Source organism: Ictalurus punctatus, unplaced genomic scaffold (assembly GCF_001660625.3).
Source record: "Ictalurus punctatus breed USDA103 unplaced genomic scaffold, Coco_2.0 Super-Scaffold_100068, whole genome shotgun sequence".
Taxonomy (NCBI): domain Eukaryota; kingdom Metazoa; phylum Chordata; class Actinopteri; order Siluriformes; family Ictaluridae; genus Ictalurus; species Ictalurus punctatus.
In genome coordinates, this window is record NW_026521091.1 from 1,650,801 (window position 1) to 1,722,889 (window position 72,089).

The 72,089-nt window shown below is 40.8% G+C and overlaps 4 protein-coding genes across 5 annotated transcripts in view; 2 read left to right on the plus strand and 2 right to left on the minus strand.

The window, feature by feature from the left end:
- Nucleotides 1–20,299: 20,299 nt before the first annotated feature.
- LOC108264258 (uncharacterized) lies at nucleotides 20,300–28,262 on the plus strand. 2 transcript variants are annotated; one of them, XM_053679180.1, is made up of 5 exons: nucleotides 20,300–23,672; nucleotides 23,815–23,880; nucleotides 23,968–24,015; nucleotides 24,102–24,287; nucleotides 24,399–28,262. In XM_053679180.1, exon 5 carries the CDS (start codon nucleotides 25,004–25,006, stop codon nucleotides 26,711–26,713), a length of 1,710 nt encoding a protein of 569 aa, XP_053535155.1. In that variant the 5' UTR covers nucleotides 20,300–23,672; nucleotides 23,815–23,880; nucleotides 23,968–24,015; nucleotides 24,102–24,287; nucleotides 24,399–25,003; the 3' UTR covers nucleotides 26,714–28,262. The 2 variants fall into 2 exon arrangements, with proteins under 2 accessions (XP_053535155.1, XP_053535156.1); XM_053679181.1 differs by having other exon boundaries at nucleotides 20,303–23,672; nucleotides 24,399–25,040.
- A 16,567-nt stretch (nucleotides 28,263–44,829) lies between these two features.
- Nucleotides 44,830–50,725, minus strand: LOC128630825 (heat shock factor protein 5-like). Its single transcript, XM_053679089.1, has 6 exons — nucleotides 50,443–50,725; nucleotides 48,458–48,962; nucleotides 47,807–47,920; nucleotides 46,764–46,855; nucleotides 46,416–46,556; nucleotides 44,830–45,206 (listed from the first exon to the last, which is right to left on the minus strand). The coding sequence occupies exons 2-6, from the start codon at nucleotides 48,945–48,947 to the stop codon at nucleotides 45,159–45,161; spliced, it is 885 nt and encodes a 294-aa protein (XP_053535064.1). The 5' UTR covers nucleotides 48,948–48,962; nucleotides 50,443–50,725; the 3' UTR covers nucleotides 44,830–45,158.
- A 4,073-nt stretch (nucleotides 50,726–54,798) lies between these two features.
- Nucleotides 54,799–57,066, plus strand: LOC128630887 (uncharacterized). The gene is made up of 2 exons (XM_053679182.1): nucleotides 54,799–55,712; nucleotides 55,815–57,066. The coding sequence occupies exons 1-2, from the start codon at nucleotides 54,994–54,996 to the stop codon at nucleotides 55,900–55,902; spliced, it is 807 nt and encodes a 268-aa protein (XP_053535157.1). The 5' UTR covers nucleotides 54,799–54,993; the 3' UTR covers nucleotides 55,903–57,066.
- Nucleotides 57,067–70,485: 13,419 nt separating this feature from the next.
- LOC128630885 (uncharacterized) overlaps nucleotides 70,486–72,089 on the minus strand; it is a 15,152-nt gene continuing 13,548 nt past the window's right edge. Inside the window, exon 7 of the mRNA XM_053679179.1 lies at nucleotides 70,486–72,089. This exon is cut by the window's right edge and continues 1,925 nt beyond it. The gene's annotated coding sequence lies outside the window, so the exon portion shown is untranslated.

Here is a 72,089-nt window from a genome sequence, read left to right on the forward strand (position 1 = left end):
GTTGTCATTATGGGGTATTGTTAGTAGAATATTGAGGAAAATAATGAATTTAATCCATTTTGGAATAAGACTAACATAAAATGTGGAAAAAGTGAAGCGCTGTGAATACTTTCTGGATGCACTGTACATCACTACAATTACAGTCACCACTGATGGAAACTGGATGTGTGTTTGTGAGTGTGTGTGTGTGTGTGTGTGTGTGTGTATGTGTGTGTGTGCGCGCGCGCGTGTGTGTGTACCTCAGTATCTCCAGTGTACAGTGTGGATTCTCCAGTCCAGCAGAGAGCAGCTTCACTCCTGAATCCTGCAGGTTATTGTCACTCAGGTCCAGTTCTCTCAGTCTGGAGGAGTTTGATCTGAGAACTGAGGACAGAACTCTACAGCTTTCCTCTGTGAGAAAACACCAACTCAACCTGGGGGAGAAATGATGATATATCAGAACACTGATCACACGCACACACACACACACACACACACACACACACACACCCATAATACAGCTAAAGTTTCCCATGTAACAGAAATGTGAGTGCGTTTCTCTCACACACAGAAGTCAGAGGACAGGACACCACATCAGCATTATTATTATTATTATTATTATTATTATTATTAATAATAATAATAATAATAATAACAACAACATCATCAGTTACAATGATCCTGAAAGGACTGCAAACATTTTTGTTTGAACAAATGCTTCCTTATAATTGAAACATGAAGCCATTTGAAAAGACACATAACACTTTGTAAACTTGCAACCATGCACGATCAAAACATCAATGAGCCTTGGAGTCACTCTTAAGCCTTGTCTCATTCTCCATCGTGATTACGGCTGGTAAAGAAGGTTGGCACATTGAAACGATCAAAACATAAACCATCAGAACATAAATGAACCAAGGAAATGCACTTAAGTCTTGTCTCATGCTCCCTTCCTCTGATGGCCAAGAGAACATGGCACTGGACTTGGAATGCACTGGGGTCTCCCCTACGCAACTTGAAGCCTGCTCAAGGCATGTCAGCGGTCTGTGTCAACTAACTCGTGTGCACTATCTTCCCGACTGCAGAGAGAAAAGGGCACTGGACTTGAACTACACTGGGGTTTCACCTGTGCAACTTGAAGCCTGTTATGAAACTGTGTCATAATGCAGAGAGAACTCTATTCAGATGAGCAGGAAAGCACCTTGGCATTCATCAAACACGCTTGTGCAAAACAAATTTTCTATCCTAGGAAAATGCTTTGACGTAAAATAAGTCGTCCGAATGTGTTCATGTAAACTAGTAAATACTTAATTACTAATTACTTGACTGAAGTGAACGTACTGAAGAGGGCGTCCACATGCAGAAACCTGAGAATATAAACGAGACTGCAACGTTGTTGTTGGAGAAGGGTCTAACACGGACAAACACGTCCGTCGGCTCCGGTAGAATAGCCTAGTGTTTCCTTAAATCACTTTGAGGCGTCGGACTCTAAATCCAGCGGGGTTTTCTTGCGCAGTTATGAACCCTGCTTGCAGCTTTGTCAGCTGTAGGTGTCAAGTCACTGGTGCTCAATCTCCTGCTGTTTATTTAAAGCAGAGTATGTATGCACCCTAACCCTAAAGTTTCCCATGTAACAGAAATATGAGTGCGTTTGTCTCACACAGACATCAGAGGACATGACACCACATCAGCATTATTATTATTATTATTATTATTATTATTATTATATAGTAATAATAATAATAATAATAATAATAATAATAATAATAAACATCATCAGTTACAATGATCCTTAAAGGACTGAAAACATTTTTTTTGAACAAATGCTTCATTATAATTGAAACATGAAGCCATTTTTTAATAAAAGTATTAAAAAGTCTCCTATTTAAAAATAAACAAAATAAATAAGAAATCTCCCATTTGAACAAAAGATGAGATACAATAATACTTTACTAATCCCAACGTGGAGAAATGAGGGAATTAGGAGGAAAAAGGAGCAGGACCTGCTGTGGCTTTGTTTGGAAATATTTTTGTTGGTGAAATAGAACAGAAACAGACAATATTGAGTGTAAAATGTACGTCAGGAATATTATCTTATTGTTTACATGTTAGCATAGCATGTTAAATTAACTACTAAATAAAAATAACATCAGCTGTATGAGCTTTTAAATAACGTCCTATTATTATTATTATTATTATTATTATTATTATTATTAACATTTACTGTAGCATATCTGTCCGGCTCTGGAAAGTATTGGCGCCCTATGCTGTCGGCTCTCGAAAGTATTGGCACCCGTCCCTGTTTCGCCAACGCAAGCACCACTCACATTTCCTTCAGGAAATGTACCAGTCTAGTTATTATTATTATTCTTCCACTTTTTTTTTCGGCGCGTAACTAGTCCCGCACCGTTTGTCGGAGATCGACGGGTGAGGTGTTGAATCGATCGGCTTATTGAGCAGAGGTGTGCTATGACTTTTATAAGCGATCGGAATTCCCGCTATGGAAGCTCAAATTCGGAAAATTTCCAATAGACTTGCATTGAGTTGTGAAAGTATTGGCCCTCTAAGGAGAAAGCGCTAAAGGTTTTGCCTCTGTACACGTTCGGCTCTAAAACGTATTGGCACACGATCTGTTCGGCTCTTAGAAGTATTGGCACCCTATCCGGCCGGCGCTCAAAAGTATTGGGACCCCGCACGGCCAGCTCTCAAAAGTACTGGCACCCTTGACAGTCGGCTCTAAAAAGTATTGACGCACTACACAGCCGGCTCTAACAATGCTGGCGCCCCATCTGTCTGGCTCGCGAAAGTATTGGCGCCCTATGCTGTCGGCTCTCGAAAGTATTGCTGCCCTTAGCGTCCGGCACTCGAAATTATTGACACCCTACGCTTTCGCCTCTCGATTATATTGGTGCCCTAGAGTCCTGCATTCGAAAATATTTGCGCCCTATTTGTCCAGCTTTAAAAGTATTGGCACCCTACACGGCCAGTACAGTGCTAACACATGCTAGCAACATGCCGGCATGATGCTAGCAACATGCCGGCATGATGCTAGCAACATGCCGGCATGATGCCGGCATGATGCTAGCAACATGCCGGCATGATGCGAGCAACATGCCGGCATGATGCGAGCAACATGCCGGCATGATGCGAGCAACATGCCGGCATGATGCGAGCAACATGCCGGCATGATGCGAGCAACATGCCGGCATGATGCGAGCAACATGCCGGCATGATGCGAGCAACATGCCGGCATGATGCGAGCAACATGCCGGCATGATGCGAGCAACATGCCGGCATGATGCGAGCAACATGCCGGCATGATGCGAGCAACATGCCGGCATGATGCGAGCAACATGCCGGCATGATGCGAAAACATGCCGGCATGATGCGAAAACATGCCAGCATGATGCGAAAACTTGCTAAAACATGCTAGCATGATGCTAAAATGTGCAAAAACATGCTAGCATGATGCGAAAACATGCTAGCATGATGCGAAAACATGCTAGCATGATGCGAAAACATGCTAGCATGATGCGAAAACATGCTAGCATCATGCTAAAACATGCTAGCATCATGCTAAAACATGCTAGCATCATGCTAAACCCCTCTAGCAACCTATTCGTCCGACTCTCGAAACTCACATTTTCTTCAGGAAATGTACCGGTCTAGTTATTATTATAATTATTATTATTCTTCCACTTTTTTTCGGCACATAACTAGTCCCGCACCGTTTGTCGGAGATCGACGGGTGAGGTGTCGAATCGATCGGCTTATTGAAGTGTGCTATGACTTTTATAAGCGATCGGAATGCCGGAATTCCCGCTACGGAAGCTCGAATTCTGAAAATTTCCCATAGACTGGCATTGAGTTTCGAAAGTATTGGCCCTCTAAGGAGAAAGCTGTAAAAATTTTTCCTCCATACACATTCGGCTCTAAACTGTATTGGCACACGATCTGTTCGGCTCTCAGAAATATTGGCACACGATCTGGCCGGCTCTCAAAAGTATAAAATATTGGCACCCTGCACGGCCAGCTCTCAAACACGGCCGGTTCTAACAGTGCTGGTGCCATATCTGTCCAGCTCTTGAAAGTATTGGCACCCTACGCGGGCGGCTCTTGAATGTATTGGCGCCCTGTCCCGATTTCACCATGGCAAGCACCGCTCACATTTTCTTCAGGAAATGTACTGGTCTAGTTATAATTATTCTTCTTCCACCTTCGTGCCATTTTACCTCTAAAGAAAATGTTAATATATTGAGATTTTCAGTCCCTAGTGATGTTCTGAGTAAGAAAATAACCATATCCGTGCTTGCTAATAACTGTGCTGAGTGAGAACCTGTTCTACACACAGATCACAGCTCAGCTGCGGTGTTTAGAGACGCAGAATAAAAGGAGCGCGCTGTAGTTACAACATCGAAGCACATCACACCACCGCCCAGCGCTTTACAGATTCATAACAAACTAATAACTGGAACTAATGAGCTGGGCTCGGTCCAGACTACTGTCCACCCTGTCCTCGATTTCAGAGGCTTTAAACTCAATCCAGCGCTCAGATCGATAACTATTTAGGAAGCCTGACTCTGCTATTTATAACCGAACTATCCGTTACATGGTGAAGCTAGTTACAGAAGTCGGTATAACACTAAATATTCACATGACATGACAACCACCAAAGTCTATTTAATATATTAACTTCATTTTATTAACTTATTGTACTTACTAATGTGCTAGATTGGTTAAAGTGTGTGCTAACTCTGGCTAGTAAAGTCCGCTAGCATAACAATTACTTTAATATTGCGATTCAATTATAAATAATGTCTTAAAGCAGGGAAATAAAATTACAAACTTATAAACTGTAAAAAATTATAATAATAACTTACCTTTCGTTGTATTTGGTCTCGTTGCAGCAGTAGAATCACTCATTAGGGCAATGGAAAGCAGCTGGTGCTATTAGCCTGTGACAGCCAGGGCAGATAGGAAATGTAGTTCTTTTCCTACTTCCTGTGTGGTGTTTATGAACTATTAGTGCAGTAAAAAAAACTACACTCCGCCATAACCCAACTTAAGGATTTTGTTTTACTGTTTAGAGAGTTTAAAAAAGTGTCATTTCACTGTGCGAAAATTTAAAAACTGAAACTTTAATTACTATTATGACTTATAATTATTTGGAAAACATGATAACATGATAATTGTTATGCTAACAATCTAACCTTCTAACAGTCTAATTAGGCTTTTAACTTACCAGGCCCTTTTTGTACGCTAATAGGTAATAGCGCTAATGTGCATATGCAGATTAGCCACAGTCCTTTCCTAAGTGGGTGGTACCATAATTTGCATAAATTAGACTTGCAGAGTGTGTGAAGTGGTTGGCCAAGCCCCTCCCCCAATAAATACCGGTTCCAGACTAAAGGGGGCGACATAAACCAAACCGGTCACATACACAGTTTGTCCAGATCATGCGTTATATGCCAAAGGTAAAAATTTGTGAGGCGTCTATTTACAGCCTCCTCAACACTTTTCAATGCATCACCCCTGTGAGGACGTGGAAAACCGGAATCCCGCTATGGAAAACCGGTCTCTCAGATCAAGAAGATAGCGACTACAAGTAAATCCCCTCGTGTAAAACATGTCGTGTCTTTCAGACGGTGTGTGTACATGGTTCTGAAGGACAATAATGATCTGGATCTGACACTCAATGTAAAGGTGGAGGATTTTAATTATGTTATTTACGCTACTACTACTACAATGAAGTGTTTTGGGTGTAGTTTATCTGGTCATCTGGTGCGGGCCTGTCCGGAAAAACGGGTAAATCCCGAAAATAATGATAATGCTAACGAGGCTGCTGGTAACGAGGTTACTGCTGGAGAGGGTGTTGGGGTGGATGGGGCCCACACACCGGGAGAGGGAACAGCAGCACCTTCTCAGTTGGAGACACCTGAAGCTGTTCCCTCTCACCAGGGTGTCGGTGCTAAACCAGGTGAAGAAGAGAAGGCTGAGAATGAGCCAGATTTAGGTGATAAGGGTACACAGGATAGTACGGCGTCACTAGATAGTGTGGATCTGTCCCTTGGTGATGAAGTTGTGGATGATAGCTCTCATATGGATACAGAAGAGAATGTGTTCAAGGTGCCCCAGAGAAAGAGACGGAGAAATCGTCCTCATGCACAGGCTAAGAGGAAAGATGTTGCAGAGGAGCTGAATTCTGTGGAGGTAGAGAGTGAAAGTGAAGCCTCCGACTGTAGTATAACATGAAGTGTAAATTTGTGATTAACAACTAATACTAGTGTAAATCTAAGTGGCTTTTCGAGCCATGAATATAGCGTGGACGACATCAGGGCTTTTCTGAGAAAGACTAAACATGCTAGGAATGTGAGGATAGACGTTTTCCCAGATGTGGAACAGTTCATTAAATTAAAAAAACAAGAGGGTTTATGGGAGAAGGGGGTTTCACTGATCAGGAGGGATACCGTCTAAAGAAAATCCTTACAAAAGTCAATGTAATGTTAGACAATAACGGTAGTGATAGTCAATCCTAGACATCATGTATGTAAATCTATTATTTTTCCTCATATTTATGAGTGAGTTTCGAATCGCTTCGTTGAATTTAAATGGAGCAAGGGAAAGAAATAAAAGATTTTTGTTATTTGAAACGGTGAAGCAAAAGAAAATTGATGTAATCTTTGCTCAGGAAACCCACACAGACGCTAATAATGCTGCGGACTGGGCCAGGGAGTTTAAAGGGTTATCCGTTTTAAGTCATAAGACATCTACCAGTGGGGGAGTAGCTATTTTATTTTCCTATAATTTTATCCCCTGTTCTTATCAAGTTGATGAGATTATAAAGGGTCGACTGTTAAAGGTTAGAGCTCAATATGAGAATAGGTGGGCCGTTTTTGTTTGTGTTTATGCCCCGACCACGGCCATTGAAAGAATGTTATTTTTATTAACCTTAGATAATGTCCTGAAGAATTGTGACTCTGATGATTTTTTTATTCTAGCGGGGGATTTTAATTGTACAGAGCTGGGTATAGACAGGAATCATGTAGAGCCCCATATGCCATCACGTAGAAGGTTAGTCGAGTTAATGAAGTCCGGTGACCTTGTGGACATTTGGAGAAATTTTCACCTCATGCAAAAGCAGTATACCTGGGTGCACTCCTATAATAATATGCTCTCTATGGCCAGATTGGATAAATTTGATGCTTTTAAACAGCAGTTAAGAGCTTTTAGAAGTTGTGTAATTATACCGGTAGGATTTACGGACCATTGTATGGTTCTGGCTACTGTGTATTTAAGTAAACTCAAGCATAAGAGTGCGTATTGGCATTTTAACACCAGTCTATTGCAGGACGTTAATTTTAGGGATGTGTTTAAATATTTGTGGAGTGATTTTAGAACCACAAAGGGTTCTTTTAAATCCATGCAGCAGTGGTGGGATTTTGCCAAAACGCAAATTAAACAGCTGTGTCAACAAAATACCTCCAATGTCACGAGAGACACAACTCTACGCATGAAATCCTTGGAGGATGAAATAATGGCGCTTCAAGAGTTAATGAAAAACACAGGACGGCAGGTATGCATAGAAAATTTAATGACAAAAAAGAATTTATTGAAAAAATTGCCAGACGTTACTGCACAAGGAGCTCTGGTCAGGTCACGGTTTCAGAATGTGGAGTGTATGGATGCACCGTCGAAATTCTTTTTTAATTTGGAAAAAAGAATGGTCAGAATAAGATGATACATGGCCTGTTTTCTGATGATGGGACACTTTTAGTGGACCATAGAGAAATTCGAAAGAGAGCAGTCGGTTTCTACAAGGAACTGTGCAAGTGTGAAATCTACAATGAACAGGCCCATGATAACGTCTTCTTGAAACAATCTACACTGGGTTCCACAGAGTGTTCTGTTTCTCCCCAAGGATGAAGGGGGACATGGACTGGTGCACCTGCAGAGCAGTACTGCAGCCTTTCGGTTACAGTTTGTGCAAAGGCTGCTACAAGGACCTGTAAATGCAAACTGGAAGGCTGTAGCATGTGCCATTTTACGGACACTTGAAGGGCTGGATTTAAATAAACCTCTTTTCTGGATGGACCCGAAAAAGATGGACATCAGGAAACTTCCTGTTTTTTACCGTAATGTTTTTAAAGTGTGGGGACTTTTAACAGTGCAGAGAGTACCATGCTCAAGTTCTCTCTACTGGCTGCTGCAGGAGCCAATCATAAATGGTTCCATTTTAGATGTATCTCAAAGGAAGCCGTTTCCTGCGCTCACGGAGGGGTTCCACAGGGCTGGAGTCGTCACTCTGGGTGACCTACTGACCTTAGCAGGACCGGAGATTAGGAACACGGTGGCAGTTGCTGGACACATAAAGATGAGGTCAGTCCGTGTAGTCACGCAGTTCCTTGTGGAATGGAGGTCCCTGTTGACTGAAGAGGTCTTGAAAATCCTGGAGGAATATTCCAGAAGGTTAAGTAGTCCCAATGACCAAGATCCTTTACCGGATTTTAGAGTCTCGGCGAATGTACGTGAGTGCTCAGGTGTGTTTCTTAAATCTGAAAAACTAAGTTTTGTTGGTCCCAAGGTACCATCTGGGAAAGAACTGTATAAAATGTGCGTACTATCCCTAAAGAAAAAGTTTCTGGACAAAAGAGTCGACACACCTTGGCGTTCAGTTCTACAAATAAAGGAACATGGAGAACAAGTAAAGCCACAATGGAGAGCTTTGTACAAGTCACCATTAACAAAAAAGTGTGGGGATTTACAGTGGAGGATTTTACACGGTGCAGTGGCTGTTAATTCTTTTATCTGTGTTTTAAACCCTGATGTGAGTTATGAATGTCCTTTCTGTGCCATGAGAGAATCTGTTTTTCACATGTTTATGCACTGTGTGAGATTGAAGCCTCTTTTTACTGTTTTACAGAGACTGCTTGGCCATTTTAACGAGAGTTTTACAATCGAAACCTTTATATTTGGTTTTAAATACTCTAAAAAAAAAAAAAAAAAAAAGGTTTAAGTGTCAGTTGATAAATTTTATCATAGGGCAGGCAAAGATGGCCATATATGTCAGCAGGAGAAACAGAATTGAGTCAAATTCAGGGGACAGTATTTTAGTGGTTTTTGTGATTCTGTTAAAATCTAGGATACTAATCGATTTTAAGTTTTACCAAGAGATGAAAGACCTTGTATCATTTGAGAATATATGGTGTCTGGAAGGGGCATTATGTGTGGTTTTAGAAGAAAAAGTGAGATTTCATCAACTTTTAAAAGACTGTGTACGTACTGGTTGAAACTTGTTTGCTTATTTTATATTCTTTACTCCTTGTGGGTTTTAAAGGCAACTGGAAGGAGAATTATTTGAATTATCTATTTATATATATATATATATTTAGCGAGTATCGTGTTCTTGTTTGTGTGTGTGAGATTTGTGAATTAAAAGGCTGCTTGAGTCACTTCTCAAGCCGTTAAACTTCTCTCAAAAAATATAAAAATGTTTTAAAATAATCCTGAAATTCTCGTCGGCGTTGGCTTACTGAGCGATGAAGAGTCGGTTCAACTGATTCAGTTCATTCATTCAAACCATCGAAGTAGGATAAGCGGCTTTGGTAATGATTCTTTAAATGAACCGATTCAGAATCCTCTTCTTGAATCGTTTGAGTCGTTCTCACTCGGTCAGGGTTGCACGTGTGGGTTGCTTTTCCTGCACGTGTTCACAGACCGTAAATCCCGACCCCATGGTAGACACTCGACAGAAATTTCATACTAAAGTAAGTATTTTATATTTTCTGGGTCTAAACAGAGCAGAAGTATTGCTAATGTGTTCTACAGATTCTGTTGGACTGGTGAACTGTGTGGATTTGTATATTTAACCCAGTTTAATATGGCCTGTTTTGTTCAGTCAGAGACAAGTAAATCTGTTCTAATGTTCATTTATTTTCCATAGATAAAACAAATGTTTGTTTACACATGAATACGTACTTTACGCCTTCAGAATGGTGGAGATTTGTCTCTTAACTATGGGAGGTGGGGGGTACTATAAAATGCACAGTTCTGAGACACTATATACCTATACTGTGAAATCAGTACATGTGTGTGTTTAGAATGGTTATAGCTTTTGGAAAAAAAAACTATTCTTGAATCTATTAGTCCTTGTTTTGATGCACCTGTAATGTCTCCCTGAGGGCAACAGATTAAACAGATCAGAGCCAGGGTGAGAGCTGTCCTTAATGATGGTTTTTCCTCTGCTGAGGCAACGGGAGGTGTAAATATCCATCAAGGAGGGGAGAGATAATAAATACACTTATAAATGTGATTACTTGATGAACGTAGACAAAACTCTATACATGTGAAATGTTTTGTTGAAGTTCAGATGAATCTCTGATGTACAGAATCTTCAACAGAGTTCTGCAGAAAGATTTTGAATGCCTGTCATTCACCAGAACAAATTTGCAGTTGATCAGTCTGTCTAAAAGAAAAAATCTAAACACACAATATAAAATTCCTGCAGTGTGAATAAAGCCTTTGTGTTGCTTTTAGCAAACATGTCTAGTACTCTCGGTTCAATGTACACAATTTACCCCATTTAAATGCATTTTGGAAATTGTTCCACATGGCCTTAAACTGTGAATATTCACTGTATGCCAAATAAGTATACAATTATAAAAGATGATGCATCAGGTACAAAGTATCAGAGCCCCCCCTGCTCCCCCCCCCCCCCCCCCCCCCCCCACAATGGTTGCATGACTTTTGCTACACCATTTCCACTGTGTGTGTTACAAAGCATTTGAGGTAAAGTACTGCTGCTGTGAAGCCCTATTGGATCTGCTCCGTTTTTTAAATTATTAATAATATTATTAAATTTGCTCTCTATCTCACCGACTCTCCCTCTCTCTCTCTGACTCTCTCTCTCTCTCTCTCTCTCTCTCTCTCTCTCACTTCCCAGAGTAAAGAGTGAGAGACATCACAGCGAGAATGCAATTCCAAATCTGTAACATGTAATTTTACCCAATCGAAGGAGGGACACGTTCAATCTCAGTCTTTAATTAGATCTCTGGCAACGAAGGGGTGTGTGTGTGTGTGTAAAACAATAACATGCATGATGTATATTATGAGCAGATCGTATACGGGATTATAAGCAGATTATACCTCTAATCTTATAAGGGATTAAAAATGGAAACCGAGCTTCGGCACATCAGTAATAATAATAATAAGTGGTATGATGTGATCAGTGGATCGATGAGGCTCTCTCTGAGTCACTCAGCGTTTCGTCTTCTCTCCACACCGTCATGTGTCTTTCCTTTTCTCCCGTCCGTGGCTCCGAGACGTGCTGACGTTCAGGTCTGGCAGGATGTTCCATGATGGACACCTCCAGGGGAGTCAGGCTGATCGAGTACAAAGTGTTTGTGTGCTAAAGGGAAGAGATCTGGTGGAAAGTCAGAGTTATAGAGTTATAGTGCTGAGAAAAGTTTGTAAAGAAAAAACAAATGTGTTTTTATAAGGTTTTCATTTTTTTGATTCACCCTTGTATATTATTGCACTTTTTCTAATATGTTATCGTTCCTATAGTAGCTGATAATCAAGGATGGGGTTGTGTGATGCGTTACCATGACCACCTGTTATTGTTATGTGTGTGTACATAGCGTGTGTACATAATACGGGAACGCTTTAAGTGACCATTCCCGTAATAGTTTATGGTTTCTGAGGCCCTCATTGTATCTGCATTATTATAACGTGTTGCACTGGGGAGCTGTTTACCAAACAGTCAGTAAACCCTGCTGGAAGCATCTTTTTTTATTTTATTTTTATTTATTTATTTATAGTTTTTTGTCCCCTATCACTTTCTGTGCGAGGGTGGATTGAGTGTTTTCAGTCCCGTCTCGGGTTAAAACATCACAGCTCTATTAAAATTGTCATCAAGTCTGAACATTAGAACCCAGCTTCTGTTTTTTCCAAGAACACACTATGGCCAAAAGTTTGTGGACACCTGACCATCACACATGTACAGTATATGCTTGTTGAACATCCCATATCATGTCTATGCTGCAATGAAGATTCAGTGAACTGCAGGCTGGTGACTGATTTCAACACCAAGGACAGCACCAGCTGAGGCCTGAGTCACTATGAGAGCCTGAGAGAAACAAGTCACTCTCTCTCTCTCCATTTCTTTCTCTTTCTGTCTGTCTGATTGTCTTTCCGTCTCTCTCTTGATCGGTCTCTGTCTCACTCTGTGTATGTGTGTCTCACTGTCGTTTCTATCTTCGGTCTCTCACTTTCTGTCTGTCATTCTCTCTCAATTTCTATTCTCTCACTTTCTTTCTGTCTGACTGCCTTTCTGTCTCTATTGATCTCTCTCTCTCTCTCTCTCTCTCTCTCTCTCTCTCTCTCTCTCTCTCTCTCTCTCTCTCTCTGAGAGTGCGTGCGTGGGGAGGACAGAGCGCGGTTCTGAGACAAAATCTTTTCAAAATGTTTGGTAAACAGAGCAAATGATGTACTGCACACAATCATACACAAAGACCAATCATACGGTATAAAAGACAGATCTATTACAGAGAATCTGCATCTAGTAAGGCACTTGTATGACCATGCGTATGACAACAAGATTGAAATGGGGTTTTTACCATTAGATCAGGAGAAAGCTTTTGACCGGGTCGAACATGTTTTTCTTTTTAACACCCTAAAGGCTTTTGGTTTTGGTGAATATTTTATCTCAATGATAAGGCTATTATACTCTGAAGCTACATTTATGATAAAAGTCGCCGGTAGCTTAAGTACTGCTGTGAAGGCTCAGAAGGGTATCAGGCAGGGCTGCCCCCTGTCGGGCCGACTTTACAGCATAATTATTTAACTCCTGCTATATAAGCTTAGGAAAGAATTAACAGGTCTACAAATCGACACTCTAAACTGTCAACAACCCGCCAAGTTATCTGCATGTGCGGATGATCTCACAGTTTTAATTAGAGGTGATGTTAAGGTGGTAAAATACGCTCTGGAATGTTATGGAAAAGCTTCATCTGCAAAAGTCAACTGGCATAAGAGCGATGTGGTCAATTTGTTAAAAGTCCATCACTTCCTGGCATCATGGACTCTGTCAAATATCAATTTTATTTTTATTTATTTATTTTATTTAAAAAAACAAAACTTTTTTTTATATATAAAACAAAGCAAAAATGCTGCTTGTCATGTTACCGATAGGGCCACAGAAATGTCCTCTGTGCTGATGTCTTGGCTGTATCTGAAAACTTGTAGCTTTACCCCTGACTTTTACTGTGTTGAGACTGGAGATTCCTTTCAAAAATGCTCCATTAATGTCTCCTAACATAAACCCACTAGGACTAAGATGATTTATGCTTTGTAGCACCAAACAAAGGTTTCAGTCACTTTTCTGTCTGTAAATTGTCCATCACTGTGTATGGGGCCATAGTCTTGTGTCCTTTATTCATCTCCGTAAATAGTCATCATATTAACCTGTTGACTGGTGTTTATCAGACAGGAGCCTGTGGTTTCCTACTCTGAACGCTGTTCGAGCCAGGAGGCCCCACTCCACCCTTCACCACCCTGTCGGTCACCCACCCAGCCAATCACATCACTCCTGTAGAGCTGCACCGACCAGAGAAACACAACGCCATGAAGTAGGCCTACTGGGTTTTCCAAAAGTCTCCATACATAAGGGACTGTTTGCCAGTACCAGGTCGGTTGTGCCTTCGTCAGTGACGTGCACTTCTTGGTTGGTCTGCAACACTTGCAGTCTTTTTAATTTGTTAATAAGTTTGGAAACTGTGTTGTATGTTTGCTGTGTTCGCCATGTTTCCTGTTAGTCCATCGCAACCTTGCCACAGCTTCCTGATCCAGGCATGAGAATGATTTCAATACGTTCTTCTCTTGTCAAAAGCGTTCTTAAAGGCTATCTGGGGGGGAAATTAAAGTATGAAAAAAAAAATTGTTTTTGTAAGACATTTAGGTTAAAAAAAAGTGTTAATTTCCCCCATGTATAATTCTGCTTTGTTGCATTGGACCTCTTTGTTTTGTTATATAAGGCGTTGGCTTTATACTACGTTATAGGCAACTTTGCATAATAACATCATTAGTGCTTTTTTTCCCTACAGTGAAATGATCAAATGCTTTAATCAGATTGCTGAAGACTCAGAGTGCCGTGTGGTCTCGGGTGCAGGGAAAATCTTCACTGCAGGTACAGCAGTATGTCATTTTTTTTCAGAATTGGGAATATGCTTTAATTTTTATGTGGGTTTGCAGTGCTTTTACTCTCATAGCTGTTCAGTTTTATAATAAGCAATGGCTCCATGTGCTAAAACCACAACACTAAGTGAAGTTCATTTAACAAGCATCCTTATTCTTTCCTAGTGCAGAATGTATTAAACTTCAAGTTTAGTAGTTAATAGTCTTTCTAATTAGGGTTGTGCCAGGTATTCGAATACACATTTAACCTTTTGAGGTGCCATTAGTTAAGTCAAGTGGGTTTTTATTGTCATTCCTCTATAAAGCTTGTATACACTGGAACAAAGTGACATTCCTTCCAGACCATGCTGCAACACACTTTATGTAGTCTTACGTACTGTTCTGTGTGAGACGAGTGCAACACAATAAAAACACAAAACAGCAAATACACAGGACAATAGATACACAGGACATGGACTGTACACTGTAAGCTACTGTGTAATGTAGCAGCACATGTATTGCAGCAATACTGGCAGCAGAAATAGTTCTCTAGTATAAAGTGACTGATGCAGCTATGTAGTCTTACTGGGTTAGTGCGGTGTGCAGTGGTATGAGTCTTACTGGGTGAGGTGTTTGACTAGCCCAGGTGAGCACTGTAATCTGACTGTCCCAGGGAAGAAACTGTTGCAGAGTCTGCTGGTGGTGGCACGGACGCTCCTGTACCTTCTGCCAGATGGCAGGAGGGTGAATAGTCTGTGAAAGGGGTCGTCCACAATGCTGGTGGCTTTGTGGATGCACCGGTAGTTGAAGGAGGTGTCTGGTGAGTAGAGAGACCCGATGATCGTTCCAGCTGTCCTCACAATTCGCTGTAGGGTCTTGCGGTTTGAGGCAGTGCAGTTTCTGTACTACACCGTGAGACAGCTGGTCAGGATGCTCTCGCTTGTCCCACTGTCGAAGGAGCATATTATTCGAATATTCAGGTGTCTGGGTATTGATTGTACCCTTTATCGCCATGAAGTCAATGAGAAAATCTGGTCAGGTCTAGCAGAACAGTTACCCCAGACATTGTGTAAGTTATAGGTGTTCATGTGCACTAGGGCTGCACGATTATGGCCAAAATGATAATCCCGATTATTTTGATCAATATTGAGATCTCAATTATTTATCACGATTATTAATTGATTTTAGTGAAATTTTTTATTGCACTTTCACATTTAAGTTTTCTCATGCCACAATACAACACAAGTAGGCATGAGAACTTGAGCTGGTCAATTATGACAGAATTTAGGAACGTCGTGTGAGCCATGACACATTAATTTACCTTCTGATAAACTAAATGTAATATTTTCAGTTAATTTTACAGACTGTATGCGGAAAACAACTGTTAACCTGTTTGAAGTCTGCACCTCTTAAATATATTTAAAGCTACACTATTAGACATTTCCACTCTCCTGGTTCTGGGCTGGAGTGAGTTCTCGAACCGCTCTGTGTGTATTGTGTGTGTATATCTGAATAATCTCATATAGGATGTGATTGGGTGAGTTCATTTACCCGTCAGATGCAAAGCGCTTTAGTTTAATGGTGTTCATTAGGGATGCTCCGATCAGGATTTTTACAGCCGATACGATCCAGATACCAATCTTTTTTTATTTAAACTTTAATCAGGAATTCTGTCATAAACAGTTAAATGTAAGCTCTCTGCTCATGGTCACTGTTAACTGAATAAAATAATAGCAATGAGAAATACTGTTGGTTAATTGATAAATATACAGCATAAAATATTTATTTTAAAATATCTTGAACAATAAAGAGGCCTAATTAAGAGTAGACTAACACAAAAATGATCCATATTAGGAAAAAGGCTGATAGCTTTCTAAGGAAGTAGTGATCTAAGGTTAAGGTCAAATTGATATTAAATGCAACCCATAGTAATTAAACATTATTTCATTTCTCATTTTATTTATATTTTATGAAGTTATTATAATATCTATTTTTTATATATTAAATGATTTATTTATAACTAAGCACATTTTCTGTCTTTACATTTTAATAGTTTTATTTTTGTTTCAGTTTTAGATCGGTTCCCCAGTACAGTGTCCATGTCTGCTGATAATATTGTGTTTTGGGGGATAAATCAAAACATGGAAACTGGAGTTGACTTTTCTAGTGATATCTGGCAACCGTGAGTTTAAATGGAGTGAATTAGAGTTAGTGAAGGAGAGCTGCAGTGCACTGTATGTTTACAGACTGAACTGGTGCTACTCTTGATTGTGATTGGTGAGGAATTATTTAATAAAGAAGTCTGAATTGAACCCACCTTGTAACGTTATTATTAATTTACTCCGCCCGAAGCCGCTGTGTCTACACGAGCAGGTGAAAGTTCAGGTCATTTTGCGGGATCAATAAAAGATGGCGTTTGTGAGATCGGAGAGTTGAGAGAAGCAGATGATGTAGAGTCACTTCATCATAATGGCTTCTCTGCAGTATTTCCACACTTGTACAGTGGACTGAGGAGATGAAAAGCAGTGTGAAAGGAACTGTTGCGCGGTGTAGATGTATTTTGGACTTCCTGTGGTTTTAATTCCGATTGTATTATACAACTCCGAACAGGTCACTTGCACCGGTGTGAATAAATATTTATTCACAGTCGCACAAAGTACTTTTCAGTCACAATGCGAGTGAAATGGTTGCACCATAGAGCCCTGAGTTTATCTGAAAAGTTTGTTTCCCACTCAGCGTGATTAGGTTTAATGACCCCGACAACCTCTGAAGTGCTATTTAGCATCGTGCTAATTTCATGATTTCCCCTCGCTCTGGAGCTCGAAGCGAAGCTAGCAAATGAAATGCTAATTCCGTTTCGGGGTTTTGGCACTACAAAATCACGTCATCCCGGCGCCACTCGATGGTGATTGGCTGTAGTGTAGGAGCCGCTTGATTTGATCTGCAGTGGAGTTTTCTGTGAGCGGAGGACGGAATTTAAATGTCAATATCGCATTCGATCATGTTCATTTAATCGTGGGCAGTCAAAATTGTAATCGCGATCGATATTCGATTAATTGTGCCGCCCTAATCTGCACTAAAGAAGTTTTGGGAGCAAGCAGTTCACATTTTCAACTATGAAGTCTGCAGGACAGACAAGTGCTACAGTGCATTTACAATAGCTCTCAGTATAGCTCCATTCAAATATTCAGTGACAATGGACACATCAGCCACATTGGGTTTGCAGATTGAGCTCATTTTAAACCAGACACTAGAGAGGGACATTAGCTGAGAGACATGATGTCATTTCCAGTAAGGGAACACAGTGAGTATCGATGCTCCCTGGTTTTTGTGGTGCGTTGTGGGGATTTTTTTAGGAGCAAACGTTCCAGTGCACTGGAAGGATTTTCAATTGAGACAACACTTAAAATGGCTGACTCCCTGGTCTCTTGAACCCATACCCTAAACTCAACAGGAAGTCAGCATTTTGATTTTTCTCTTAATTTTTTCCTCCGTTTTTTGCCATTTCCAGGCCTCGTACTTTAACGTACTCCTCCTGGAGCTTTCATCAGATCGGCATCACGTTCGGTCAGTCTCTTCTACAGGCATTGACGATGCTAAATTGCGAAGCTTTTGAATTTTTGCTGCTTGCCGTGGGCGTGGCGCTCTCACAAATTTAGAAGTTTCACCATGAAAAAGGAAGTTGTTATAACTCAAACATAGAATGTCCAATCTAGGGATGTCACGATACCAAAAATCTAGTAGTCGATACCAGCAAAAATACACGATACTCGACACCACTTTGTGTATAAATAAATAATACTTTTAACTCCTTTATTTAAACACTTGAGCATTATAAAAACAACAGTCACATAATATAAAAAAAGCAATTACAAAATAGATATATAATAAATATGTAGGCATAAAATGTTTTTTCTTTGAGATGTTCTGAAATGAGGTCTGGTTTTTGTGTATAGTTTGGGGATCTCTGTATACATGAAGTAATTTCTGCCTGGTATCTGGGGTTGAACCGCTGAAGCAGAGAGAGAGAGGGGGAAGGTGGAGCAATCACATTTTAGCCCAGAATCTTTAGCTTGCCTTTGCTAGGAGGTTCAGACTTGGCTTTCAACAAGATAAAGAGCCAAGCATACTTCCAAATGAACACACAAATGCTTCAAGAAACTCAAAATCAGTGTTTTACAATGAGCTTAAAATGTCCTCCATGATGGCATGGACCAGGACCCCTCGGTCTGCAGCATTACAGGAAGATTTCAGGTTAGACATTATGGGAAGAGTCTCGGTGCTGTTATTGTCTCTGGGGCAGACATCCGTTAACATTGTGACCCCTTCCCTGGAGAGAACAGCATTACAATGCTGAAAACAGTTTTTGTAAATAATAATTCACTACTTAAAGCATGTACCCGAGCTCCTGCTACACAGTAACTAAAACTGTCTGCAACTCACGTGTTACTTCATTCTTTAGTTCCTTCTCTTAAGTGTAGAGCCTATGTCAGTTTGTTTGTTAGTGTCTCTCATAAGAACTTCCCCAGAGTAGGAAAACTGGCAAAACATTACTTGTGTATTTAAGCCACAAGCTCCCCCTCTGAGAGGGTTTTTATTACAGGTGGCAACATTGTCACATGTAAAAGGGCATCTTTGAAGCCAGATAATGTAGACCAGCTTGTATTTCTTTCTAGAAACCTCTAGAGCCTGTCATAGGGTGTCATCAACCCCCAACAATGTCCCTGCCCCAGCAACATGTGTTCTTGTTATTGCTCACACTTTTTCTGTTTTCTTCAGCAACTCTGAGCATATTATTTTTATAATTTTTTTATCCTGGCTGAAGCACTTTTAATTCAATCTATAAGAATAAAATAGTAATAAGTTAAAGATATTAATATTGACAAAGGTGAGAGTTTTGTTTATTTGACAGTGATTTCACATTTCTTGTTTGTATGAAGGTTAAATTCAAAATAATTTTTTTAATTTCTAAATTATTATATAGTTTTATAGGAGGAGGTTTCATAGACTTGGCATTCATTTTACAGAAGTTTGAAGGTATAGGCATCTGTTGTGGGCGCCCTTGGCAGTTTTTCTGAGGATTTATATTGTTCATATCGATATCAGAGTTATATCGTATCGACCGAAGTTAAGCAATATATTGTGATATACATTTTGGCCATATCATCCAGCCTTACATGAAGGATGACCATGACAGGGAGTTCTCCATTACCTGTCAGTGCAAATTTTCACCGTGCCTTCGTGTCCTGACCTGTTTCTGATTGAGAAAGTGTGGTGCATTATGAAGCGCAAAAGAGTGCAACCAAGGCACTGTATAGTTGCGCAGCTGAAGAAATCTATAACGGATGAATGGTAGAAAATCCCGCTTGTTAATAAAAGAAATGGTGATGTTACACAGTGTTTAACAACTTTTTAGGAGTTTGTTGCAGTCATCAGATTTGAAATGAGTGTGAATGAAATTTATTTTTTAAATATTCAACATCAAAGTACAACATCAAATAATGTGTTTTCAATATAGTACAGGGTGAATTGAATTTTCAAATGTCTCTTTGGTTTTGGGGTTTGATGTTTTGTTTTTTTTTGCATTTTCCATATTGTCCCAGCCTTTTTGGAATTGGGGTTGTAGATAAAGAGAACCCAATTAAACTAATGAGACAAAAATATAATACTTCATCATTTATATATTGAGGGAAGTGAACCAATATTACATATCTGTGAGTGGCAAAAGTATGTGAACCCTTGCTTTCAGGATATGGTGTGACCCCCTTGTGCAGCAATAACTGCAACTAAACAGTTCCGGTAACTGTTGATCAGTCCTGCACATCGGCTTGGAGGAATTTTAGCTTCAACTCTGGGATGCTGGTGGGTTTCCTCACATGAACTGCTTCCTTCAGGTCCTTCCACAACATTTCTAGTGGATTAAGGTCAGGACTTTGGCTTGAACATTCCAAAACATTCACTTAATTCATTCTACCAAAAATGGTTAAAGAAGAAAAGTGTGTTTAAGGTTGTTTTCTTGCTGCATGACCCACTTTCTCTTGAGATTCAGGCAAATTAACTGCTAATCTTCGATGTTCTTACTCTATGGTTAGAAGTACAATATTTGTGCCACTCACAGATTTGTAATATTGTGTCATTTTCCTCAATGAATAATTGACCAAGTATAATATTTCAGTCTGGTTTGTTTAATTGGGTTCTTGTCTACTTTTAGGACTTGTGTGAAAATCTGATGTGTTAGGTCATATTTATGTAGAAATATAGAAAACTTTGACATTGCAAGCACCACTGTATCTGGTGTGCAGTAGCTTTGGTATCATGTACGTGTTGGGAGAAACAGTCTTCTTAGATTCACTCAATTCTGAATGTTCACACTTTAACTGTTCTCCCCCCCCCCTAGTTGTATAGTGAATACAACGCGCTACACTCCAAGTGACTGCTTACCGTAAGCACATCTTCCAATAATAACAGCATTCAGTATAATCAATGTTCAACTAAAAATCCGGCAAAGGTAATACATACTATAGAGACTGTGTCTGTTCCCCGAGCTATACAAATATATAGAAAATCTCGGAAAGTCTATCTTCGTAACCTAATTAACATAAAATTAAATCATATTGAATGCACAGCCAGCACTTTTGATCTGAGGCTAGGACTATTAAACATTAGATCTCTTGCGTCTAAGGCTCTTATTGTTAACGACATCATTACTGATCAGGAATGTAATTTAATGTGTTTAACAGAAACTTGGATTAAACCAAACGAGTACATAGCATTAAATGAAGCCAGTCCTCCTGGATACAGTTATGTACATCAGCCTCGTTCAACTGGTAGAGGAGGAGGTGTTGGTCTCATCCATAGTCAAAATCTAGGCGTCACACAAAAACCTAGTCATAAATTTAATTCTTTTGAAATTCTTTATACCAGTATAACTTATGTAGCCACAAAAAATAAGTCAATTCCTGTAATTATTATTTACAGACCCCCAGGGCCATATACTGAATTTCTTAGTGAATTTGCAGACTTTGTCTCAAACCTGGTTGTGTCTGTAGATAAAGCATTAATCGTCTGTGATTTTAATATTCACTTTGATATCCAGAAGACCCTCTGAGGACAGCGGTTGTGTCCATCTTAGATTCAGTAGGGATTAATCAGAACGTAATCGGGCCTACTCATAATGGTGGTCACACTCTTGACCTCATACTAACATACGGACTAAGTATAGAAAATATTATCATTTTTCCGCAGTCTGAAGTTGTCTCAGACCGTTATCTTATCTCGTTCATAATATGTATGGATCATATTTCCACCTCGCCTCGCTACCACGTAAAACGTACTTTCACATCAGCTACTGCACCGAGCTTCATAAATAACCTCGCAGAAACATCAATTAGATTTGGATCACCATCAGATCACACAGAACTCGATCAGGCGACTGAAAGCTCGGAGTCAACACTCCGCTACACGCTAGATAGAGTGGCTCCACTCAAAAGAAAAATAATTAGAGAAAAAAAATTAGCACCCTGGTATAACGATCAAACGCGAACCTTAAAACAGACCACTCGACAATTAGAACGTAAATGGCGTCAAACCAAACTGGTGATATTTCAAACAACATGGAAGGAGACCCTACTGAAATATAGGAAATCTCTTGGCGATGCTAGAAAAATCTATTTCTCCACCTTAATAGGAGACAACAAAAACAATTCTAGATTCCTTTTCAACACAGTAGCAAAATTAACTAGGAATAAAACCACTACAGAGAGAAACACTCAATCATTACATAGCAGTGAAGATTTCATGAAATTTTTCAATGATAAGGTTGAAAATATTAGACGTGAAATACAGGCCATTAAATTAAAACCGGACAGTACTGTAACAAACCCATTACATGGCAATGTAGCAATATCAGATCAATGTTTAGAGTGTTTTGCTCCGCTTAGAGAGACCGAACTAGCTTCATTAATCTCTTCTGCCAATTCATCAACTTGCATACTAGATCCCGTACCTACATGTTTGTTTAAACAGATTGGTCCAGGAGTAATTGAACCACTTTTAAATATAATCAATTCTTCCCTAAGCACTGGCTATGTACCTAAATCACTTAAATTAGCAGTTATTAAACCCTTGATTAAAAAACCTGATCTTGACCCATCTCAACTGTCCAGCTATAGACCAATATCAGTAGTTATATCATACACTTTCTGTCAAACTGTCAATCAAAGTGTTGTGTGTGATAATTTATGACCCTCTGTGCTTCCCTGACTGACAGGTCTGTAGGGGTGGTGAGGGGGGTAACCCTATGGAGTTTATCAGATGGTCAATCTGGCTCCTTTGTGTCTGGAGGTGTTGTGGAGAGGTGTGTGTTGGGGGGGGGATAGTCCCCCTCCTGACAAAAGGTGTTTATGTTAATGAGTTTGGTTTTTGGTGGTGTGAAATACGTCTGAAAAGAAATAATGTTTTTAATATGGGGCTGTGTTTGTGTTACTTTATGGCGTTATTTCATTTGTGTAAACACATTGTTAGAAAAGCATGATGTTTGAATGTGTACATATATGAGTAGAATATTTGTTTTGTGAAATAAATGAAAACAATCGTTGATTATGTTTTTTAGGGATCCCGTTTTACCTTTGAATAAAAAGTTTAGGAGTTAAAGCGTCTTTTTAAAAAAAAGAATCTGTTTAAAAAAGAATCTATTTAAAATAATCGTTTGTATTACATACATTCTAAACACAAACACCTTTAGGATGTAAAAATGATCAAAAGAGCTGTTTAAAAAGAATCCGTATTACTAGGTTTCCAAAAAAACACATAAAAACTTTAGGAGGTAAAAATGGTTAAAAGAGCTGTTTAAAAAGAATAGCGCATATTACACGACTTCTAAACAAAGATCCTTACGAGGTAAAAATGTTAAAGTGCTGGCTAAAAGAATCTCCGTAATGTTTAAACTAGGAGATAAGTATTTTCCAGAGATGTCTTCCAGTCGCTGTGTTAAGCAGTAATGAAGTTAAACGGAGACGCCTCACTCTCGCTAAACCCCGCCCACACATACGTGTTTTCAGACACGCCTCTCTCTCTGTCTCTCTAAACACACCCATTCACATGTTTTCAACGTAGCCAGTACGTTCTGTCAAAATGTCAATCACGGCGGTAGAACTAGAGGGCTAATTTATGGCCTCGTCCGTGTCAGGCCTGCGTTTCTCTAGGAGTGCTAAATTTATGGCTCTTTGTTTCTTCCTGACCAAAGAGTTTTTTTATGACTAAGGGGGTCGTGGTGTGATCCTACAGATTGTTTATGATAATGAGTGTCTGCGGGGGTGTTAATAGCTTTACGACACACCCTACAATAGGTATGCTTTATGTTTAAAAGTACGGCCAGTTACGCAGAAGTCTCTAAGATCGCGGCCGTGTATCAGAGCGCTGTGTAATTTTAGGCGAATCGTCGATTCTCGTTTTAACTCACCTTTAAAGCTTTATATTTTATTTTTGAGAATACTTCAAAGAGGAGATGGCTGTCTGTCGCAACAGTAAGTGTTTTATTATTATTATTATTATAATTGTTTATTATTATTATTATTATTATTATTACACATAGTTAAGAATGTTTTTTATTTATAAACGAATTTATGGGTTTATTGTGGTGAATAAAACAGGTATCTAACGCTACAGGTGATGCTGACATTGTGTCTATCCCGGACATCGTAGACGAAATCAGGTTTCTGAACAAGGCAAGCGGTACGTGCGTTGTTATTCTTTATAATTGTTCGATCCTATGTATGATGTGTATGTGTTTAATGCTTTTACTTCTTTTTTTTCACAAAGGGTCGAACACAGAAGTCCCGCGAGTCAGGTTTGAAAACCCCGTGCTGGGTAAGATCTGTAATAATGAGATGTTATGTTTAAAAGCGGTTTAAGATGTTTTCTTACGTATTGTGTTCGTTTGTTTACTGTTCAAGGCTTGTCAAATCTTGTAGACAAGATCGCTGCACCCGAGTTCAAAAATAGTGCTGCGGTCTCCACTGAACTCGGTATACCAACGAACTCTGGAAAAGCCAAGCGTAAAACAGTCGCTCAGGTCCACAGCGCGGGTGTCGCTACGTCTAAACGTAAACGATCAAGATCTCCCCCACGATCGACAGACGGTGTGTAGCATGTATTTTTTATTTTTTTTATTTTATTTTTTAAAGAGTGTTTCATCATCCTAATTCGTGCCGGTATCCTAAGCAATGTTTTGTGTTTTTTTCCCCAAACAGAGTCAGCTGTGAATGAACCAAGCGCTATAGACTCGTGTTTGAACTGGAAGCAGGAGCTGTTAGATTCATGGGACGCATGTGTATTTACCCCGGTTCCCGGAGACGATCTGCCTTCAAACCAAGAAGCATTTGGTCGCGAGGCTACTGATGTTATAGACAATAACAGAGACTCGGCGGAGGTGATACGAACCGGGTTCAAGGCCGTCGAGGACCGTATTGCTGGTTTTGAAAAGACTTTTGCTAGCATCACCGAGCGTCTGGACATTATAGAGAAGAATCAGCGTCTTTATAATCAAAGTCTTGTGGAAACTTTACAAAAACATACCATCACACATAAAGAAATCATAGCAAACCAGAAGCGTCTTATTGGGGACATTCGTCGCGTTGATCACAATCAACACCTGACGGCGGAATTGTTAAAACAGTTTGTACAGTTAGTTAAAAACAAGAAACTCGGGTGAGTTGTACAATAAGTATTTTATAACCCCTGTGTGTGTGTGTGTGTGTGTGTGTGTGTGTGTGCGTGTGTGTGTGTGCGTTTATTTGCTGGTGTGTATCTGGTTTACGGTGTGTGATTTTTACTAGTTTTTGTTTCAATAATAAAAATGTCAAAGCGGTGTGGTGAAAACTCGTGTAATCTGGGAGCTGCAATTAAATTTAGAAGATGCGACGACGATGGTCTGTGTACTTTTGAACAGCGTTGCACCACAGAGACGTTACAGGGTTTAATTCGGACAATGGAGGATCTGAATAGACAGCAGTCTACCACCGATACTTTGTTGGACTTATTAAACATTGTTAGATCAATGGCTGAGGTTCAAACAGAGCCGCTGCCCAATTCGTTGTTAGACATCGGTTCAAATTCGTTGTTAGACAGCGATTCAAATTCACAGCAGGTGGGGTGCGGGTCGGACAGTCAATCGTTTAATCCCTCGGAACCAAATTTTGGGTTATCCGAAGCAGCTATTGAGTCTATCGTAAGAGAGGGTGGGTCTGTTGGTGATTATACGGTGGTACCGAGACGCAGATTTAATGGATTGGAGATACGGCGTCGTATAAATATGCGTGTGATAACCGCTCCAGACCTGGCAGCGTACGCTATATTTCTGCATGATATCATGTCTGAAATAGTGTCGTTTTCCAGACTGCTGGCCGGCGATGGGGGCTTAATCAACATTACCTTGAGAGGCCCTAGTCTACCCTCTGACGTTAACGCTGTCTTGACACCTGATAACGATTACGATTTGCACATATTCACACAACAACTAGAGAACATTATGCAAAGTAATTCTGACGTACGGGCTGATGAATGTCTAGATCTGTACGTGTCTATAGCTCGCGGTAAACACAGTGGCGCTTATCGAAAGATACGTGATTTAGCTCATAACGAGGTGATTGCCAGAAACAGAATGAATCTGTTCTGTCCCAACAACATATCTAACAATCTGTGTTTTGCGATCTGTCTGTCCCATTTTCTACAACCGCATGCGTCATGTGGTGAACTCGAGTCGTTAGCAGCGTCTCTACAGAAAACTGCAGGGTATTCGGTACAACAAAAGATAGGGTTTAATGACATCACACGATTTGAACGGTTGTTACATGTTAAAATAGTGGTGTTCCATAGGACATGTTCTGGTCTGTTGGAACACTTTACGAACAATGACGAGCCTCATAATAAGACCGTGTTCTTGTATTTACACAACGAACATTATTTCTTGATTAAGAACCTAAAAGCATTCATCGGTACACCATACGTGTGTGAATACTGTTCTTGTGGTTTTACTAGCCGTAGAGACCACAGGTGTAAATACGTTTGTGATGTATGTAATGCACCTGATTGTCATAAATACGCTGGCAAAACGAGGCAATGTCACGATTGTTTGCGGTACTGCAGATCAGCCTACTGTTACAACGCACATAAACAAACACAAACAGGACAACAGTACGCTCAGTGTGATGTCACTATATACTGTCAAAAATGTAATAGGCGATATCACGTCAACGGAGCAGTACCAAAAAAACATGTGTGCCCTGCAGAACACTGTATCCATTGTAAAGCTGAATTGGTTAATGACGGAGTACACCAATGTTTCATACAACCGATAAAAATGGAACCACCTAGCGACAAATACATTTATTATGATTTTGAGACACAACACACGGACGGTAAACACGTAGCAAATTTCGTATGCGCCATTACATTTAAAGGGGAAGAGTTCACAGCCGCTGGTACAGACTGTATAGATCAACTTGTTAAAAAGTTTAGACAGCCTCATTATCAGAATTACACATGGGTTGCACACAACGCTTCATGATAAGACATTCAAGCAACGTTTCATCGATAGCTACTCTTTCATCCCTATGCGTCTGTCCATGACATCCGCTGCGTTAAATCTAAACTGTGCTGAGAAAGGTCATTTTCCACATCTCTTCAATAGAACAGAAAATGAAGACTACGTAGGCCCATACCCTGATAAGTATTTCTACGGCTATGAGACAATGTCTGACAAAGAGAGGGCTCTGTTTGATGAGTGGTATGTTACGGTGTCGGGTAAGGTTTTTGATTTAAAAAAAGAACTCGCCATGTACGGCAAGAACGATGTCGTTTTGCTCCGTGAGGCATGCATGAAGTACCGTGACGAATTCATACAATGTACCAAACTCGACCCGTTCAGATACACCACTTTAGCAGCGTGCTGCATGGCCGTGTATAAAACCCACTATCTACCTAAAGACACACTAGCTCTGACCCATAACAATGCATACACAAATCAGAACAAGACATATTCAGCCGTTTCCATTGAATGGCTTGAATATGTCAAAACAACACGAGGCGTGAACATTCAGCACGCTTTAAATCATGGAGAGATGGTGATTGGAAAATATCATCTCGATGGTTATGAAAAGGATGGTGTCAAATATGGGTTCGAATTCAACGGATGCATGTTTCACGGGCATGAATGTCGTTATAACCCAAACCATTTACATCCGTTATCAAAAGTGCCCTACGGTTTGCTCAGAAGACAGTTTGATGATAAGGTCGAAATTTTGGAAAAGGCGTATGGTCTCGATGTTGAGGTGATGTGGGAATGTGATTGGAATAACGCTAAACAGAACGATGTCGCTGTAATGGCGTTTATGTCCACTTACATACATCCTGAACGATTGAAACCGCGCAACGCGCTATTCGGTGGTCGTACTAACGCGTACAAATTGTATCATAAAGCCGACAATAGTGAAAAAATACGATATGTCGACTTTACAAGTTTGTACCCCTTTTGCCAGGCCAAAAAATGTTACCCCATAGGACATCCACAAATAATTTTCAAGGATTTTGAACCTCTTGAAAATTATTATGGGTTTGTCAAGGCTACAGTACTGCCACCGCGAAAACTGCTTCACCCCGCCCTTCCCTATAGGACCGGTGGTAAGCTTATGTTTCCACTTTGTCGTACATGCGCCGAACATCAGAATCAGACAGACCCGTGTGGTCATACTGATGAGGAAAGAGCTATTTCAGGGTGTTGGGTCAGCATAGAGCTGTTGAAAGGTGTGGAAAAGGGTTCTATTGTAACGAACGTGGACGAGGTGTGGCATTTTCCACAACGGTCAGAAACTTTGTTTTGTGATTATGTTAAAACATTTTTACAATATAAACAAGAGGCCAGCGGTTTCCCCGCACACGTTATGACAGACGCAGACAAGGAATCCTACATCTCAGACTACTTTGAGAAAGAGGGGATTAAGATGGACGCCGGTAAGATAAGTCGCAATCCAGCACGGCGTTCTATTAACAAACTTCTGCTGAACTCACTTTGGGGTCGTTTCTCCATGCGTGAAAACTTGCCGTGTACAGAGTTAATTTCGGACCGGAACAATTTACACAGCACATATTCAGTGACGGGTATGATGTTAAACACTTTTCCTTCGTTTCAGACAGCGTGGCTCTAATTCAGTGGTGTTATGCGGATGGGAAAGGGGGGCAGACTCGCGACATCAACATCTTTCTCGGGGCTTTCACAACAGCTCATGCCCGTCTAGAACTTTACGAATTAATGGACAAATTGGGTGACAGGCTGTTGTACAGTGACACAGACAGTGTGATCTTTACATCTAGAGAGGGCGACTGGGAACCTCCGTTGGGCCCCTATCTCGGTAATTTAACTGACGAGGTTGGTGCTGGTGATCACATTGTAGAATTTTGTTCAGGCGGTCCGAAAACATACGGCTACCGCACTGCGAAGGGTAAGGTTTGCATGAAAGCCAAAGGTGTCACGCTCAACGCAGTAAATTCAAAAGCCATTAGATTAGACACCCTGATTGGACTTGTTGATCACTACATCGCGGGGGAGGATAATAGTCGTCATATACTGGCATACACAGATACCATTGTACGTGATAAAAAACAATTCACACTACATAACAGGTCAGTTGTTAAAAAGTTTAAGGTTGTGTACAACAAACGCGTACTGCTCCCAGACTTCACAACGATCCCACATGGCTTCTGACAATCTCTTTGGACATAGGGGTGTGCGAGACACAGAGGGGTTTGATTTCCGATTACATCACCCTTTCTCGTGTGTGATAAGCGGTCCTTCAAACTCGGGGAAGTCATATTTTGTAAAAATGTTGTTGCAAAATGCTGTACATTTGATATCTAAAAAAATTGAAAATATTGTGTATATTTATGATTGTTGGCAACCGTTGTATGATGAATTGTTGAAAATGTACAAAATAAAATTTGTTGAAGGATTACCACAGACTCTGAATGATGATGCTCTGTTTCCGACCAACGCGGTTAATTTGTTAATCCTCGATGATCTGATGAAAGAGGCCAGCGGGAGCAACGAAGTGGAGAAGGTCTTTACCCAATATGTACATCATAGAAATCTTAGCACTATTTATATTGTACAGAATTTATTTTGCCAAGGGAAATCCAGTAGGACCATCAGTTTAAACATGAATTATCTAATGTTGTTTAAAAATCCCCGAGATGCTAATCAAGTCAGTGTTCTAGGAAGACAAATGTATCCAGGCAACACAAAATTTTTTATGGAATGTTATCGAGACGCAACCAGCAAGCCTTTCGGGTATCTGCTGATTGATTATAAAACACAAACTCCTGAACACTATCGGCTCAGAACAGATTTACTTGCGCCACACCCTGTGGTATATCTCCAGAAAAGAAGATAGCGAAATGTCTGCCAGACTTTGTAGAAACCTGCCGCTTTTAAAAATATTATTAAAAGCGTCACCCAAACAAAGACGGATTATTTTACAAACTGCCAAAGACGAGCTCATTGCGACATTGTGTGAAGTAGCTCTTAACGTTCTCTACGGCAACATACCTCTCACATCTCAACAATACCAGAAGCTCAGAAAAAGGAAAAGCGTAATCAAATTTGTAGCGGATAAGACTGCTGGTGTTAAAAGAAAGAGACGTGTAATAAATCAACAGGGGGGCGTTCTTCTACCACACTTAAGCGTGGCTATCCCTTTCATCTCCAGCCTGGTTGCTTCTAGATAACAGAGGAGATGGAGCACGCAGAGAAAATGTTTTTAGTCCCGCAGCACCAGTTGGACAAACTAAAGACCGGGACAGCACGCGAATCTATTCAGCAAATCGTGGAGAATGATTTGGACATAGCTATAAGAAATATCTTGCACCGCTCTGACTTGGACAGTTCTGAAAAAGCGAAGCTGTACACAAACGGTTTACAGCGCTTTTTAACAGTCGCTAGACAAGGGGACCATGAAAACAGCACATTAACATTGACACCTATGCAGACTGAGCATCCTGAACAAGAAAAGCCGTCTAAAATGTCTAAAATGAAAGATGTCACATCATGGGATGATTCGGGGGAGTTTATGTTTAACGGTAGAACTATTCCCGGCTCACATATGCTCGATTTAGTTAAAGGCATCACGGCTCCGCAAAAGATTTCTGATGCCCGAAGACCTGTCGACTGGCTCGAATTTCTGGAGGCTTTTGCTACTTTAAACATACCATACTCAACGGTGCCAAACCATTCTGTCAGACACGCAATTAAATCTTTCAAAAACAAATCGACTTCGCCTATAACCAACTCGTCTAAGAGGCGTAAAAAGCAGAAAATACTTCCGAGCACACCATCAGCACAATCAAATTATTCAGATGGCCCTGTGTTCGAAAAAACAACCCACGCCGACCTCGTTTATGTAGATGGCTAGCCAGTGTTCACTCGGGAGTCCTGAAGGATGCGTGTTGATTATCACCATGGATGGTAATTTTCTTAAGGGGGCTTTTGGTAGGTGGTCACACGGTAGTACGCTGAGAAAATGGGTATTACACGAGATCTTATCCATTATAGCCGTAAGGTGGATGGTGTCCATTCTGCCTATTAATAGTAATCAACCAGGATCTGTCTGCGATTTAACACTTCGATGGTGCTGTCAAATATGGCATAAACGATTAAGTTGATCGTTCGGAGTAGAGGTTGTCTAAAACGTGCTTCTAGCCTAATGTTCCCAGACTTGTTAAGCGACACGTGTTGACTGCAGTCTTCGTCCGGCGTGAGATTAAATGCATAAAGGGTATACCCATGCAGAAAATCCTCCCTATCAATAGCTAGAGGGTGATTTTTAAGATGCTTTCCAGAAGCCAGCGCTAACTGGTAAAATTCGCGTACCGCAGAGCCACTTCCATATTCAGGCTGCAGGGGTTTATCGGGGTGCTATTGGCCGTCCAGATAAACTGCCAAAAATTCTAGGTCATAGTTTTTAAAGGCGAAGGGATTTTTATCATACGAGCCTGTAAACGCATCATTATCAACCATAGCCAGAACAACGGATTTTGGTAGAGTTCCTAAGAACAAGTGTTCTTGATTACAAACACGTGAGCCTACAGGGATTGAGAAGTTTTTCACACACACCCTGTCTATGGGGTATTTGGCTGGCGTCGAGAGCAATGCTTGCGCGTGCCCCAATCTCACACCTGGTGATACCGACACTTTTTTCACAAACAGTGAAGCTGACACGATGTTTAGTTTATAGGCCACAGCGTCGCTTCTCATCAAACAGAATTCATCTTTCGCCCTCGTCATGCGAATTTTAATGTCCACACCGTTAAGCATTAGTTTTTCTTGAAACAATATGTCACTGTGAATGGGGGCCAGTACTTCAACAACGTTGCTGGCGTTGGTAAATGCAGCTCGTTTGGTCAAACCTCTATTACCGCCAGCGGGGTCTGTTACGTCCATGTGACCGGCGGTGTCTTTGTAAAAGAGCCCCGCTGAAAACAGCGTTTCAAGAGCGTCTTTACCATAATTGGTGAGACACTCTATTATGCATCGATAAGGATATGTGTTGGAACTTTGTGATATGAGACGGTCTCCAAGCGACACGTCCACTTGTGAAAATATCGTAGATCCGGCATAGTTAATAAGCCCCACGGGGGCTCCGTCTGCTATGTCTGTGCCGTCTGCGTTAGTGATTTTGAGACGCAAAAAAACCAAGGTGTTGTTTAGGTCCACATAATCCTCTCCAGTCCCCGCTATAAAAAACTCCAGAGGCGATGTTTCTGATATTGCTGACAATGGTGGTACTTCTATATCTGTATTTTTTTCAATAACGGTCTGTGTTAATGGTACTGTGAATAGGTCCAGTTCGGTTTTTAAACATTCTTCTGACATATTGTGTAGTAAAGACATGGTCTAAAATATTGTTTTAACGCAGGTCTTCGGTCTTTTTGCTGTAGAGCTGGTTGGCGTCTTCTTATGCTTGCGTTTTACAACTGACGATTTCTTTGTGTTATGTTTTCTTTTCTTCGTCGTTTGGCCACTCCTCCGAGTCCCTGGCGGTTTAGATGCTCTTCTGCGAGCCATCACCATTAATCCGGATCCATCTTGAGTGTTATTATTGTTGTTGTTATTATTATTAAATGTATGCGATAATGTATTGTTGGCTCGAATTTAGCCTATTACCCAAAAACATTTAAAACTCAACTTAGAAGCCAATACTCACATCTACCTCTGAACCCAGTTGGAGATAGAAAAAATACACCAGCCGTGAGTGAGAAGAAGCAAGGGTCCAGCTTTATTGTTCCATTCCACCACACGAGATCCACACCGATGAGAATTCTCAAAAGTGATCCCCCTACCCTGAGCTTAAGCTCCAGTATTTATACTGTATTTACACACTAGATAACCCATAGGTTTCCAGAAAAGGCCTATTTCACTTACCCATAGAATTGAAACCAGGGGTTTTACTTTACACATAAAATCAGAACCCAGGCATTTCCAACAACCCAGGAAACAAAAACCCAGGGTTTATAGTTACCTAGGTTGTCAAAAACCAAGATTCCCATTTACCTAGGTTCTCAAAAACCAGGATTCTCTTTTACCTAGGTTCTCAAAAACCAGGATTCTCTTTTACCTAGGTTCTCAAAAACCAGGATTCTCTTTTACCTAGGTTCTCAAAAACCAGGATTCTCTTTTACCTAGGTTTTCAAAAACCAGGATTCTCATTTCCCTAGGTTAAAAAAATGACGTAAGCAAGACGACTAAACAACCGGGAGGGACCTTGGTCTTATCGTTATCTCGAGGGGGGGGGGGGGGGGGGGGGCAGCCACCCTTATAACTGGCTTTCTTCATGGTTCTCTAAAAATTAAGGCTTTCCTTGCGAGACGAGAATCTTCACCATCTGAATCATGAGTAAGTTATATTTTCCTTTTTTTCCTGTATTTCTCGTTTATAATTTATTTTCATATTTGCACTATATTTCTTAGTTTATATATATATTTATACTACTTGAAAAGCGGTTTACTGTACTTCCAACTTCTTAATATCATTACAGTTCTACTGTCCTGCATATCCTACAATTCTGTTTTTTTATAGAGTTTCTCTATTACTATAAGATTCTATTAAAGTTATTCATGTGTGTGTATGAGGAAGAGAGTGTGTGTGTATGTATGTTGTGTCTACCTGCCCGCCCTTGACGGTACGAGTGTGTGTGTTTTTAGCACTCCTCAGCTCGTACACTTCTTTTTGACTTTTTTACTATTAGTTAGTTAGTTCCGTCCGCGCAGCGGGGCGCATCGGGCAACAAGCATTCGCCAGCGGGCTCGGTCGGAAGCGTCGATTTCCACATCTTCCCACTTGACATCGAGCGCTCGTAGATCCTCCATGAACGTTCGTCGCCAAGTATTCCGCGGCCGCCCTACTCTTCTCTTCCCTCGTGGCGGCGTCCAGCGCAGCGCGATCTTTGCGTGGCGGTGGTCAGACATCCGTAGAATGTGTCCTGCAAAGCGCATTCTTCGCTCTACGACCATTTCTGCCAGGCTGCGGGAGTTTGTTCTTCTTAGAATTTCTTCATTTGAAATACGATCACGGTATGATACACCGAGTATTCTTCTCAGGCATCATTGTTGAAACACATTCAGCTTGTGGATGACTGCCCTCGAGCTCTTCCAAGTTTCAGATGCATAGATGGCGGTTGGGATGATGATGCTATTAAACAGGCGAAGTTTGCTGTTGGTGTGGATAGTTCGCCTAGCCCAAATCGGTTGTAGCTGTTGGAAGACTGCAAATGCTCTGCCGATTCTGCGATTGACATCCACGTTAGTCCCACCATCCGTAGCCACAATGCTGCCAAGGTAGGTGAACTGTTTGACTTCTTCGATCAGCTGGTTGCTCACCGTGATCCGCACCGGTGTCATCCGGCCGACGGCCATGACGTTGGTCTTGTCAGTGCTGATCCGTAACCCAACTTTGGCTGCTTCGTGCTCCAGGCTAGTGGTCATCTCCTGTAAGACTTTCCCATTCTGCGCCAATAGCACAATATCGTCGGCGAATTCCAGGTCGGTCAGGCGTCCCTGGCCTGTCCACGGAATTCCAGACGCTGGCTGTGTTAGTGCTCGTCGCATGACGAAGTCCATCATCATGAGGAAAAAGAATGGTGAAAGAATGCAGCCCTGTCTGACTCCAGTCTCGATGGTGAAAAAGGCAGTATGACCTGTGTCCGTCCGGATGCAACAGCTAGAATCCTGATATAAGTTCTGGAAAATGGCGATAAACCGCTGTGGAATGCCATATAGCCGTGCGATGTTCCAAAGCGATTTCCGGTGGACGCTGTCAAACGCCTTCTTAAAGTCTATAAAGTTGACCAAGAGCGGTTTCTGATATTCGGAGCTTTGTTCAATGATGTTTCGGAGAGCAAAGATTTGTTCAGTGCACGACCGACCGCTTCTAAACCCGGCCTGTTCGTCCCGTAGAGCCTGATCGACTGCTCGCAGTATCCGTTTGAGGAGGACGAGACAAAATACCTTGCCTGGAACAGACAGAAGGGTGATGCCTCTCCAATTGTTACAGTCTGCGAGATTACCTTTCTTAGGTAATTTGACGATGACACCCTGTCTCCAGTCATTTGGGACACGTTCCATGTGCCAGCAGTCATTGAGCAGCGTAGTGAGCACCCGTACAACTTCATCACCACCCGCTTTCAGCATTTCTGCCGAGATTTGGTCAAGACCAGGTGCTTTGTTGTTTTTCAGATGACGAATCGCTGCAGCGACCTCAGCATCCATGATGTCGCTCATGTCCACTTCCAGCTCACAGGGAGGAGGAAAGACTGTAAAGTCGTGCGTGGCTATGGGAGCCGGCTGGTTTAGGGTGTCTTTGAAATGTTCCACCCAACGCGCGTCCTGCTCTTCTTTGCTAACTAGCATCCTGCCGGTTGTATCCCTTATCGGCCCAGTGGAACCGCTTCGGGCCCGAGTGAGATCTCTGACCACACGAAAAAGAGTCCTGCTGTCACCCTGGTCCGCAGCCAGTTGTGCTTCAGTGCCCTTCCGGTCCAGCCAGTCCTTCTTGTCTGCTCGGCAACTCCTCTTGACCCTGCGGTCGAGTTCTCGTTACGCCTGCGATGCTTCATTTCGCTCCTCTTCGGTCTTTGCTTGATCGCGCTGACGTTTCTTGACCCGTCTTTCATCGAGCAACGACCATGTCCGGTCCTGAATCCACCGTTCTCGCTGCGTTCCACGCCGTCGACCAATCGTTCTCTCTGCCGTCTCTATGGCAGCATCCTTGATCTGCGCCCATTGTTCTTCGATGCTGGCCGAGTTGTCAAGAATCTGGAATCGATTAGCGAGTTCAATGTGGAAGTGCTCGGCGTTCACGCGGTCCTTCAATTTCTCGGAGGCAAATGACCGAACGGTGTTGCGTCCGGCCACTCTTTTCAATTTTAGTCGGATTGAAGTCACAAGCAAGTGGTGATCAGATCCGACGTCGGCGCCGCGAAAAACCCGTACGTCACGTAAAGCCGAGCGCCACCGTCGATGGATGCATACATAGTCGATTTCATTGTGAGTGGCCCCATCTGGTGACCGCCACGTCTTTTTGTGAATCCGTTTGTGAATGAAATATGTATTCCCGATGCAAAGGTTGTTAAGATTGCATAGGGATAGGAGACGCTCTCCATTATCGCTTGTTACTGCTGCCGATCCATGAGGTCCGATCACGTTTTCCCAGCCCTGCCGGTCGCTACTGAGTTGCGCATTCATGTCGCCAAGGAGGATCTTTATGTCATGGTTGGGGATAACCGTGATTGTGTCTTGCAGCTGGTCGTAGAAGGCGTCCTTCTCTTCATCATCTGCCTCATTTGTCGGTGCGTAGACTTGAATAACAGTAATTTTAGCATGGCGAGACTGAAATCGGGCGGTAATTATGCGATCACTGATCGGTTTCCATCCAACGAGTGCCTGTGCCGCGGTTTTGCTCAGGACCATCCCGACACCGTGCACGTGATGTTCTTTGGCTCCCGAATACAGGACGATCTTCCCGTCGCTTATCATTTTTCCATTACCCGTCCACCTCATTTCGCTGACACCAAGAATGTCAAGCCGGTAATTATCGAATTCGTGCAGAAGCTGCTCCAGTCTCCCACACTGGTACAACGTTCGCACGTTCCAGGTTCCAATTCGTGTGATCGTATTGGCGTCGAGTATCCCATTTTGCATCGGGCGCTGGACGACCTTTCGGCTTTGCTCCAGCACCGTCATCAAGGGAGAAACAGGGTCATCGCGCCGGTATTGTTTAGACCGCTGGTTTTTGCTTGTTGTTTCCGTAGCAAGATAGATTTTACGGGATCAGGGTGCTAGCCTGATGCCCAACCCTCCTCCTTTTTCACCCGGGCTTGGGACCGGCGTCGGCGGAGATTTTTACTATTACTGCTCTTAAATTGCTCGTAATTCCAATCCGCCTAATCCCGCTTCTATGTGTCTAGGTGCCCGTCGTCAGTCCCTTCTCTCTCCGTTACTGGACCTGGATCAGGGTTTGGACCTGGATCTGGACACTCATTACCAGCTTGTGCATCTCACTGCTGATATCATGATGCTACTTAACTATCTTCGCAGCACCCCCCCTAAGAATGGAGATCCGGGGTTCCCCCCTCTTCTTCGGTACAGAATCTGCCCCACGAACGTGCGTGTTGACGCCTCTACACAGTCAGACCCAGAACCCCCCTCCAGCTTCCAATCTGAGGATGATGATGTTGTCTTCTCCGATCCGGGCCCCGACCATCCGTCCCTCTTCTCACCCACCAGTCTGCCCGACTCTCAGTGGTCCACTCACTTCACCCACCCTGATTTCCCCATGTCCCCAGGACGCACCCCATTTTCCTCCCCCTCTTACTCTCCTCCAGACTACGCACCCACCCGTCCTGTGAATTACCAATAAAATTACATTTTTACTCATACTTAATCTCCCTCGTGTTTATTTCATGTCATTTTTATCCACAACAGTAATTTAAAAATTTTTTATAACAAAACTTAACCCTGTTGCGTTCAACCCTGTTTCTCATTTAAGAGCAAAATGCAGCCATTTTCTGCAAAGAAACATGATAAAAATGAGATTGATGCCCGAGATGGATGAACCTTTTTTTGAATGATTAAATGCATGTTTTCTTATATTTGCTCTTCATTCATTTATTCATTCATCTTCAGTAAACGCTGCATCATGATCGGGGTCGAGGTGGGTCCGGAGCCTATCCTGGGAACACTGTGCGTGAAGTGGGAGAAGTCATCCTTGACGGAATAACAGACCAGCACAGGGCACCACGCACACACGTACAGTGCATATGCATTAATATCAATTTAGCTATAACCAACCCACCTATTTGTATGTTTTCAGTCAGTGGGAGGAAACCAAAGAACCCAGAGGAAACCCACACAAACACAAAAACAAGAGAATATGCAAAACTCAAGACCCAGACAATAACCCAAGCTCAGGATTGAACTCAGGGCCCTGGGGAGGTGAGGAGGTATACCACCTTTCTATACAACCTATCCTACAGGGTCATGGGGAACCTGGACCTGGATGGTGGATGACAGGGTGCCAGTCCATCGCAGGACACAATCACATACACACACACACACCCACACACACCCATTCATACACTACAGACACTTTAGACATGCCAATCAGCCTACCATGCATGACTTTGGACTGGGGGAGGAAACCGGAGTACCCAGAGGAAACCCCCACAGCACGGGGAGAACAGGCAAGCTCTGCACACACAGGGCAGTGGCAGGAAATGAACCCCCGACCCTGGAGGTGTGAGGCAAACCCTCTGCCTAGCGTTACAAGGGTTAAATTCACCACAATCATGAAATCAGCCCGACCCTAGATAGTATACCGTGTGTACTTGAGTATGTAGTACCTTAGTGTTCAATTTGAAACGTTACCTAACTTTTTTATCTTAAACAGAAATGACAAATAAGTAGCACAATATTTCATGTCACTGAACTGCACCAAAACAGCACCCACAGGAAGCACCATATACAGTAAAACCACAACTGAAAGGAAAAACAAGTGTCCAGTAGCCCACCCTTCATTTTTTTGGTAAATTTAATACATCATCCGAGTCTCAGAAGTACAACGCATCTCACTAAACTTCCCAGTGTGAGCACACCACTCGCACTAAAAGTATCCAAAGTGACACAGCATAAGTAATATGTTTTGGATGGAATGGAGTACATACTTGAGGTAACTTCTGCCAAAATGACTGATTATAACTTCTAAATATTAATTACTACATATGTTTCCATTGACTGGTTTTCAGAAATGGCAAGAGAACATGCATTTCCATCAACTAATGGTTATGTAGAATATCCTGAAAAGAATGTGACACAATAATGTGAGCAGTACAAGGCAGCTGGTCATAGAGACACAGGAGCACACACACTTGCTGGCACTATTTACTCAGAAATGTGCCTTTTAATGCTTGATTCACCTCAGTTGTTTCACACCACCTCATCGTAGATCATTTTCCTATAAAAGCACACCAGAACGTTTTATACCTTAATTATGACAATTTTCTCCTCCTCAGCCAAGAGTCAAAATAAATAAATAAATTACATACTTTTTAAAAGTATAATAAATAATAAACTTAATATTAACATGTTTTCCAAATATCCGTTCATAGATTTAAAAAATTGTGACGATAAAACCACCAGGATTGAAGAAATATGGCCGTGGATGCAACTCAAGTGTGATAGTATGTAACAGCTGATAGTGATGCTCTGTGGTATGGAGTGTTTATAAGAAGACGGACAGGACATTAAAAAAGTTCACAACCAATAAAATTTATCCAGGTATATAATTACAATTATGTACATTATCCTGTAACAAGGAAATATTAAAATAGACATATTTTTAGAACCATCGTTCAAAAGGCGTGTTGTAAAAAATAGGTTTTGTTGTGATCTCACATTAAAACTGTAAAAGTATGCTTTCTTTTTCTAACGAGAAGACGCATCAATGCGATTTTCTCTCAGTGTGTGCGAGACACAACGGGCAACATGGAGGAAGTGAGTGTTACTAAGAAGACGACAACGTTGACCGTACACTCGTATATGTCCTATCTGAATCCTCTCTGGGGGTTGGGGTTTATTAAGTCATAATGTAAGTGCCTGTCTTAATGATCTGTTCTTCTTTTTTGATCATGATCCTCTTGACATTCATCATGCCTTGTTGAGTGAATTCTGATGCTGTTTCAGTCTCATCCATGTCATATCACTCTCTAGTGCATATAACTCCTTTGCTGCTGTTCAATGATGGGTGATAAAATGCCTTTATCGGTATATTTGCCAGCATATTTGCACGCATGATGTTTTCAACATGGCTTTTCTTGGAGCATTCTACTAGGATTTGTCCGGATCCTAGCTTTTTTAACATCTTTAACTGCTTCTGCTATGCCTGTAATGATTTTCTGTATTGCAAATGGAGACAATTTTGTAAGAGGCATGTCTGTTGTTTGTGACCCTAGCAGTATAAATCTCTGCCAGTTTTCACTCTTTTGAAAGTAAATACATCCAGTACCTGAATCATCATCCAATGTGAACGTGGACCTGGACAGGGCGCCAGTCCATCGCAGGGCACAATCACATACACACGCGCACACACACACACACACTACGGACACTTTGGACATGCCAATCAGCCTACCATGCATGACTTTGGACTGGGGGAGGAAACCGGAGTACCCGGAGGAAACCCCCACAGCACGGGGAGAACAGGCAAGCTCTGCACACACAGGGCAGCGGCAGGAAACGAACCCCCGACCCTGGAGGTGTGAGGCAAACCCTCTGCCTAGCGTTACAAGGGTTAAATTCACCACAATCATGAAATCAGCCCGACCCTAGATAGTATACCGTGTGTACTTCAGTATGTAGTACCTTAGTGTTCAATTTGAAACGTTACCTAACTTTTTTTATCTTAAACAGAAATGACAAATAAGTAGCACAATATTTCATGTCATTGAAATCCTTAAATTTATCACCGAGTGCTTTTCCACACGTGTGCGCAGGAGCTTCCGACCAATCAGAGTGATGCATGCACTGCTGTAGTGATTTGTAATTATTTATAAACACTAAATGTATATGATGTTGCTATTCGACGCAATGATGAAAATCACATCACTGAGGGGTTTACATCCATCCATCCATCTTCTATACCACTTATCCTTCAAGGGAACCTGGAGCCTATCCCAGGGAGCATCAACCATAAGGCGGGATACACCCTGGATGCGGGGCACATACACATATACATTCACACACCCATTCATACACTTTGGACATGCCAATGAGTCTACCATGCTTGTCTTTGGACTGGGTGAGGACACCAGAGTACCCAGAGGAACAAATCTTTAATATGTTTCGGGAACAACGAGAGTTGTCTCAAAGTGTGATTCATTCATATTCAACGAATCTTTAATATGATTCGGGAACAACGAGTTACCTCGGAGTGATTCGTCCATTTTCAACGAATCTTTAATATGATTCGGGAACAACGAGTTACCTCGGAGTGATTCGTTCATTTTCAATGAATCTTTAATATGACTCGTGAACAAAAAGCTGTCTCAGTGAGTGATTCGTTCATTTTCAATGAATCTTTAATTTGACTCGGGAATAACGAGTGTCTCAAAGTCTGATTCGTTCATTTTCAACGAATCTTTAATATGATTCGGGAACAACGAGTTGTCTCAGAGTGATTCGTTCATTTTCAAGGAATCTTTAACATGATTCCGGAACAACGAGTTGTCTCAGAGAGTGATTCGTTCATTTTCAATGAATCTTTAATATGACTTGGGAATAACGAGTGTTGTCTCAAGGTGTGATTCTTCTCGTCATCCCAGCGTGTCCCTCAATCAACCACAACATCACTGTACAGCTCGGCTCACTCACACTCATGCCAACCAGGACGGCCAGGAACCTTGGGGTGATTCTTGATAATGGCTTGACCTTTGCAGACCATATCTCAGCAACTGCAAGGTCCTGTAGGTTCATCCTTTATAACATCAAGAAAATCCGACCCTACATCACCAAACAGGCTACACAGATTCTAGTCCAGGCTCTTGTTATCTCTAAACTGGACTACTGCAACTCACTGCTTTCAGGCCTCCCAGCCAGCTCCATCAACCCCTTCAGATGATTCAGAATGCTGCAGCGCGCCTCGTATTCAACCAGTCCAAGAGAACCCATGTCACACCCCTCTTCATCTCCCTCCACTGGCTTGCTGTAGCTGCCCGCATCAAGTTCAAGGCCTTGATGCTCACCTACAAGACCTTGTCAGGAACAGCACCCTCCTACCTCAACCCTCTCCTGAAGGCCTACGTTCCCTCTCGCAATCTGCGATCGATTAGCGACCGACGTTTAGCAGTTCCAACTCAGCGTGGCGCTAGGTCCCTTTCCAAAGCCTTCACTCTAACTGTTCCTCAGTGGTGGAATGCACTCCCAATATCAATCCGGACTGCAGAATCTCTCACCATCTTCAAAAAACAACTAAAGACTAAAGGTGTTCTAAACTAAAGGTGTTCTTCAATGAACACCTAACAAACTCATAAAATAAATAAATAAATAAATAAATAAATAATGCACTTACACCTCTTCTCTGCACTTTGCTTCTTCTGGAATTCAATTAATAGATCTCGTATGGTAGCACTTATTGTATTGTTCTCTGCTTGATATCGCTCTGCTTGTATCATTCTCATTTGTAAGTCGCTTTGGAGAAAAGCGTCTGCTAAGTGAATAAATGTAATGTAAGGTAAATGTAAATGATTCATTCATTTTCAACAAATCTTTAATGTGACTCGGGAACAGCAAGTTGTCTCAGAGAGTGATTCGTTCATTTTCAACAAATCTTTAATATGACTCGGGAACAACGAGTTGTCTCAGAGAGTGATTCGTTCCTTTTCAATTAATCTTTTATGTGATTCATTCATATTCAACGAATCTTTAATATGATTCGGGAACAACGAGTTACCTCGGAGTGATTCGTTCATTTTCAACGAATCTTTTATATGATTCGGGAACAACGAGTTGTCTCAGAGAGTGATTCGTTCATTTTCAAGGAATCTTTAATATGATTCGGGAACAACGAGCTGTCTCAAAGTGTGATTCGTTCATTTTCAAGGAATCTTTAATATGATTCGGGAACAACGAGGTGTCTCAAAGTGTGATTCGTTCATTTTCAACGAATCTTTAATATGATTCGGGAACAACGAGTTGTCTTTGAGTGATTCGTCCATTTTCAACAAATCTTTTATATGATTCGGGAACAACGAGTTGTCTCAGAGAGTGATTCGTTCATTTTCAACGAATCTTTAATATGATTCGGGAACAACGAGTTGTCTTTGAGTGATTCGACCATTTTCAACAAATCTTTTATATGATTCGGGAACAACGAGTTGTCTCAGAGAGTGATTCGTTCATTTTCAACAAATCTTTAATATGACTCGGGAACAACGAGTTGTCTTTGAGTGATTCGTTCATTTTCAACGAATCTTTAATATGACTCGGGAACAACGAGTTGTCTCAGAGAGTAATTCGTTCCTTTTCAATTAATCTTTTATATGATTCGGGAACAACGAGTTGTCTCAAAGTGTGATTCGTTCATTTTCAACGAATCTTTAATATGACCCGGGAACAACGAGTTGTCTCAGAGAGTGATTTGTTCATTTTCAACAAATCTTTTATATGATTCGGGAACAACGAGTCGTCTCAGAGAGTGATTCGTTCCTTTTCAATTAATCTTTTATATGATTCGGGAACAACGAGTTGTCTCAAAGTGTGATTCGTTCATTTTCGACGAATCTTTAATATGACTCGGGAACAACGAGTTGTCTCAGAGAGTGATTCGTTCATTTTCAAGGAATCTTTAATATGATTCGGGAACAACGAGCTGTCTCAAAGTGTGATTCGTTCATTTTCAAGGAATCTTTAATATGATTCGGGAACAACGAGCTGTCTCAAAGTGTGATTCGTTCATTTTCAACGAATCTTTTATATGATTCGGGAACAACGAGCTGTCTCAAAGTGTGATTCGTTCATATTCAACGAATCTTTAATATGATTCGTGAACAACGAGTTGTCTTTGAGTGATTCATCCATTTTCAACAAATCTTTTAGATGATTCGGGAACAACGAGTTGTCTCAGAGAGTGATTCGTTCATCTTCAACAAATCTTTAATATGACTCGGGAACAACGAGTTGTCTTTGAGTGATTCGTTCATTTTCAACGAATCTTTAATATGACTCGGGAACAACGAGTTGTCTCAAAGTGTGATTCGTTCAATTTCAACGAATCTTTAATATGACTCGGGAACACCGAGTTGTCTCAGAGTGATTTGTTCGTTTTCAACAAATCTTTTATATGACTCGGGAACAAGAAGTTGTCTCTGAGTGATTCGTTCATTTTGAATGAAACTTTAATATGACTCGGGAACCACGAGTGATTCGTTCATTTTTGACCGTGCATGCGCAGCATCTCCATAGGTTCTGTACCGGAACCAGAAATGATTAGTTCACCTCAGGAGTAATATAATTTCCATAGTTCCCATTTGTGTTAGTCCAGAGTTTTGATGACTAAATGCGGAATGAGTGTGTCTAAAGTTTTGATGTGTAGTTCATGTCAAACAGTTTTTACTTGTGCTGGTCTGATGGCTAATATGTAGGCACAATGTAGTGTGGCAACTGAAATGTTCCATGACAAGCTGCATTTTGTTGTTGTTGTTGTTGTATGAACTTCAAGAGAAAATAAAAATGAGAGGCTGGTGGGGGATCGACTGTTTATAGGTCTTACAACACAAGTGATAAGAAACTACTTTGTTTCTCAGACTTTCTACAACACAGCTATAAACAGATAAACAGGTATGATGTGTTGTTCCTTAATAAATAAAAACTGCTGTAGTATAAGAGGAATAAAGCACTTCAGGACATGCTGTTAAAAGAAATAATTCACTTTATTGGTAACAGTTACTTCTCTACATGTCAGGCAGCATAAAAAAGACTAAAACAGTATGCCTGAAATGAATAAATAAAAAAGATAAGATATTTAAAAATAAACAAGAAATCTTCCTAACATTTATAACATTCAGGTCTAAAAAAATGTGAAACACAAAATCATCTTATTATTACAACAAATAATCTAGAGAGCTATAGAGCTACAACACTAAAACATCACTAAAACAGCTCCAACTGTTTGCCCTTCAACAAGGTTATACTTCATTAAATAAGAGCTTCAGGAGAACAGACCGCTCTTAGCACAGGCAAATATTTGCAGTTTTCCTGTGGTGTGTGTACCTGTCAGTGTGCTGGTCTACACAGAGTCGTAGATATTGTTCCAGCGGCTAACACTGGCCACATGGGTGTTTATGTTTCTTACTCATATAGCAACACAAAGGTGTCGTATTCGTGCCAGAGTATAATAATGAACCCTTTCATGCATCAATCCCATATCTTTATTTTTTGACTTAAAACTGCATGATATATGAAATTTGATTTTGTTTAAATATCTAAATATCACATTTCTAAATAAACGCCTTGTACATGAGGAAAAAAGACTAAAACAGTATGCCTGAAACGAATAAATAAAAAAGATAAGATATTAAAAAATAAATAAATAAATCTTCCTAACATTTATAACATTCAGGTCTAAAAAATGTGAAACACAATTCTCCTTCTTATTATTATTACAACAAATAATCTAGAGAGCTGTAGGATTACATTAATTTACAGTAATGCTCTCAAGTGACTTGGACATAATTTACATCTTATATTTTCCCAAAATACACATAAAAACTGTAAACTGTCATTCAATCAAATGTCTATTTTACAAATGATTTTTTTTTGTATCGACTGCATTCAGTCTCTGTCTCTTTGATTCATTTTGTTTGGCAGATTATTTTTCGTAGCACCACTACGGGTTCGTAACACCCACTCAAGCTGTCTTAACAGGTGAGTGATAGCTGCAGCAACGTCCGGACATCAACTTCATCCTGAATAAATCAAATATATAGAAAACAACATTAACGCTTCACATTACACAAACATACGGTAGGATGCGTCTCGATCAGCTCCCTCGATCCCTAGGTGGTGGATCAGTATATGGTGTACATGAGCTCGGGCACTGGTAAAGACCCTGACTCACTACACATTAGGACACTGGTGACTCAGTTTCCGGTAACATGACTACGTACTCGCGCTGTAAAACATCACCACTGGCACGTAACCTCAACATGCAGGACGGACATCTTTCTAACATTATATGTCATATTCATCTGTCTGTCATGGTACTTCAAGTAGGATCGTAGACTAGTTAGTAGAGTTTTAAAAAATCATTAAAGTCGTTAGACTCAAATAAACAATATATAGAACGTCAAATAAAGTTCAAAATCGCTAACGTAAGTAACCATTTGAGATCTACAACAACAGCGTTCGTCCGCCACATTGTTCGATCTGAGAGGCTTCTGAAATCATGGCCTCATTTTCAGTAAGGGAAAATAGTGAACATCTAAGCTCCTTGGTTTTCGTGGTGCATTGTGGGATTTTTCAGGGAGCGAACGTGCCAGTGCACACTGGTAGGATTTCGCAATTGAGACAGTCCTTCAAATGGTCCACTCCCTGATCAGTGTCCTGACTACGGACCTGTGGAGCTGATTGAGACGCACCCATAAACTCAAATCCATTACCTCACAAACAAGTCTATAAACTTCTGACTGCAAATTCGTGACAAAAGAAAAAGTTTTGTTCAGTCATGTGCTGATTATTTTACAACAGGAGCAAGAACAGAAATAAGGAATGAATATAATGAATAATACGGATTAACAATGGTGGCTACACACTGATTTACACTGCACACATTTTATGGTTATACTATGGTGTCAGTGTTTTTCCGTACCTACGGAATTTACACAACATACAGTGCCCTCCACTAATATTGGCACCCTTGGTAAATATAAGCAAGGAAGGCTGAACAAAAGGTCAAAAGGCTCAACAATAAAGACACATTTTCGCAGCATCCTTTACTCATATTTACCAAGGGTGCCAATATTAGTGGAGGGCACTTTATGTTCTTGAACCGTGTGAACAGTTCTTGGTTCTGGATTCCGATTATTGGACCTTATGGTACTACGGCAGCTCTGACTACACTGTAAGCACAGATACACACTCGGGGCTGTTCTTGATGGGAAATCATCTAATCTGACCTGCATGTCCAACGCCAGCTCTAATATAGCGTCCAGTTCCTCTTTCTCTATGCCCAGGTCACTCGTCCTGGACTCTGGAACATCACCTGCTCTCCAGTATGGATCCTGATCGATCGGGTCAGCGTATCCGACTGAGTAGTCCTGAGCAATGAGTGGGAGAATTCATATTAATATTATTTACACACCGAGGTTTTACTTTTAACTGTTTGACTGTTCTCCCAGCATTCCCTTCATACTGCAACATGTACCATCAAACCTTAACATGCCTACACTGGCTAAAATAACGACACTAGCCATTTTTAGTGATCAGAGCGGTACATAAACTTAAAAAGGTTTCTCGGTTCTTACAGGGTGATAGCCACTAGGAGAGCAGGAAGCAGCTGGTTGTTGAGAGCATGGCACTGTTGAATCCAAGACGTCTGGGCTACAGCGCTGATACACTGGGGGTGGGAAACATTGAAGGTTAATAAAGCATTCATTTCTTGGTAAGACATAAACAACACATCACTAAGATAGATTATTCAGGAACCATATCACAGCTCCTGCAGCCCCTCTGCACACAGTTTTTTGTTCATTCTTTGCAAGGCATTGTGGGACTTCCTGCTTATAGGTACAGACTAATGACATGAAGGACAATCATGTTGTGACACTGGACTGTAATGGTGTTGATACCCCGCTCCTGTACACTCCCACAGCCCTTTTAATTTTATGCTGAGAAGTTTGAGCTGGTGAAAGGGGACACATCCAAGTAAAATATTAGCTGCTAGATAGATATTATTAGCTGTTAATAGATAGTGAAATCCGGCATGCGCACGTTGTGGGCTTTTATTTATTTTTGTTTACAGCATTTATTTTCTTTTCTAACTTTAGAACTACGTTGTTCAGGCATTAAACATATAACAGTTGTTAGAATGACTCACTAGAAGACTCTGAATCTCTGAATTATGCGCTGAAGGTTTAACATCAAAACACAGAATCATATCGATATCGTTATCTTCATTTTTATCTGTTAAAAATGGACAAAATATAGATAGACAGACAGATAGATAGATAGATAGACAGACAGACAGACAGACAGATAGATAGATAGACAGATAGATAGACAGACAGAACAACAGACAGATAGACAGACAGAAAGATAGATAGATAGATAGATAGATAGATAGAATGACAGACAGATAGATAGATAGATAGATAGATAGAAACACCAACACTGAAATTGTGAAACAATGGACTGGGCTCCATCCTAAATTGCATTCAATTAAACTACACGTCAGAATAATGCACTATACTACTGTATTTACTAAAGTAGCGTGCAGATCGAATGCTTATACTAATTCAGGCTGAGCTCACAGCTATTATAAAGGGGTCAAAATGTATTAAATCATCACCTGGTGTGTAAAATCCGTACTGTGAGTGATGAGGTGTGTTGCTCCTCTGCTCCTGCTGAGGGACATTACAGGGATGGTGGTAAGGGGTTCCCTGATGTTCAAGCAAGACTGAACCTGAACAGACAGAGACAAGTCAAGTGTTGATAAACTAAAACTACAGATGATGAGCGAGGCCGCAAAGTTATCTAGCTGGCACTGTACTAGCAAAACGACGTACGCTTTCTCATTATATTTGTCTATTTTCTCTTTTTTTCTACACATTCCTATATATGCATAATCTTTTTTTTATTTTAAGGCTAATGGATTCCTCTATCCAGTCTTTCGAAGGACATGGGCTAAAATGTTTCCAGATTTAAAGAATGCGCACAGTGGCGGAGAAACCTGTGGACTAGGGCTGAGGTGGGTTTCTTCCAGGTTCCAGGTTATAAGTGGAGTGTTCATGGTAAATTGGCACTATGTGTGAACGAGTGTGTGAATGTGTGTGTGCGCACGGTGCTTTGCGATGGACTGGCGTCCCATTCAGGGTGCCCAGTTTTCTCGGGATAGGCCCTGGATCCGTCATGACCCTGACCAGGCTAAAGTTGTTACTGAAGTGAATGAATGAATATATTCTGTCTATTCTTTTCATCTGCTTGTTGAAACACTACCAACCTGTTCTCATTAAGCCAGAGGTTTCCTGTGCTGAATTCTGCATCACGTGATAGAAACGTCTGGGCGTCCTGCCCGTCACCTTTAAGCCGGCGAGCTTGGCCTTATTGAGAGGCGTGCGTCGCTTTATATCGAGCAGAAGCTCGGGCTTATCCCGTTTGAAGTACGGGTTTTGAAAATGGTGCAGTTGGGCTTTAATCGAAGAGTTGTACGACTGCTTGTCCGAGATGTTCGTGCGTTGTTTTTTGAAGCCGTAAAGGTTCAGCTGGCGAACGAAACTTATGAAGTCAGTTGTCCTGAAGTACTCAGACAAATGTGTGGGTTGGGACAATAGCACTTCGGCTTCGAATGTTTCCTGATGAACAAGTATCCCTTCCCCGCTGTCGTCCCACCAGACTGAGCAAATCTGGGGATCGTTCACCAAACGCCACAACTTTCCAGGGAAGTAGTTGGGGTTGATGAAGGTGCCAAAAGTTGCATCAGTGTTTTCCATATCAGCTAAAAAGATCTGTAGCCAGAAGGGAGAAAAAAGGAGACTGAATGTAGCAATTACTCTCTAGCACTAACTAGATAGTAGGTGGCTAGCTAACACATAACACATTCATCTTCAGTAACAGCTGAAAATCACTAACAATAACAAGCTATAGCATTAATGTTGTCAAAATTGACCGTTAGAGCTGTCAAGCAACCTGGACGTAGCCTAAATACTCAAACAAAAACAGACCCAAAGTAATTTCTAAGAGCCACATGATCACGTGTGAAATATTTCCTATATGTGAGATCATACACCTGCTATGTGGTATTTTGATAGTTCTCTGATCCCTTATCGCTTCTCAGAGCCGTTAAAACTGGTCAGGGACCGTTACGCACACGCACCGGCCTCGAGCGTTTAAATTCAGGAGACTGGGCAGGTGGAGGCGCCGGACAAATTCATGAATATCCAATGAGCTCGCGTGGATTTATCCAATCAGAGTAACCCGTTCCTGTGACGTCGTTCGATCCCATAGTAAAGTCTTGGTGTATTAACGTGTATCGGAAAACAGTGACGATGCTATTCTGCATATTTTGTAGGAGAAACGGTGAACGTTTAGGTCAGCAGCGGCAAACGTACCGCCCGCGGGGTCTCTGTTATTCCTCTAGCAGGAAAAAAAAACTTTAGGCTAAAAATTATGACAAAATGTGCTAATATATAACTCTTCATTAGCAATCCAAAAATGTGAAGCTGTGGCCTTGTGTCTCTCCAACGAACTTAGGGCTTTCACAGCAACGGGGATGAATACTTACGAAATAACAACTGTAATGTTTTTGTTTTTGTTGTTTAAGTAATGTTTTGTTTTGTAAATATTTTTAACAAATTGTGTTTTTATTGTATTACGTATTATTTTAGTGTGTACTGATCCCCCACTTTAATATAAAAGTCAGTTCCAGGTTCCAGGTTGTAACACTACAATATGGTAAACCCATAATCCGGAAAATTTTGATGGAATTACTGTCTGTTTTTCTTTTTCTTTTTATGTATGTGGGCTCATCACTCAGGTGTGATGATATCAACCTATGACAAAACAATGCTGTGCCGTACGCTTTTAACTTTTCAGTGGATATTACCGAAATTCCCAAGTTCCTAACAGACTGTAATGATTGACTGAGAAATATAAAATGTATATCCATCCATTTTCTATACCGCTTTACTACTGGGTGTCGGGAAACCTGGAGCATCGGGCACCAGGCGGGGTACACCTGTGAGGGAAATGATTCATTTTTACTTTGTAATAGTGTTGTTCTTGTTCTGTTTCATTCTCATCAGAGGATAAGGCCTAAGAAGGCCATGTCATGTCACTTAGATCGGTACACAAAAGTGTGTCGTGCTCTGCGTTTCATATCTACAGTAGTGGTTCAGCACAAGCGCTTCAGAGCGCTCTCACTAATCTATCCTGCTTCATTCTATCCTGTTTTAACCATCTTTCTGTAATAAACCTTTTTTTTTTTACCTTCAGAGGACGTCAGAGGTCTGTGAGTGTTTCTTTGATGATTTCCACAACAATTTGGTCTCCTGGTTGGGCTGTGTGCGTCTTCTCAGGTTTTGTGGACAACAATGATCACTGACCGGTTTGAATCAAAACAAATTTGTAATTTAGAATTTGATGTCATAGGTCGTGATGTCATCGTGTGTTGATGTCATGGTGTATTGCTGTCTGTATGGAAGGGAGTCAATCAGTGCGTTTACATGGACAACAATACTCCACTATTAACCCGATTAAGACAATACTCTGATTAATAAACTACCATGTAAACATGTATATGTAGTGCATGTATATACTTATGAAATGCCATATATTCAGATATAATGAGATATTGCTAAATATCACAATATGTAAATATGTGTGTGCACCACATTCAGTGTTTATTTATCTATTTTATTTTTTAATGTGAATGCGAGAATACAGAGCGGGAAGTGCGTGGTGTTACAAGAGCAAAAACTGTGAGAGAGAACTTAATTAAGTGCTGGCGCACTGCGTAGTGATGTGTCGTTCGTGAAGGAATCGTTCATTTTGAACGAATCTTTAATATGATTCGGGAACAGCGAGTTGTCTCAGAGAGTGAGCCGTTAATTTTTGAACGCGCATGCGCAGCCACATCCCCATAGGTTCTGTACCGGAAACAGAAATGATTAGTTCACCTCTGGAGTCTTTGGTTCGAGTCGTTCGTTCATCACTTCACAGCCCCACTGCATTCAGAATATGGGACAGTCACGTGATGAACGAATGCCTCGAGCCTGAAGACTTGAGACGTGAACTGATCAAATGTGACGTGACAAAAGAAGAACGACTCGGATCGGGAAGTGAACTAACAGACTGCTAATGCTAAGCAATTAATCAATCATTTCTGTTTCTCATAAGTTGCATTAGCCTATAGTTTATTTTTTATTCCAAATGTGATCAACGTTTGCGTAAGTACTAGAGGTGTTGGGGAGTTTAACATGTAACATTTTAACTTTATTCTGCTGAAATGAACGAAATGATGCAAAAAAGAGTCGTTCATTTTGCTGAACGAGATTCAAAGATCCGAGTCAGTAAAATGATCCGAACTGTCTTGTGTTAAGTATGCAAGTATGCTTTGAACGTTATTTATATATATATATATATATATATATATATATATATATATATATATATATATATATATATATATATATATATATATATATATATATATATATATATATAACCTTTCATTTTCTGATGCTCCTGCTTCCACTGTAATGCTCCCTCATTAGCTTTGCTTACAATATCAATATGTATATGAACCGCTGGCCATGAAATTTCTCAAGAGATTTGGTGAGAATCTATTACTCTGGTCCTGATCTTGCTTGTGTACACTGTTTATTACATTTTTGATTGACTTTTCTTTTCTTCATAGAATTACTTTAGGCACTGATAGAACTGTCTTTTTTGTCATATCCAATATGAAAAAATGATTAAACTTGCATTTTTTTTGTTCTTTTACCTAAAGTAACGTGTAACTTTATGGACTTGGCTACATTGTACAGCAGTGCTGTAGTACTTTGGAATGGAACCTTATGACCTTTGACCTGCACTGTGAAAATTCAAATGAGTGTTTTTTTTTTTTTTTTGCAGTGTTTAACATGTTTCTGTGTCATGTTTGTTTGATGTTCTGTAATGACTGAAGATCAGTGCAGAATTCACCAGACTTGTGTCGATGGACCTGAGCAAGTCCTTTTATGAGGGTCTTGACAAACACGCCTCAAAGCTGCTGTATTTGTACCGCTCGAGGCGCCATGCAGACATCGCAGAAAGGAGTGCCATACTGGAGAGCCTGGATAAAAATGTGAGTAGGTTTATTTCAAGTGTACTTGTTTTGTAAATACTGTGGTCATTTCCTTTCTTGCTATTTCTCTTGTCCTGCATAATTTGAATATAAAACATTTGTACTTTTGAGGCATCAAATCACAGGAAGAGGGTTGCAGTACTGCTGGGGCTGCCACTGTCCATGCGGGAGAATCCATCTCAGTTCTTACAGATCTGTGAGGTAAGTGTCTGTGAGGAAAGTAAGATGTTGGAAGATATTCGGATAATGGAAGTCCACGTATTGATATGGAGTATTGATATCCACGTATTGATGGAGTTTACCTTGTTTTATTTTCATGAGAGATGATGAATTTCAGGACGTTGTACTGTATTTTTTTTTCCACCTTCTGATATTAATTCATCTTGTGTGATGACTAGTAAAGTTAAGATCGGTTCACTCATGCTGTTCTTAAGTCGCTGCGCTTGTGAGGATGTATGTGTGAAAGCACATTTTAAAGTTTGTCTTTGTTTTTAATACAGCACACAGATTCTGAAGAAGAGTTCATCAAGGGCATGACTGTTGGAATCATTACAGTTGTGGATGACGCGATGGACCCTATTCCGTGTGACTGCAGTGATGTAGCCCTTGTAATGGAAGAAGTTGTCGTTCTACGCAATCTTGGTGATGTACCAAATGCATTAGTCAACTTGATGGGATTGCTTTATGCACGTAACATAAACTACCCCACAAACTTCAAATACACCTTTGAGGTGATTCAGAGGCTGTTCATGAACATCGGAGCTGATGCCTGCAGTGCACGAGTACATTCACTTAAAAATAATCTGCTCAAGTAGAGATGGTGTTATGCATTTCTTGTAAGAGAGATTTCATGTGGTGTTGTGTTGTGTATGTTACAGTTTCTATACCTAAACAGCATGCCTTCAGTTTTGTTGTATATTTTCACTTTTAAACACCGGGCAATTGAAATGTAATGTTGTTAGGCAAAAACAGATTTCTGCTTGCTTTTTCTGTTTATTTTGAGAAATTCACGTCGCAGTGCATGGTCTTCTTAAAGGAGATAGCCTCCTCACGGGGGTCGGTCTTCTTATAGGAGATAGCCTCCTCACGGGGGTTGGTCTTCTTATAGGAGATAGCCTCCTCACGGGGGTCGGTCTTCTTATAGGAGATAGCCTCCTCACGGGGGTCGGTCTTCTTATAGGAGATAGCCTCCTCACGGGGGTCGGTCTTCTTATAGGAGATGTTCTTCTTAAAAGGGATGAGAATCTCAAAAAGGGGATGGGCTTCTAAAAGGGGGTGTGATTCTCAAAGGGGATGGGCTTATTACAGGAAAGGGTGTGATTCTTAGAGCAGATAGGCCTGGTAAAGGGGACGGGCTTCTCGAAGGACTTCTAAAAGGCACCTCATGCTCATCACCACCATTTTGCTCCTCCTCATGCTGGTCAGGCATGTGGACGTCATCCTCGTAGTCACTCTCCACGGTGTTGTAGTACAGCTCGTCGGCAGCAAACGGCGGATCAGAAGATGTATCCTCCCTCCGTGTTCCTGTATCAAAAGAGATGAAGAGACAGTGAGACACATCTGCACGTCTCGTAAAAGAAACCAGAAAATCCTCCCTCTAAACTGTCCTTTTCACAAAACGTATTTACACAAGTTAATGGTAAATTACTGTCATCTTCCTATAACGGTGCATACATCCTCAGTTTCTCCGTTATAGCTGCATGTAGAGGTGTTCGATACGGGTGTCACAGTGTCACGACTTCACTGTTAGTCACGGCATATAATCACACACTTACCTCACTGCTCACTTTCCCCCTTGCCAACAAACAGAATAAAACACATTTCTGTCTATTACTGTTTTTTTCTGATCTCTAACGGTTCTTATCCCTTTTATGTCCATCTGTGGCTCCCCAAAAACTCTTCCCACCCTCTTTCTCCTAAATCACACAACTCCTAACTTCATCACACATCGACGGCTATGAAGAACAAATCATCGCTGACCAGAATTAAACCAAACTACTCTATATTTTGCCTAAGCAGCACTGCACACTGGTCAGATTTATGATTATTTATTTATTTATTGCTCAGTCAGCTGCATTTCCTCACAGCAGCTCTCTCTCTCTCTCTCTCTCTCTCTCTCTCTCTCTCTCTCTCTCTCTCTCTCAGCTTATAACACCTTTAACAATACTTTTCGTTCTCAAAAATATCTTAGAAACAAGAACAATTAGGAGATTTTATTTGCTTTAGATAAATACACGTAAATATGTGCAAAGACATTTTTCTTTCCTATTAGTTGTGCAGCAGTTGCTGAACCACACAGATGAAAAACTAGATGAAGAACTAGAACTGAGGATGAATGGGAACTAGTTTTGTTATTGAGAAAGATCATTGGGCAACCTGAAGTGTCACTGAGGAAGCAGCACCCTTCGAGCTAACGCTATTACATTAATTTACATTAATTTCTTCTAATCTCTATACTTTAAAATTATTCACCTTACGTTATACAAATATAACTGACACCACGTTAAATAAAACAATCGTAACGTTGCGCTGTCGCAAATTTGATCTGTATTCTATTTTGTTTTTTTGTTTTTTTTTACAAAACATCCGCGACTAGCTTGTAGCCCGCTAGCATCACCTACCGCTAGCCTTGTTTACGTTTCACATTTCTCACTTACCGCTGTTCTGTTTTTTAAAAAAACAAACAAACAAATATGTCTGCTGTCTCTCCGGTTTTGAGTGCAGATGAGGACTCGCTTGAGCTTCACATGGTGCGGCTGGAACTGGAGGATGTGGAGAAGCAGATCCGCGGCCTACTCGACAAGCAGGCCCAGCTGCTGGAGCGACAAACTGCGCTGGAAACATCTTGTGCCTCTGCTCACATATCCAAGGTAAGCACACAGCGTGGTATTTCCACTCCCAGCCCCTCTACGCCGTGTGTTTCTCTGTGCAGGGACCGTGCACCTAGGACTTTCCCAGCCGTGGTCTCCGTCACGCCAGCGCCAACACACCTCGGGCCTTGGGTAAACCAGCGGCGAAAGGCGCGGGCTGGACCTTCTCCACCTCCAGTGTTCGAGATTCCAACCAGGAACCGCTTCGCCCCTCTCCGGCAGACCAGACCCAACACTGTGATCGTCGGGGACTCCATTGTGCGGAACGTCCGTGTAGCCTCATCTAAAGGTAAGGTGCGCACACACTGTTTTTCTGGTGCTTGCGTCCTTGATGTCGCTGCGCATGTATCCGGGATCCTGAAGAAAGACAAGCGCATTGGAGCGGTTGTGCTGCACGCGGGGACGAACGACACCAGGCTGCGGCAGACGGAGGTGCTGAAGAGGGACTTCTCCAGCCTGATCGAGACGGTACGAGGCAGATCACCTACCGCGAAGATCATCGTCTCTGGACCTCTTCCCACATACAGACGTGGAGCAGAAAAGTTCAGTAGACTTCTAGCATTAAATGATTGGTTAGTCTCTTGGTGTAATGAGCAGAATCTGGTGTTTGTCAATAACTGGAATCTGTTCTGGGAGCGTCCTAGGTTGTTTCGTCCTGATGGCCTGCACCCCAGCAGCCTTGGAGCGGAACTGCTTTCAGACAACATTTCCAAGGCGCTACACTCCAAGTGACTGCCTATCGTAAGTACATCTTCCAATAATAACATTCAGTATAATCAATGTTCAACTAAAAATTCGGAAAAGGTAATACATACTATAGAGACTGTGTCTGTTCCCCGAGCTATTCAAATATATAGAAAATCTCTGAAAGTCGATCTTCGTAACCTAATTAACATAAAATTAAATCATATTGAATGCACAGCCAGCACTTTTAATCTGAAGCTAGGACTATTAAACATTAGATCTCTTGTGTCTAAGGCTCTTATTGTTAACGACATCATTATTGATCAGGAATGTAATTAATGTGTTTAACAGAAACTTGGATTAAACCAAATGAGTACATAGCCTTAAATGAAGCCAGTCCTCCTGGATACAGTTATGTACATCAGCCTCGTTCAGCTGGTAGAGGAGGAGGTGTTGGACTCATCCATAGTCAAAATCTAGTCGTCACACAAAAACCTAAGCATAAATTTAATTCTTTTGAAATTCTTTATACCAGTATAAGTTATGTAGCCACAAAAAATAAGTCAATTCCTCTAATTATTATTTACAGACCCCCAGGGCCATATACTGAATTTCTTAGTGAATTTGCAGACTTTGTCTCAAACCTGGTTGTGTCTGTAGATAAAGCATTAATCGTCGGAGACTTTAATATTCATTTTGATAACCTGGAAGACCCTCTAAGAATAGCGGTTGTGTCCATCTTAGATTCAGTAGGGATTAATCAGAATGTAATCGGGCCTACTCATAATGGTGATCACACTCTTGACCTCATACTAACATACGGACTAAGTATAGAAAATATTATAATTTTTCCGCAGTCTGAAGTTGTCTCAGACCATTATCTTATCTCGTTCATAATACGTATTGATCATAATATTTCTACCTCGTCTCGCTACCGTGTAAAACGTACCTACACTTCAGCTACTGCACCAAGCTTCATAAATAACCTCGCAGAAACATCAATTAGATTTGGATCACCGTCAGATCACACAGAACTCGATCAGGCGACTGAAAGCTTGGAGTCAACACTCCGCTACACGTTAGATAGAGTGGCTCCACTCAAAAGGAAAATAATTAGAGAAAAAAAATTAGCACCCTGGTATAACGATCAAACGCGAACCTTAAAACAGACAACTCGGCAATTAGAACGTAAATGGCGTCAAACCAAACTGGTGATATTTCAAATAGCATGGAAGGAGAACCTACTGAAATATAGGAAATCTCTTGGCGATGCTAGAAAAATCTATTTCTCCACCTTAATAGGAGATAAAAAAAACAATTCTAGATTCCTTTTCAACACAGTAGCAAAATTAACTAGGAATAATGTTTGTTTAAACAGATTGGTCCAGTAGTAATTGAGCCACTTCTAAATATAATCAATTCTTCCCTAAGCAGTGGCTATGTACCTAAATCACTTAAATTAGCAGTTATTAAACCCTTGATTAAAAAACCTGATCTTGACCCGTCTCAATTGTCCAACTATAGACCAATATCAAATCTCCCCTTCGTCTCTAAGATTTTAGAAAAGGTTGTAGCAAAGCAGTTATGCTCGTACTTAGATAGGAATAACATTCATGAAATGTATCAGTCAGGATTTAGACCTCATCATAGCACAGAGACAGCGTTAGTTAAAGTAGTAAATGACCTTCTACTGACTTACGATCAGGGTTGTGTCTCGCTGCTTGTGTTACTCGACCTTACTGCAGCTTTTGATACTATAGATCACACTATTCTCCTTGATAGATTAGAAAATGTTGTTGGTATTAAGGGAACAGTCCTCTCCTGGCTCAGGTCTTATCTGACCGATCGTTATCAGTTCGTAGATGTAAATGGTGAATTCTCCATGCGTACTGAGGTTACTTTTGGAGTTCCACAGGGTTCTGTTTTAGGCCCACTGCTCTTTACTTTATATATGCTACCCCTAGGTCAAATTATTCGTAAACATGGAATTAGCTTCCACTGTTATGCTGATGATACACAGTTGTATGTTTCAGCGAAGCCAGAGGACAGACATAAGCTTAGTAAAGTTGAGGATTGTGTAAAGGACATTAGACATTGGATGTTAATTAACTTCCTTCTGCTTAATTCTGATAAAACAGAAATACTTTTATTAGGCCCACGTGTAGCTAGAAGTATCCTTTCTGATCACATGGTTACTCTGGATGGTCTTTCTGTTTCATCATGTGCAGCAGTTAAAGACCTTGGAGTGATTATTGACTCTAGCCTATCATTTGATGCTCATGTAGATAATATTACTAGGATAGCCTTCTTTCATCTCAGAAATATTTCTAAAATAAGAAACATATTGTCACTACATGATGAAATACTAGTGAAATACTAGTTCATGCATTCGTCACCTCTAGATTAGATTACTGTAATGCCATACTGTCTGGATGTTCCAGTAGGAATATAAATAAGCTCCAATTAGTCCAGAATGCAGCTGCTAGAGTCCTAACTAGAACTAGAAGATACGACCATATCACACCGATATTATCCACACTGCATTGGCTCCCAGTAAAATCTCGCATTAATTATAAAATACTCTTATTAACCTATAAAGCACTAAACGGTCTCGCGCCACAATATCTAAGCGACCTTTTGGTTTTATATGATCCGCCACGCCTACTTAGATCAAAAGATGCAGGCTATCTGACGGTACCTCGAATAGTGAAGGCTACAGCAGGGGGAAGAGCTTTCTCTTATAGGGCCCCACAGTTATGGAACAGTCTTCCTATTAGTGTTCGGGACTCAGACACAGTCTCAGTGTTTAAGTCTAAGCTTAAAACGTATTTGTTTACTCAAGCCTACCCTGACTAGATTCTGTTCTACTTTCTCCCTCTCTCCTTTCGCCGAGCCCCACACGAATTTATGGAGATACTAGAGATCCTGATCCTTTCAGCCTCTGGATGGAGCTCAAATCTTCTTTAATTCCAGACTGCTGGGACTACGGCTGCTCTTAACACCATACAGACTTCATATAAATCCATAATGAACTTTTTCACAATATCTGTTGTTACCCAGATGAGGATGGGTTCCCTTCTGAGTCGGGTTCCTCTCAAGGTTTCTTCCTCTTAAAACATCTTAGGGAGTTTTTCCTTGCCACCGTCGCCACTCAGTGGCTTGCTCAGTTGGGATAAATTCACACCTTTAATATCTGTATACCGTGTTGATATTTCTGTAAAGCTGCTTTGAGACAATGTCTATTGTAAAAAGCGCTATACAAATAAAATTGAATTGAATTGAATTGAATAGATAATAAGCTAGGACACATTTCATATATATATATATATATATATATATATATATATATATATATATATATATATATATATATATAGCTGAACCAGGTCTCCGAGTTCGATAGCTATCCCCTCCCCCGAGTAGATGACCTCGTGGAGCGACTGGGGAGGGCCTGGTTCATATCTACCTTGAACCTAACGAAAGGCTACTGGCAAGTCACGCTGGCTCCAGACGCAAGGCTGAAGACGGCCTTCAGCACGGCCACCGGTCACTGGCAGTACCGGGTTCTCCCCTTCGGGCTACACGGGGCACCCGCAACGTTCCAACGGCTGATGGACATTGTCCTGCGACCCCACCGTATGTTCGCAGCCGCCTACCTAGACGACGTAGTTATCCACTCCCCCACTTGGTCGGACCACCTGTTCCACCTGGGGGAGGTTCTGAAGGAACTCCGGAAGGCCGGGCTGACAGCCAACCCCAAGAAATGCCACCTAGGCCTGACCGAGGCACAGTACCTGGGCTACCGTATTGGCCGGGGTATGCTGAAGCCACAGGCGAAGAAAATCGAGGCCAGCTGGAAAGGGTGAAATGGTCTGCGGAGGCAGAGCAGGCGTTCCAAGCCCTAAAGGAGGCCCTCATCAGTGCCCCAGTGCTACGCAACCCAGACTTAGGCCTCCCATTCACCGTACACACAGATGCCTCCGAGACTGGGCTGGGTGCTGTTCTCTCGCAGACCTTCGACGGAGAGGAACACTCGGTCCTTTATATCAGTCGAAAGTTGTCCCCAGCTGAGAGGAAGTATGCGGCCGTGGAAAGAGAAGCCCTGGCGATAAAGTGGGCCATCGAAGAGCTGCGATACTACCTGGCTGGTCGGCACTTCATCCTGGTGACAGACCACGCCCCACTGCAGTGGATGGCCAAGGCCAATGACACGAATGCCAGGGTAACCCGATGGTTCCTCTCATTGCAGGATTTCTCTTTTCAGGTCCAGCACCGGGCAGGGACCCACCATGGGAATGCAGATGGCCTCTCGCGACGGAATGCACTGTGGGCCCGACACACGACGGCAGTGGGCTCGGAGCTGGGGGGGTACTGTGGCGACAGGCCGGCGGCCGGCACACAGGAAACAAAGATCGCTCCTCCCGCGGTGACGCGGAAGAGACAGTTCCACTTCAGCGCCACCGAATGTTTTGGACGGCCAGAGAGCATGTGGTGGCGGGGCGGGGCCGCCGACACACTCACGGCTCATGAATGGTGCACCGCGTGGAAGAATTCCACCATCCAGCAAGCCAGGGGAGAGTATAAAAGGACGATATTCCACTCGAAAAGGGAGAGAAGTGTCTCCGAGCATGAGCGCGGATCTCTGGCGTGTTTTATGCAATTTTGCATACAATTTTGCATAAAATAAATCAGTGCACACCTGGGGACCCGGGGAAGAATAGGTCGCTAGCATCCTCTTGCTGAGGCAGCAAATGAGGCGACTTATTTGCCGTAAGTTGCAACCCGTGTTTGGAGAGGACGAGAACCTGATATTTGAGGAACGTGCATGCTGTGGCTGACTCAGATCCAACACAATTCTTTGGCTTCGAATTCACATAGACGGGAGGTTGGAAGTACCCGCTCCAACCAAATCGTCTAGTCAAGATGTACCAGAAAGGGCTCAGGCTTAGGGTCTTAATTGAGTAGAATGAATATTTTGTTCCCTTTGCTCAAGTAGATCACCCCTGTATCCTTGGTGCATATCCGGAGGATGACCACAGCTCTGTGCATCACCTTGCTGGGCTCGGAGGTGGGTGGGGAGCAGGAGTGGTGAGATTTAAAAATACAAACATGGCTAACAAAAAAATAAAACAAAACGACGGATGATAGAACAGACATTGGATGATGATTCAGGTACTGGATGTATTTACTTTCAAAAGAGTGAAAACTGGCAGAGATTTATACTGCTAGGGTCACAAACAACAGACATGCCTCTTACAAAATCGTCTCCATTTGCAATACAGAAAATCATTACAGGCATAGCAGGAGCAGTTAAAGATGTTAAAAAGCTAGGATCCGGACAAATCCTAGTAGAATGCTCCAAGAAAAGCCATGTTGAAAACATCATGCGTGCAAATATGCTGGCAAATGTACCGATAAAGGCATTTTATCACCCATCATTGAACAGCAGCAAAGGAGTTATATGCACTAGAGAGTGATATGACATGGATGAGACTGAAATAGCATCAGAATTCACTCAACAAGGCATGATGAATGTCAAGAGGATCATGATCAAAAAAGAAGAACAGATCATTAAGACAGGCACTTACATTATGACTTAATAAACCCCAATCCCCAGAGAGGATTCAGATAGGACATATACGAGTGTACGGTCAACGTTGTCGTCTTCTTAGTAACACTCACTTCCTCCATGTTGCCCGTTGTGTCTCGCACACATTGAGAGAAAACCGCATTGATGCGTCTTCTCGTTAGAAAAAGAAAGCATACTTTTACAGTTTTAATGTGAGATCACAACAAAACCTATTTTTTACAACACGCCTTTTGAACGATGGTTCTAAAAATATGTCTATTTTAATATTTCCTTGTTACAGGATAATGTACATAATTGTAATTATATACCTGGATAAATTTTATTGGTTGTGAACTTTTTTAATGTCCTGTCCGTCTTCTTATAAACACTCCATACCACAGAGCATCACTATCAGCTGTTACATACTATCACACTTGAGTTGCATCCACGGCCATATTTCTTCAATCCTGCTGGTTTTATCGTCACAATTTTTTAAATCTATGAACGGATATTTGGAAAACATGTTAATATTAAGTTTATTATTTATTATATTTTTAAAAAGTATGTAATTTATTTATTTATTTTGACTCTTGGCTGAGGAGGAGAAAATTGTCATAATTAAGGTATAAAACGTTCTGGTGTGCTTTTATAGGAAAATGATCTACGATGGGGTGGTGTGAAACAACTGAGGCGAATCAAGCATTAAAAGGCACATTTCTGAGTAAATAGTGCCAGCAAGTGTGTGTGCTCCTGTGTCTCTATGACCAGCTGCCTTGTACTGCTCACATTATTGTGTCACTTTCTTTTCAGGATATTCTACATAACCATTAGTTGATGGAAATGCATGTTCTCTTGCCATTTCTGAAAACCAGTCAATGGAAACATATGTAGTAATTAATATTTAGAAGTTATAATCAGTCATTTTGGCAGAAGTTACCTCAAGTATGTACTCCATTCCATCCAAAACATATTACTAATGCTGTGTCACTTTGGATACTTTTAGTGCGAGTGGTGTGCTCACACTGGGAAGTTTAGTGAGATGCGTTGTACTTCTGAGACTCGGATGATGTATTAAATTTACCAAAAAAATGAAGGGTGGGCTACTGGACACTTGTTTTTCCTTTCAGTTGTGGTTTTACTGTATATGGTGCTTCCTGTGGGTGCTGTTTTGGTGCAGTTCAGTGACATGAAATATTGTGCTACTTATTTGTCATTTCTGTTCAAGATAAAAAAGTTAGGTAACGTTTCAAATTGAACACTAAGGTACTACATACTCAAGTACACACTGTATACTATCTAGGGTCGGGCTGATTTCATGATTGTGGTGCATTTAACCCTTGTAACGCTAGGCAGAGGGTTTGCCTCACACCTCCAGGGTCGGGGGGGTTCGTTTCCTGCCGCTGCCCTGTGTGTGCGGAGCTTGCCTGTTCTCCCCGTGCTGTGGGGGTTTCCTCCGGGTACTCCGGTTTCCTCCCCCAGTCCAAAGTCATGCATGGTAGGCTGATTGGCATGTCCAAAGTGTCCGTAGTGTGTGTGTGTGTGTGTGTGTGTGTGTATGTGATTGTGTCCTGCGATGGACTGGCACCCTGTCATCCACCATCCAGGTCCAGGTTCCCCGTGACCCTGTAGGATAGGTTGTCTAGAAACAACCTAGACAACCTCCTCACCTCCCCAGGGCCTGAGTTCAATCCTGAGCTTGGGTTATTGTCTGGGTCTTGAGTTTTGCATATTCTCTTGTTTGTGTGGGTTTCCTCTGGGTTCTTTGGTTTCCTCCCACTGACTGAAAACATACAAATAGGTGGGTTGGTTATAGCTAAATTGATATTAATGCATATGCACTGTACGTGTGCGTGGTGCCCTGTGCTGGTCTGTTATTCCGTCCAGGATGACTTCTCCCACTTCACGCACAGTGTTCCCAGGATAGGCTCCGGACCCACCTCGACCCCGATCATGATGCAGCGTTTACTGAAGATGAATGAATAAATGAATGAAGAGCAAATATAAGAAAACATGCATTTAATCATTCAAAAAAAGGTTCATCCATCTCGGGCATCAATCTCATTTTTATCATGTTTCTTTGCAGAAAATGGCTGCATTTTGCTCTTAAATGAGAAACAGGGTTGAACGCAACAGGGTTAAGTTTTGTTATAAAAAATTTTTAAATTACAGAACATGGTTTTCTTCTTCACATGATCTTCAGGAAAGTCAGATGATACAACATCCTGTTGAACATGTGACTTGTGGTATATTGCAAATAATTAATGGGGTGAATGTGAACAATCTCACACAAACTGCTTAATGACAATAAAGTGGAATCTAATCTAATCTATTTGAACTTGGAGTACTCGGAGGAAACCACTGAAGCACGGGGAGAACATGCAAACTCCACACACACAGGGTGGAAGCAGGAGTCAAACCCCCATCCCCAGAAGTGCTAGGCAAATGTGCTAACCACTAAGCCACCATACTAATAATGATTATTATAATGATTTAAAGAATAAATTAAATAGTAAAGTGTCGTTACAGTGGATTGGAACGGGTAAAAAGATTGGGAAAAAACAGGTGAGTACAGTGGTTGTTATGACTATCTTCAAAATGTTTTTACCGTCGCTTAAATATTTGTAAATGTAATCTCTGTGGTAATTAAATCTTTATTTATATAGCATTTTTCTAAACCTTATTTACAAGATACTTCATGCTAGATAAATCACAATGCTTCATGACTAAAACTGACACATGGAGCAGTAAAAGTACAGTAGGACTCAGATGGGGCAGAATGCATCAATGCTAATGCCTGACTGCTTGGTTTTTATGTTTTCTTACATTAAAAAATGTTTTTACTGAAAAATTCAGCATATTATTTATATATATATATATATATATATATATATATATATATATATATATATATATATATATATATATATATATATATATATATATATATATATATATATATATGCCATACAGACTTCATATAAAGTACTGTACATATATACACACACCATATAGTACATATGTGTATATATGTACAGTACGGTGTGTGTATATATGTACAGTACTGTGTGTGTATATGTACAGTACTGTGTGTATATGTACAGTACGGTGTGTGTATATATGTACAGTACGGTGTGTGTCTATATGTACAGTACGGTGTGTGTATATATGTACAGTACGGTGTGTGTATATATGTACAGTACTGTGTGTATATATATGTACAGTACGGTGTGTATATATGTACAGTACTGTGTGTATATATGTACAGTGCTCTTTGTGTATATGTACAGTACTGTGTGTGTATATATGTACAGTACTGTGTGTGTGTATATATGTACAGTATGGTGTGTGTATATATGTACAGTACTGTGTGTGTGTATATATGTACAGTATGGTGTGTATATGTACAGTACTGTGTGTATATGTACAGTACGGTGTGTGTATATATGTACAGTACGGTGTGTGTATATATGTACAGTACTGTGTGTATATATGTACAGTACTGTGTGTATATATGTACAGTATGGTGTGTGTATATATGTACAGTACTGTGTGTGTGTATATGTACAGTACAGTGTGTGTATATATGTACAGTACAGTGTGTGTATATATGTACAGTACGGTGTGTGTATATATGTACAGTACGTTGTGTGTATATATGTACAGTACTGTGTGTATATATATGTACAGTACTGTGTGTATATATGTACAGTGCTCTTTGTGTATATGTACAGTACTGTGTGTGTGTATATATGTACAGTACGGTGTGTGTATATATGTACAGTACGGTGTGTGTATATATGTACAGTACGTTGTGTGTATATATGTACAGTACTGTGTGTATATATATGTACAGTACTGTGTGTATATATGTACAGTGCTCTTTGTGTATATGTACAGTACTGTGTGTGTGTATATATGTACAGTACTGTGTGTGTATATATGTACAGTACTGTGTGTATATATGTACAGTACTGTGTGTGTATATATGTACAGTATGGTGTGTGTATATATGTACAGTACTGTGTGTGTGTATATGTACAGTACTGTGTGTGTGTATATGTACAGTACGGTGTGTGTATATATGTACAGTACGGTGTGTGTATATATGTACAGTACTGTGAGTATATATGTACAGTACTGTGTGTGTATATATGTACAGTACGGTGTGTATATATGTACAGTACTGTGTGTATATATGTACAGTGCTCTTTGTGTATATGTACAGTACTGTGTGTGTATATATGTACAGTACTGTGTGTGTGTATATATGTACAGTATGGTGTGTGTATATATGTACAGTACTGTGTGTGTGTATATATGTACAGTATGGTGTGTGTATATATGTACAGTACTGTGTGTGTGTATATGTACAGTACTGTGTGTGTGTATATGTACAGTACAGTGTGTGTATATATGTACAGTACGGTGTGTGTATATATGTACAGTACTGTGTGTATATATGTACAGTACGGTGTGTGTATATATGTACAGTATGGTGTGTGTATATGTACAGTACTGTGTGTGTATATGTACAGTACGGTGTGTATATCTGTACAGTACGGTGTGTATATCTGTACAGTACGGTGTGTATATCTGTACAGTACTGTGTGTATATCTGTACAGTACGGTGTGTGTATATATGTACAGTACTGTGTGTGTATATATGTACAGTACTGTGTGTATATATGTACAGTACTGTGTGTGTATATATGTACAGTACGGTGTGTGTATATATGTACAGTACGGTGTGTGTATATATGTACAGTACTGTGTGTATATATGTACAGTACTGTGTGTGTGTATATGTACAGTACTGTGTGTATATGTACAGTACGGTGTGTGTATATATGTACAGTACGGTGTGTGTATATATGTACAGTACTGTGTGTATATATGTACAGTATGGTGTGTGTATATATGTACAGTACTGTGTGTGTGTATATGTACAGTACAGTGTGTGTATATATGTACAGTACAGTGTGTGTATATATGTACAGTACGGTGTGTGTATATATGTACAGTACGGTGTGTGTATATATGTACAGTACTGTGTGTATATATGTACAGTACTGTGTGTATATATGTACAGTACTGTGTGTGTATATATGTACAGTACGGTGTGTATATATGTACAGTGCTCTTTGTGTATATGTACAGTACTGTGTGTGTATATATGTACAGTACTGTGTGTGTGTATATATGTACAGTATGGTGTGTGTATATATGTACAGTACTGTGTGTGTGTATATATGTACAGTATGGTGTGTGTATATATGTACAGTACTGTGTGTGTGTATATGTACAGTACTGTGTGTGTGTATATGTACAGTACAGTGTGTGTATATATGTACAGTACGGTGTGTGTATATATGTACAGTACGGTGTGTGTATATATGTACAGTATGGTGTGTGTATATGTACAGTACTGTGTGTGTATATGTACAGTACGGTGTGTGTATCTGTACAGTACTGTGTGTATATCTGTACAGTATGGTGTGTGTATATATGTACAGTACTGTGTGTATATATGTACAGTACTGTGTGTGTATATATGTACAGTACGGTGTGTGTATATATGTACAGTACTGTGTGTATATATGTACAGTACTGTGTGTATATATGTATAGTACTGTGTGTGTGTATATGTACAGTACTGTGTGTATATGTACAGTACGGTGTGTGTATATATGTACAGTACGGTGTGTGTATATATGTACAGTACTGTGTGTATATATGTACAGTACTGTGTGTATATATGTACAGTATGGTGTGTGTATATATGTACAGTACTGTGTGTGTATATGTACAGTACAGTGTGTGTATATATGTACAGTACGGTGTGTGTATATATGTACAGTACGGTGTGTATATATGTACAGTACTGTGTGTATATATGTACAGTACTGTGTGTGTATATATGTACAGTACGGTGTGTATATATGTACAGTACTGTGTGTATATATGTACAGTGCTCTTTGTGTATATGTACAGTACTGTGTGTGTATATATGTACAGTACTGTGTGTGTGTATATATGTACAGTATGGTGTGTGTATATATGTACAGTACTGTGTGTGTGTATATATGTACAGTACGGTGTGTGTATATATGTACAGTACTGTGTGTGTGTATATGTACAGTACTGTGTGTGTGTATATGTACAGTACTGTGTGTGTATATGTACAGTACTGTGTGTATATCTGTACAGTACGGTGTGTGTATATATGTACAGTACGGTGTGTGTATATGTACAGTACTGTGTGTGTATATGTACAGTACTGTGTGTGTATATGTACAGTACTGTGTGTATATCTGTACAGTACGGTGTGTATATTTGTACAGTATGGTGTGTGTATATCTGTACAGTACTGTGTGTATATATGTACAGTACGGTGTGTGTATATATGTACAGTATGGTGTGTGTATATATGTACAGTACTGTGTGTGTGTATATGTACAGTACGGTGTGTGTATATATGTACAGTACTGTGTGTGTATATATGTACAGTACTGTGTGTATATATGTACAGTACTGTGTGTGTATATATGTACAGTACTGTGTGTGTATATATGTACAGTACGGTGTGTATATTTGTACAGTACTGTGTGTGTATATATGCACAGTATGGTGTGTGATATATATATATATATATATATATATATATATATATATATATATATATATATATATATATATATATGTCTGTACATTATACCTACGGTCTTGAAGGAAACATGAATTCTGCTCTCTACCAGAAAATCCTAAAAGAGAATTAGGATTCTCGGTCTTCAGTCCATAATATGAAACTCAAGCGCTGCAAGACAATGATCCAAAGCATAGGAGTAAGTCCAAGTACTAGAAGTAAGTGAAAGTCTGATCTCCAGTTATTAGAAATGTTTGGTTGCAGTTATTGCTGCTAAAGGTGGCACAACCAGATTTTAAGTTTCAGGGGGCAGTTCATTTTTCACGTTGCTGATAGCTGTAGCTGTTGGATAACTTTTTTAATAGTATTGTTTATAAAATTGATTATAAAATACTATTATTAACCTATAAAGCACTAAGTGGTCTCGTGCCACAGTATCTAAGCGACCTTTTGGTTTTATATGATCCGCCACGCCTACTTAGATCAAAAGATGCAGGCTACTTGACGGTACCTCGAATAGTGAAGGCTACATATACACACACAGTACTGTACATATACACACACAGTACTGTACATATATACACACACAGTACTGTACATATATACACACACCATACTGTACATATATACACACACAGTACTGTACATATATACACACAGTACTGTACATATATACACACCGTACTGTACATATATACACACACAGTACTGTACATATATACACACACCATACTGTACATATATACACACACAGTACTGTACATATATACACACAGTACTGTGCATATATACACACACAGTACTGTACATATATACACACACAGTACTGTACATATATACACACATAGTACTGTACATATATACACACACCGTACTGTACATATATACACACACCGTACTGTACAAAAGTCACATTCAAAGAAATGCTGTAGAGCAAACATGCCTTCAACAATAATCCAATGAAATGTTTCTATATTTTTTAAACATAATATAAAAATCAGTAAACAGTAAACAGTAAATATTTGTTGTGATGACCCTTTGCTTAAAAAATAGTAGTCTCCCATACTATTAGTGCAGTTTTATAAGGAAATGAGATGTAGGTTTTATTGAGCATCTTGCAGAACCAGTCACGGTTCTTCTGGAGACTTTGACTGTCGCACTTCTTATTTTTGCAGCAAAACCCAGCAGTCTTCATTATGTTGTTTTTTTTTGTCTGAAAAGTGTCTCTTACATAATATGCTGCTTTCTTTACTGACATACAAACATTTTTCTGTAACATTTAATTTTGTGCTGGGAAACTAATGTTTAGGAATCTGAAATGTTTTTTGTACTGACTGGATAATGTAGAAGACATATGAAATAAAAATGTATAACTATAGGTTTGTACTGAAAAACATGTCATGGTCTGGGGCTGCATGAGTGCTGCCGGCACTGGGGAGCTACAGTTCATTGAGGGAACCATGAATGCCAACATGTACTGTGACATACTGAAGCAGAGCATGCTCCCAGCATGTATTCCAGCATGATAACGACCCCAAACACACCTCCAAGACGACCACTGCCTTGCTAAAGAAGCTGAGGGTGAAGGTGATGGACTGGCCAAGCATGTCTCCAGACCTAACCCCTATTGAGCATCTGTGGGGCATCCTCAAACGGAAGGTGGAGGAGCACAAGGTCTCTAACGTCCACCAGCTCCGTGATGTTGTCATGGAGGAGTGGAAGAGGACTCCAGTGGCAACCTGTGAAGCTCTGGTGAACTCCATGCCCAAGAGGGTTAAGGCAGTGCTGGAAAATAATGGTGGCCACACAAAATATTGACACTTTGGACCCAATTTGGACATTTTCACTTAGGGGTGTACTCACTTTTGTTGCCAGCGGTTTAGACATTAATGGCTGTGTGTTGAGTTATTTTGAGGGGACAGCAAATTTACACTGTTACACAAGCTGTACACTCACTACTTTACACTGTAGCAAAGTGTCATTTCTTCAGTGTTGTCACATGAAAAGATATCATCAAATAATTACAAAAATGTGAGGGGTGTACTCACTTTTGTGAGATACTGTGTGTGTGTTTGTGTGTGTGTATATATATATATATATATATATATATATATATATATATATATATATATATATATATATATATATATATATAAAAATTTTAATCAGATATATGAAACAGTTTGGTTTTGTGTTTACTATCTTGGTAGAAAAGTCAGCTATTTCTATATTAAAGTTTACTAAAAGTTTAACTAAAGTTTGCTACAGTGAATAGTATAACCGTATAGAATTTAACTAAAGCAAATAAAATTTCCTAATTGTTCTTGTTTCTAAGATATTTTTGAGAACGAAAAGTATTGTTAAAGGTGTTATAAGCTGAGAGAGAGAGAGAGAGAGAGAGAGAGCTGCTGTGAGGAAATGCAGCTGACTGAGCAATAAATAAATAATCATAAATCTGACCAGTGTGCAGTGCTGCTTAGGCAAAATATAGAGTAGTTTGGTTTAATTCTGGTCAGCGATGATTTGTTCTTCATAGCCGTCGATGTGTGATGAAGTTAGGAGTTGTGTGATTTAGGAGAAAGAGGGTGGGAAGAGTTTTTGGGGAGCCACAGATGGACATAAAAGGGATAAGAACCGTTAGAGATCAGAAAAAAACAGTAATAGACAGAAATGTGTTTTATTCTGTTTGTTGGCAAGGGGGAAAGTGAGCAGTGAGGTAAGTGTGTGATTATATGCCGTGACTAACAGTGAAGTCGTGACACTGTAACACCCGTATCGAACACCTCTACATGCAGCTATAACGGAGATACTGAGGATGTATGCACCGTTATAGGAAGATGACAGTAATTTACCATTAACTTGTGTAAATACGTTTTGTGAAAAGGACAGTTTAGAGGGAGGATTTTCTGGTTTCTTTTACGAGACGTGCAGATGTGTCTCACTGTCTCTTCATCTCTTTTGATACAGGAACACGGAGGGAGGATACATCTTCTGATCCGCCGTTTGCTGCCGACGAGCTGTACTACAACACCGTGGAGAGTGACTACGAGGATGACGTCCACATGCCTGACCAGCATGAGGAGGAGCAAAATGGTGGTGATGAGCATGAGGTGCCTTTTAGAAGTCCTTCGAGAAGCCCGTCCCCTTTACCAGGCCTATCTGCTCTAAGAATCACACCCTTTCCTGTAATAAGCCCATCCCCTTTGAGAATCACACCCCCTTTTAGAAGCCCATCCCCTTTTTGAGATTCTCATCCCTTTTAAGAAGAACATCTCATAAGAAGACCAAACCCCGTGAGGAGGCTGTCTCCTATAAGAAGACCAACCCCCGTGAGGAGGCTATCTCCTATAAGAAGACCAACCCCCGTGAGGAGGCTATCTCCTATAAGAAGACCAACCCCCGTGAGGAGGCTATCTCCTATAAGAAGACCGACCCCCGTGAGGAGGCTAGAGAGAGAGAGAGAGCGATAGATAGATAGATAGATAGATAGATAGATAGATAGATAGATAGATAGATAGATAGATATAAAATACTATTAAATATATCTGGGTAGCAACAGATAGTGTGAAAAAGTTCATTATGGATTTATATGAAGTCTGTTTGGCCTTAGGAGCAGCCGTAATCTCAGCAGTCTGGAATTGCAGTAGATGAGAGCGCCATCCAGAGGCAGAAAGGATCAGGATCTCTAGTATCTCCATAAATTCGTGTGTGGCTCGGCAGAAGGAGAGAGGGAGAGAAAAGATTATTAGGACTGTGAATTAGCATAATAGAGTCAGGCTTGAGTAAACTAATATGTTTTAAGCCTAGACTTAAACACTGAGACTGTGTCTGAGTCCCGAACACTAATAGGAAGACTGTTCCATAACTGTGGGGCTCTATAAGAGAAGGCTCTTCCCCCTGCTGTAGCCTTCACTATTCGAGGTACCATCAGATAGCCTGCATCTTTTGACCTAAGTAGGCGTGGCGGATCACAGAAAATTTTTGCTAATTTTTTTTCTCTAATTATTTTCCTTTTGAGTGGAG

Coding starts and splice junctions, on each gene's coding strand:
- LOC108264258 (XM_053679180.1), top strand. CDS start 25,004: ATGTCAAAGCGGTGTGGTGAAAACTCGTGTAATCTGGGAGCTGCAATT.
- LOC128630825 (XM_053679089.1), bottom strand. CDS start 48,947: ATGGAAAACACTGATGCAACTTTTGGCACCTTCATCAACCCCAACTAC. Junction 46,856..47,806: donor GTACGGATTTTACACACCAG/GTGATGATTTAA, acceptor TCCCACCCCCAG/TGTATCAGCGCTGTAGCCCA. Junction 46,557..46,763: donor CTCCTAGTGGCTATCACCCT/GTAAGAACCGAG, acceptor CTCATTGCTCAG/GACTACTCAGTCGGATACGC.
- LOC128630887 (XM_053679182.1), top strand. CDS start 54,994: ATGTCTGCTGTCTCTCCGGTTTTGAGTGCAGATGAGGACTCGCTTGAG. Junction 55,713..55,814: donor TACAGACGTGGAGCAGAAAA/GTTCAGTAGACT, acceptor GGAGCGTCCTAG/GTTGTTTCGTCCTGATGGCC.